This window comes from Ascaphus truei, chromosome 3, assembly GCF_040206685.1.
Source record: "Ascaphus truei isolate aAscTru1 chromosome 3, aAscTru1.hap1, whole genome shotgun sequence".
Lineage (NCBI taxonomy): Eukaryota > Metazoa > Chordata > Amphibia > Anura > Ascaphidae > Ascaphus > Ascaphus truei.
This window is the reverse complement of record NC_134485.1, coordinates 127584351-127656439: the sequence shown is the minus strand read 5'-3', so window position 1 is coordinate 127656439 and position 72089 is coordinate 127584351. Positions and strand designations below refer to the sequence as shown.

Here is a 72089-nt window from a genome sequence, read left to right as displayed (position 1 = left end):
ACTGTTTATAGTATAGCTTTTGCTTGCTTCATTCATTGTAACATCGCCAGAAGAAGAGATCAGTGTATCTCGAAAGCTCGCACAAATAAAAGCATTTCGTTAGCCACAGAACGGTATCATCTATTTATTTTTTGATTATATATATATATATATATATATATATATATATATATATATATATATATAGAGTTAAGTTATGGTGAGTAAAAAAAGTGACAAAAACCCTCCACAGGAAAGCAAATATGCAAATACAACTGTATGCTCATCTGCATGTCTTAGGCAGGTCTGCAACCCCGCCTTTCCCCATTATCACCCAGCATACAGCACTTCCACTGCAGCAAGGGATTCTGGGAAATGACATGCAAATGAGCACACAGTGTCACTTTTTGCCTCAAAAACCATTTTTAACATTTTTAACATTTGTCATTTTTTTTACTCACCATAACTTAACTCAGTATTATGGTATAGCCTATCCCATAGCCTCTTATGCATATCCAGTTAAAATCAACCCCACACTGATGAGACCCATCAAGGTCGAAACAGCTGTCTGTGGGTGGTTTTCTGGGTATGCACCTTAACCCTGGCTGTGCTCAAAGCTGTGACCATGCAGCAAGCTTAAGCCTATAGGGAACCATGTTAAAAATGGTTTTTGAGGCAAAAAGTGACACTGTGTGCTCATTTGCATGTTATTTCCCAGAATCCCTTGCTGCAGTGGAAGTGCTGTATGCTGGGTGATAATGGGGAAAGGCGGGGTTGCAGACCTGCCTAAGACATGCAGATGAGCATACAGTTGTATTTGCATATATATATATATATATATATATATATATATATATATATATATATATATACTCTGAATTATTATCTAAGTAAGTTTTGACTATACTCTACACTTATATACATACACTTCACTATATTTTTCAAATTGCTCATACATATATATTTTGAATCATTACTATTTATTTTTATTTACTTTTTCATATATACTTATTATGATCCTCCTAGCATTTACTTGATTTTTACATTGTGTTAGATGTATGTTTTCTTTTTATACACCTACATCTTTTGTTTTACACATTTATTTTTTATATATTTTTTTTTACTATATATTGCTTTGGCTGTGGATAGACATACAAATAGTGATCTTATTATTTTCGTTCCTTCCACCCAATAGTGTGTGTGTGTATATATATATATATATATATATATATATATATATATATATATATATATATATATATATATATACACCTTTGTATATGTTTTGTGTCATATTTATTTATTATTTATTATTTTTTTCCTTTTGTTCTTTGTATTGGGTAACCAATGCGCATGTGTTTAGCAGTTTGTGACCCGATCCAGACTGGTATACATCCTCTGATACCATGGGCTACCTCTCACTCACCTGTGGGGGTTGGACCATATGGAGAGTGGTGTGATGTCATATCCGGTTCGGGTCTCCACTTAAGGCAATGTTTAGGGAGTAACAGTACTCTTTGATAAAGCCCCATTGGGGTGAAACGCGTTAGAGCGCTTAGGAGGAACTCCCTTCTTTTAATCTGTTTTTTGCCCATGGTTTAAATAAAGGCTTTTTTTTAGCGCAGTCCAGCCTCATCATTTTTGCCAGCAGTGCCCGCTGATTCACTCTCTTCACTGAGAGGTTTTTGCACGTTCATCCACAGCAGCTTGGAGCATGCCGATCAGGATGGAGCAGTACATTGGAGTAAGTGACTCCTTTATTATATACATTATCTCTCAAGCCACCCCAGGTGAGCAGCCACATATGCGGGATCTACATGCCTGAGGGGTCTGTGGTTGGCTGAGAGACCACCTCGGTCAGCCCTCCATCTTCCGCCAGGCTACTCCCGCACTAGGGGTTAAGTCAGGAGACTGAGCTTGTGTTACTTTTTTACTCCTTGTCGTCCGGGAATTGTATTGCAATCATTATATGGACTGCATATCCCTGGATTGTATACTCTGCAGCACATGTGAAGTTGAGGGGGGCTCATCCCTCCCAACATTTTTTTCTCCCTACTCCAGGGCCTGCCGTGCCACAGCAAGTGGCCTGACACCCCGCTTTCCCGAGACTCGGACACCCGCTGTCTCATGCCTTCTAAGCTGGGGTCAGCTTTCACCGCATCCCTGAACTCTGTCCCTAACACTAGCCCCCCCCCCCCCTTAGTCTCTAAGTCAGGGGAAACAGGGACAGGTAAAGGGAACAGTAAGTCAGTCACTGGTTGTGACTCAGTAGTCTGGATTACCTGTCTGGTCTCCGCAGAGACCGCTGGAACTGTTGGTCCCAAAATGCAAGGGGACAGGGGTTAATTCTGTGGTGATCCCTGATTACTGGCTCCTAGGAATTACTGCAACAGGAGCCAGTTCTGATGTGAAAACACAGGTAACATGCCCCAAGTCATTGCCGAGCAAAACTGCGGCATCTAACCCAGGCAATACCCCCACATCCCTCATGTCACGACCGGCACCCCAATCAAAAAAGACCCGGGCAACCTGGAGCGGCCGCAATCCTCCATCTGGCATGCTCATTTGCATCCCAGTGCCCGGGAGCAAATCCTCTGGCCGCACCATATCAGGGTGTACCAGGGTAATGGTGGCACTGGAGTCCAGACAGCCATCCGCTTGACGGTCCCCGATGGTCACGCTCCGCAGATGCTTCTGCCGGACATCACTGGGCTGCATCCTCACTGACACAACCTGATGTCCTCCAATATCCGCTGCTGGTCCCGAGGTGGCAAGTGCAGGTTATCCCGTGGACGTCCCTCTGCGGGTTGATTCCACGGCTGTGCTTGGCTCCTCTGTGTGTGCCAGTCGCACACGGGCGACCGGCCTCGCAGCTTACGATCGTTGCCCCTGATGGGGTCCCCCGGACTGGTCCCAGTCCGGACAGTCTGGCCTGAGATGAACGACCTTATTGTAGGAAAAACACCGCCTCTCGTGTCTAAACTCGGCAGCTTTGGGTGCGTTGCCTTCTGCTGCAGGCTTGTGGGTCCATTGAGGGGTGGTTTTAACTCCCTTGGCCGGGCTGGCCGCATCTTTGGGAGCCGCTTCCTTATGCATCAAAGCCCTGCTGGTCTCATACTCGTCTGCCAGCCTTGCAGCCTCTCCATGGGTTTTAGGTTTCTGATCAAAGACCCATGCTCTCACGTGCGAGGGGAGCTGCTGCAAGAGTTGCTCCTGCACGATTAAGTCCAGTAAGGTATGGAGCTGATTAACCCCATTTCCCTCCACCCAATGCTTGGCATACAGCGTCAGACGGGCTCCATAGTTCACGCAGGACTCCTGGGGGTATCTTTCCCCTGCCCAGAACTTGCCCCGGTAAGCTTCAGGGGTGAGGGCGTACAAGCGAGCAACAAGTTTTTCACATGCCCATAGTCGTTAGCATCCACGCGTGGGATGCCCTGCACAGTTTGTTTGGCACTGCCGGACAACAAAGGACGTAATCTCATGACCATGCTTTTTCATGGGACCTTGTAGGAGTCACACTGGGTTTCAAAGTCATTAAGAAAAGCGTCTATTTCATTTGTGCCATCTACAAACTTGCTGAAGCTGTGATTGTCCACCTTGGGAATATCCTGTTCCCCGTTGACAAGGCGAGAGTGGGGGGCTTTTCTCATCGCTACGGCCAGCATCTGGATACGCTCTGCCGCCATAGCCCCCTCTCCCCATGTGGTCAGGAGAGCTGTGAGCTCAGGGGTGACAAGTCCGGCAGCCACAACGACTGCTTGGTTGGACGAAACGCGTCAGAGTTACTCTGTGGCAGAATTGTCTCTACATGCACTGAATAAACAAACTTTTTTTGAATTACGTTTGGAAACATTTTGATCGTACTCCCACGGTGAGCTGTGAACCGCCATTGCAATACCTTGTTTCTCTTTTGAATTTCGGGCTGGAGCACGCTCTACTGCGTACCTGATTGGTCTCCCAGCATACAGCGCTTGAGGATTGAACTCGACGAGTCAAGGTTGTGAGTACTCACTCTTTACGGGGCTGTTTGGCTGTGCTTGGGACGCCGGGATGTGTGAAGGTAGTGGCGGAGATTAGTCATTGTTTGCCAGCTATTCAGTTCCACGGGGGGAACACAGAAATACTGTTTACATGTCTCCTTACCACTTTTTTAGCTCAGGCTGATGGTCAGTCTCCTATGCACAGTTCCACTCCCCGCCTCATGTTATAATTATTCAGGGAACTGAACGGTAGCGCTTACTTCATTGTTACAGTGACTGTGGAATTATAGAACTTACCTGCACGTATTTGGAGCATTGGTCCTTGGAGTTTATTCTCTGTTTGCCATTGTTAAACACAGGGGTATGGATAAGGGAAACTGGGAAATATCTCGAGCTCTTGTGAAGGGTTAGGGACTGTAGAGAAGGCCAGAATCTGCATTTGTGTCACATCCTCCATTTTGTCTGCAATTGCTGGCTAAAATATATTTTCTCATGTAGTCAGCTTTTTACTGTTTAATCTGTAGTAGGAGGCAAGTACCCTGGGAAGCCGACTCACCCCACATAGCTGCCATGGTAACCAAGGTTGTATATAACGTAGGTAGTGAGAATGTTATGTATTTCAGACAGTGCCTGTCCTGGGATATATACGCCCCTACATCACCCCACTAACATGTCTTGCCCCTAAATCATGCTCGCCTCTAACCTAAGTTACGCCTCTAACCAATGTTTTCTTTGTTCTGTATAAATCTTTTTATCTTATGCTAAATAAACTGAGACAAAGGATTTGAAACACTGCATGTGTATCGTTTCATTAGTTTCCCGAACCTGTGAGTTCTACCAGATCGGGATTACCAGTGCCAGGGTGTGGTTCCAAAGCTTCCCGGGAAGTCAGCAGTGTGCGTTGCTGTGCGTGGAACCAGTAACATAGGCCTCCAGCCCTTTTGCAATGGCAGGGCAAATCTTTCATGAAGCGTGTGTAAGTTACCACTTGTCTGGAGAGCTCGCAATCTACGAGTTTCCCCACTGTTACAGAATCCCACAGGAGATTATACCATAGGCTCAGTCAGCGTCCCGCCGCTGCCACCAGTAAATATAAGCCTGTCACGGTAGACCAGGTCTTATCTACACATTAATACCGGGATTCTTGACTGAGAACACAAGATGAGTAAAATAAATTGTAATTTATTTCCTTTTAATAATAATAATAATAGCATGTTTTTGTATAGCGCTGCTAGTTATACGTAACGCTTTACAGAGACATTTTGCAGGCACAGGTCCCTGCCCCGTGGAGCTCACAATCTATGTTTTTGGTGCCTGAGGCACAGGGAGATAAAGTGACTTGCCCAAGGTCACAAGGAGCCGACACCGGGTCTTTTACTCACTGAGCCATTCCCTCTCCCATTTTAAAACAAACACACAATCTTCACAATATACACTCAATAAAATACTTACTGGGATGGGGAAACGAAATCAATTGTCCATTGAACGAAAGATGAAGAAACAAAGTCTCTGGGTTACAATCCTTTTAGTTAGGGCGCAACTTGCCTGCCCAATATTTCCTTCAAATGTACAAAGTTCGTTCTGGTTCGTTGGGGTTCGTTCTGAGATCCCCAGCGCTAACGAATTCATGAAGTGAGGGGAAATCCTTGGTTACGATGTTTTAACCCCTTGCGTTCTAGAACCGCTGCCGCTGTACTTGGACGGGATCTTGAACCACGCTTGAAGAAATCATGAATCACACTGGGACTGGGGCTGCAGGCATGTTTATAATGTTACGGGTCCTATACTTAATATCTGCACCCAATCCCTAGTTCATAGCATGGGAGAAGTGGCTTCCTGGTTTGCACCGAGCGTGTGCTAACTTGACACCTAAGCTGCTTAGCATACTGGGTCCCACTTCTTCCCTGGTGACAGCCTGGGATTTGGCTACCAAGTGTGACTGCAAAATACTGTGTACCAGGATCTGGTACTCAGGGATATTCCTGGCCCCTCTAAGACCTTGGCTCTCTGAGGCTTTTCAACTCTGTCACTTCTCATAGACACTGCGGCATTCACTTCGCAGGGAGCCCTTTGAAGTGCGGAGATGAAAGACCCTCAGCTCATTTACTCAACATATATGCATGTTAATACATTCATTGCTAGGCTGACAGGAAAAAGCTTCCTGCCGGTACCTTTTAAAACATAACTAAAATACAGTTTATATATATATATATTATATATATACTTTCTGTATGTGTGGGGGACACCAAACAATATGTATGGGCTTAGTACACCCTTAGGCTGCGTCCAGGGTTACAGCAGCCGTACGGAGGCACGCTGAGGCTGAGGGAAAGCGGGTGCTGCAAGCTCATATTGAACCTGCAAGCTCATATTGAACCCCCAAAATAACCACAACATATATAAGCATATAAGTGTCACATAGGAGTGCTACTGAGCATGAGCATGGCGATATATATTTAAAACCAGAGACAGAACATGAAACACAGACAGAGCTCAGTGCACATCCAGTGAAACCTATACACGGTACAGTGCCTAAATATATATGTAAAGATATCTATTAAATAAAATGGTACACACACACACACACACACACACACACACACACACACACACCTCTTAGATCAGCACATCCTCCCCGGTACTAAGCTCCACCCCCGGCATGCTCTGACCTCCAACCCGTCCCCCGGCATCCTGCTATTGAAAAAAAAAATACTCACAGCTGCCGCATCCTCCTCATGCTGCTGCTGCCCCCGCGCACCGCAAAACCCGGGGGTGGGGAGGGAGGGATGAATCGCCGCCATTTTTTAAAACTTTTTTTATTTTATTTAATTAATTAACTGGCGCCCGCCCGGAGTCATCACAGGCCGCACAGAGAGGCCAGCCGGGCCGCATGTTGTGCAGGCCTGCTGTACATTACCAGGAAAAGCACTCTGTATTAGATTTGTCACAATCATACTGCAAGCAGGCAAGTTCCCCTGAGAGTGGGAGATGCTATGGAATGAGCTTTTAACCATTTAAATGTGGGAAGGGTGAGCTTCAACAAGATAGGAAGAGCCACCTTCCAATCAGCTGAGACCAGCTGAACAAGATTTATAAAACATACAGGACACCTGCAAGCTCATATTGAACCCCTAAAATAACCACAACATATATATAAGCATATAGGTGTCACAGAGGAGTGCTACTGAGCATGGCGATATATATGCGTGTGCATAGTAAAATGGGGCACAGAAATGCAGTGTTCCTGTAGCTGCAGGGATCCCTAGGTAACATAGGGATACCCCAGTTAGTGCCAAGGTGTCCCAGAACCTGTATTGGGTTTGTGGGTTATGGAAGTCCCCTGTAAAGTATAGAAAAACCTGACCGGTTTCGGGGCGTTTGGGGTTCCATGTGGCGTAGAAACTCCAGATTTTGGGAGTGTAAGTTTTAGGTGGGATATTGTGGTGAAAAAGTATTCCTTTTGTTTGCAGGAGTTCGGGGGGCCCAGCTACTGGTGGTTCCCTGATTCTCCACAGAGTGCAGGCACTATTTGTGGGTTCACAGGGCGAATTACACCGGGGCTTCCCCAGCGTCCCCCAGACTCCTGGATTTCAAGCCTAAATATCCCCCAGTTATTTCCCTTAGAAATATAAGGTTCCCCAAACTATATTTTCTAATAAAGTGTACTTTATATCGTGTTCTGCGTTTACTATAAGGCTTTATGCAGTCAGCTTGGGCATATCTTTACGGTGCCTGCTATTCTGCATAAGAGTCCATAGTTCAATGTCCTGAGGGGGGAAGAACCATTTGGTGAGCAGAAAAAAGCTATGTGTCAGTTCCAGAGAACTTAGCGGAGACGGCAATGGGCTAGCTGGAGGGGAAGATGCTGTTTGTAGGCACATTTCCCATTGGCTGATTCATATTTCCCGCCCACACGTGTTTTTTTTTTTTTTTTTTCCCAAGCTGGCTCAACACGCCACCTGCCTCTGACATCAGCTAGGTGAGCCCTGCTCTGATTGGCTACTGAAAAATTTCTCAGGCTTCTGATAGGACTGTAGGTTTCTGTGAATGAAACTCAAGAGGCATTATAAACCACTACGCCTATCAGTTCTCTCAAAGTTCTCCAAGATTCTAGGCACCAAAGTCCAGTGAGTCAAATTCCAGATCTGGAGAGAAGGGAGGGGTGGCGTCTGGAACGGCAGGCTGATTTCAGTTCCAGGACATTCAGGCTAAATCTCAGAGGAAAATACTACGGTAGGCTTCCCTTCACCTAGGAGAGTTTAGTGGTGTACACAGTTCCCAAGTAAGTGTGTTTTTTGCATGTACTTTGTGTAACATTGTGCGTCTGCCTTTTCCTGTGAATAAATTTACAATTTATTTAATTAGCTGGTTTTGCTCAATGTATGATCCGGATAAAAAGGTCTAAATTGCCTGATCTCCCGTGACAGTGTAACATAAAAGTGAAATTGTTTTAATGACTAAATTTAAGGAATTTGTTTTAGTGAATAAAGGGGAGCCCTTCTGTGAAGCACACAAGCTTATTTCCACACTGTCCATTTAATAAGAATTCATTTAGGCCCAGATGCACTAAACGTTTAAGTCACTTTAACATGGTGTTAACCTAACTTACACCGTTCGCCTTAACATGACCATTTTCAGAAGCCAATAAGAAACTTTAAGCTATGTTTTCTCCCATAACGGGCATAATGTTTCTTATAATGGACATTAGCGATGAGCCAAATGAGGGGTTATTATAACATTGGAGAAGGAGTTACCTATGAAGAGACATAGGTTAAAAGAGGGCTCCTAGTGTAGCACTCCCCACAGTGTAATGATTATAATAATATGTAACTTTTATTAGTAAATATTTAAAATAATGGTGGACTATACAACATTTAAAGTCTCAGACAATCTCTATCGGATACATATATAAGTAATATGCTCGTCCGTAATATGTGTTCCTGTCGGAGACTGTGTACGTTCTCCTTTGGACCTGCTACTACCAGATAAAGGTGGGATCCTTTAACTTACATAAAGCGAACAAAACCCCCTGTATGGGTGAGCAGAAATAACTAAATATTAGTGTTATCTATTTCTGCATTTCCTAATATTATAATGTTTATGTTCGCCACTAGAGAGCATGTGAGTATAAAACAAGAGACTAAAAGGCCTATTGTTAAGTTGATGTGGCTTTGATATTAACCACATTAACAAAAGGGTAAATTACTAGTGACCCCTGGTGGAGCAAACTACGTATAGATATGCTCTTATAACCTACAATGTCAGAAACTGACGATGTTATTTCAACAAAATGTACTTTTTGATGGTATTCATGGTTAGAATGTTGACCTTGATAAATACCAACATATAAATAGAATTTCTAAAAGGTGATAATTATTGATGTCCCTAATACGGTTTTGTGACCATATGGTCAGTAGTCACACATCCACTCGTATATTGTGGCTGTTCAGATGAGTATTTAAATTATACCCTGTGAGTTCAAATTAGTTTACTGCCCTGATATTTAAGTTTAGATTCAAGTCAGGGTACACACAGACTTGTCAGAGCGGGGCACCTATGTTGTGATAAATAACAACCTTTGTTCATATGTCTAGTACTCCTTTGATGTTGCTCAAATAGCTATACATGCTATTACTATGGTATACCTTGTAATTGGTATGTGTGTTTATTCAGACCCACATTTAGCCATGGAGGATCTATTTACCATTTGTTAATGGTTTAAATGCCAACGTGTGTGGTATCATGATGCTGTGTCTCCGCAGTAGTGTGAGGAGGGAAGTATATATGCGGAGAACAGCCAAGTCCACGTCTTGTTTGGTATTCTTTCTCCGTATTACAAGGGTTCATGCTTAACTAGGAACCTTCAGTAGCCAGAACGCCCTTTTTAAAGTGGTTTTTCCTCACTCGCTGTGTTGCGGGGGAATACACGGAGCGCCAAATAGTTAGCAAAGATCGAGTGTGCATGTAAGTAGGAAGTGACTTCCGGGGTCACATTGTATAACGTAGCGTGGCTGCGTAGCACACCGACGGCTGTGTCGCGTCTTGATGACGCTTTTTCAAGGTGGCAACGTCCCTAGAGATGGGAGGGGATTAAATACCCTAGCGTTGCTAATGGCAACAATCCAATTACCATATTCATTCGTGCTGCTGTAATTGGATGAGGATCCGCAGTATGTTAAGTATAGCCATTGCCACAATGAGACTGGTAATCTAGCTGCAATATGAATACAGCAAACTGAAGTTTGTTTTTATAGAAAGCTAATAAGTCATTTAGTTTGTTAATACATTGACATAATTGTGCACTTTGCTGCTGAGTTTATATTGCGAGTGGTGCCTAAATGTGAATTAACATGGTGTAGATGAACGTATGATGTGATCACTGTAATGTAAGTACAACAAACCAAAGTTTATAGTTGTTGATACACTGGCATGTAGTTATACAGAATTGCTGTGAATAAATAGTGAATTGGTACCCTAAAGCTCAGCGCTGTGACCATTAATTTTGTGATTACAATGTAAGTGATAATAATTCTACTTGTGATTAGATATAAGCTGCCATGGGGTCCCTGCCTAACAAACGAATTTGTGAGTTATTTAACAGACAATAATACAAAAATGCAGTGACCCGGCGCTAGAAGTGACAACAATACCCCAGTCCAATGATATGTCCATATAGATTGGGAAAGTTCTCTTAATGTTCCAATTGGAAACGAAGTGGTGGTTCAGTTGCTAGCTGGTGCTTCAAAATTCCTCCTGCAGTATAATAGACAAAGGGAAAGAAACCATTGCGCAGCCACAAGTACCAACAGACGACTCCAAAAAGGGCTTATAAGTAATAAACTTACAAAAGTATTGTGTCTATGTTCATTTGAGAGAATCTGTGCTTTTACCAACTTCTTCTCCTGGACCTCACGAATCCCCCGTGTTGTCAATCATACGTCAGCTCACTCTCCTGTTAACTCACAGCCTGATCACTCAAAGGTGATCTCCGTGGGTTCCCGGAATGGAAATGACATAGGAGATGATGGTGCAGATTGCTAAAAACTTTAATGACATTAAAAACAGTAAAAAAACAGCCAAAGGCTTACTCACATAAACCGCGCTGTTACAGAACAACTGACAACGTGCCGTCCGCAGCTTGTTAAGGTGAGGGGTAGTGAACACTGGGCTGATCGCGCTCTCACTGCTCTCAGTTCCAGAGACTACCGCCTGTCTCCGCGCAACACACTGACATGACACGATGTCGCCTCCTCCAATCTCCTTGCTACCGGACACTTCAGTCTCAACTCCTCCCTCTCCAAACGCGTTTCGTGACTCAAAGTGGTCACTTCATCAGTGGTGAGGGGGAGTTCCTAACTACTGGTGTATTTATACCATTGAGGGCGACACCCACCCCCCTGGGACCAATTGGCAATTAATACTGTACAATAAAAATAAAATGAAATACACCCATAATTTGCAACACGATTATTGCCACTAGGGAGACAAGCCCTGGGATGAAGTGGCAGTGTATCAGGCATGAATAGGTGATAATACTACATTCCAACTAATAAAAAATTTATAATATAAACAATTGGATTATTGATACACAAATTCTTAACTAGATGTATGTTAATACATGTTGATGAATGTAAATGAACACATACAAGTAAATCTGGCGAGGACAGAGATCGCTCAATCTGCCAAAAATGAGGCCAGATCAAAATCTATATTTAGGCCATGGGGTGACAGGGTCCTCAAAGTATAGATCCAAAAGGTCTCCCTTTTGGATAAATATTTGAATCTGTCACCCCCTCTCCAATTGGCTTTTGGGCACTCTATGCCCCTACAGATAAGTCCCTCTGGATTCTGGTTGTGTTTAATTTTGAAGTGGTTGGAGACACTGTGTCTCCAAACCTCTTTTTATATTGTATACATGTTCTGCCAGCCTACGTTGCAGCACTCTCCCAGTCCTCCCCACGTATTGTAGTCCGCAGGGGCATTCCAATAAACAGTGTTCGACAATTATATACATTTACACGCCCGGGGCGTGTGGATTTAACCCCCGGGCGAGTAAATATTGACCCAAGCAGCACACGTGTATTTTTTAAATTTCCCGCGCTCGCGCTGCTGTTTTTCCCGCACTGGAGGAAAAAAAAAAAAAAAAGCCGGAGGCGGGTTCATGTTGGTGGAGATTACCCCGCCTCCGGCTCTCTCAGCAACTTTCCCTCCTCAGCGCTTCCACTCCTCCCCCTTCCGGCAGCCAGCCCCTTCCACGCCTCAGGCCCCTGCAGGGCCATCTGTCACCCCCCTTCCCTCCCATCGGGCCATCCGCCCCCCCTCGCATCGGGCCATCCACCACCCCCTCCCATTGGGCCATCCACCACCCCCTCCCATCGGGCCATCCACCACCCCCTCCCATCGGGCCATCCACCACCCCCTCCCATCGGGCCATCCACCACCCCCTCCCATCGGGCCATCCACCACCCCCTCCCATCGGGCCATCCACCACCCCCTCCCATCGGGCCATCCACCACCCCCTCCCATCGGGCCATCCACCACCCCCTCCCATCGGGCCATCCACCACCCCCTCCCATCGGGCCATCCACCACCCCCTCCCATCGGGCCATCCACCACCCCCTCCCATTGGGCCATCCACCACCCCCTCCCATCGGGCCATCCACCACCCCCTCCCATCGGGCCATCCACCACCCCCTCCCATCGGGCCATCCACCACCCCCTCCCATCGGGCCATCCACCACCCCCTCCCATCGGGCCATCCACCACCCCCTCCCATCGGGCCATCCACCACCCCCTCCCATCGGGCCATCCACCACCCCCTCCCATCGGGCCATCCACCACCCCCTCCCATCGGGCCATCCACCACCCCCTCCCATCGGGCCATCCACCCCCCCCTCCCATCGGGCCATCCACCCCCCCTCCCATCGGGCCATCCACCCCCCCTCCCATCGGGCCAGCCACCCCCCCTCGCATCGGGCCATCCACCACCCCCTCGCATCGGGCCATCCACCACCCCCTCGCATCGGGCCATCCACCACCCCCTCGCATCGGGCCATCCACCACCCCCTCCCATCGGGCCATCCACCACCCCCTCCCATCGGGCCATCCACCACCCCCTCCCATCGGGCCATCCACCACCCCCTCCCATCGGGCCATCCACCACCACCCCCCCTCACACCAATCTCTCCCAGCCTCCGTGACCCCACCCCTCACCCCACGCGTGCCTCTCCCTGCTCTAAGCAGGGGAAATCCCCTAACCCGGTGCTACTCCCTTCTCGGTCTAAGCAGGGGAAATCCCCTACCAGCCCTTCTCCATTCTATCAGGGAATACGTCGGCGTCCGCCTCTGGAGGGGACGCGGCCCCTTGCAGAGGCCCTCCTGCCATGCTGAGGCCCCAGCTGCCATGTGCGACCCCTCCTGCCTTCCAGAGACCCTCCTGCCGTGCGGAGGCCCCACTGCTGCCATGTGCGACCCCCTGCCTTACGGGTGAGTGTTTGTGTGTGTGAGTGACAGACTGTGTGTATGTGTGAGTTTGTCTGAGTGAGACTGGGTGTCTGTGTGTCTGTGAGTGTGTCACCCTCTCCCTGTGTCACCCTCTCCCTCTCTCTGTGTCACCCTCTCCGTGTCACACTCCCTCTCCCTGTGTCACCCTCCCTCTCCCTGTGTCACCCTCACTCTCCCTCTCCCTGTGTCACCCTCTCCCTCTCCGTGTCACCCTCTCCCTCTCCGTGTCACCCTCTCCCTCTCCGTGTCACCCTCACCCTCTCTCCCTGTGTCACCCTCTCCCTCTCTCCCTGTGTCAACCTCTCACTCTCTCCCTGTGTCACCCTCTCCCTCTCCGTGTCACCCTCTCCCTGTGTCACCCTCTCCCTGTCCCTGTGTCACCCTCTCCCTGTCCCTGTGTCACCCTCTCCCTGTCCCTGTGTCACCCTCTCCCTGTCCCTGTCACCCTCCCTCTCCCTGTGTCACCCTCTCCGTGTCACCCTCTCCGTGTCACCCTCCCTCTCCCTGTGTCACCCTCTCCCTCTCTCTGTGTCACCCTCTCCCTCTCCGTGTCACCCTCTCCCTCTCTCTCCCTGTGTCACCCTCTCCCTCTCTCTCCCTGTGTCACCCTCTCCTTCTCTCTCCCTGTGTCACCCTCTCCCTCTCTCTCCCTGTGTCTCCCTCTCCCTGTGTCACCCTCCCCCTCTCCGTCACCCTCCCTCTCCGTTTCACCCTCCCTCTCCCTGTGTCACCCTCCCTCTCCCTGTCACCCACCCTCTCCCTGTCACCCACCCTCTCCGTGTCATCCTCCCTCTCCCTGTGTCACCCTCCCTCTCCCTGTGTCACCCTCCCTCTCCCTATGTCACCCTCTCCCTCTCACCCTCTCCATGTGTCACCCTCTCCCTCTGTCACCCTCTCTCCCTCTCCGTCCCTGTCACCCTCTCCGTCACCCTCCCCCTCTCCCTGTGTCACCCTCCCTCTCTGTGTCACCCACCCTCTCCCTCCCTGTGTCACCCTCCCTCTCCGTGTCACCCTCCCTCTCCGTGTCACCCTCCCTCTCCCTGTGTCACCCTCCCTCTCCCTCTCCCTGTGTCACCCTCTCCCTGTGTCACCCTCTCCCTCTCCGTGTCACCCTCTCCCTCTCCGTGTCACTTTCTCCCTCTCTCTGTGTCACCCTCTCTCTCCCTGTGTCACCCTCTCCCTCTCCGTGTCACCCTCCCTCTCCGTGTCACCATCCCTCTCCCTGTGTCACCCTCTCCCTGTGTCACCCTCCCCCTCTCCCTGTCACCCTCCCTCTCCCTAATTCCCTCTCCCTCTCCCTGTGTCACCCTCTCCCTGTGTCGCCCTCTCTCTGTCACCTTCTCCCTCTCTGTCGCACTCTTCTTCGCTCTCTGTCGCACTCTCTTTGTCTCTCATTCTCTCAGTGTGTGTCTCTCCTTCTCTCGCTTTCTCTGTGTGTCTCTCTTTCTCTGTGTGTCTCTCTTTCTCTGTGTGTGCTGGATGGCGGTATACAAAGACACCACATCACATGTGACCCATACCGATTGTTCGTCCTATTTCAACCCTGAATTAAATTCAATACATGGGAGGTGTCTCTTATTATAGAAAAGGGATTTGAGGATGAAGTGATCACCAAGCAAGAACTAGATTTTTTGATGGTCAAAAATCCAAGAATACCAGTGTTCTACTTCATTCCAAAAATTCACAAGAATCCAACCAGACCCCCCGGCCACCCAATTATATCAGGCATTGGCTCTCTCACGTCCAATTTGAGTAAATTTCTAGACCATGTATTACAGAAGTATGTGTTAGAAATCCCTTCCTATTTGAGAGACACCTCCCATGTATTGAATTCAGGGTTTGAAATGGGACGAACATGGGTCACAGTATGGGTCACATGTGATGTGGTGTCTTTGTATACTGCCATCCAGCACCATGTTTGTTTAAGAGCAATCCAGCAAACACTAGAGGGTGATGTCAATGTTGAGGAGAATTTAAAATCTTTCATACTGGGGGGAATAAATCACATTCTCACACAACTATTTCAATTATGATGGAGAGTACTTCCTCCAGACATGCGGTACTGCGATGGGCACCAGGTTTGCACCCAGCTACGCTAATTTATTCATGGCCATGTGGGAGCGTGGCTATATATGGAACAACCCATATGGTGCAAACCTGGTGCTCTGGAAAAGATTCATCGACGATGTGCTGTGTGTCTGGAGAGGTACAGTGGAAGACCTAGATTTGTTCAAATTATATTTAAATGATAATCCCTTCAACAACAAATTTACATTTAGTAGTGACCGCAAGAGCATAAATTTCTTGGACCTGACCCTATATGTGGAAAATAACTTGGTACACACCAAAACATACCATAAAGAGGTGGATGCAAACAAGTACCTTTTGGCTTCAAGCCATCACCACCCAAAGTGGATACAAAATATCCCCCAAGGGCAGGCCCTAAGAATCAAAAGAAATTGCTCACAGGATCATGTTTGTATAGACCAGTTAAATTCTCTCAGAGACAAATTCATCGAGAGAGATTACAATAGGGATAAAGTCAATAAAGCCCTGCGCACCGTCAAAGATGTTGATAGGTTATCTCTCATTAACCCTCAAAAAACTAAAATAAATAATCAAAGAGAATTTATCCCGTTTATTACTAAATATAACAGTATGGCCCCCGAAATAAAGAAAATCATTAGTAAACATTGGGGGATTCTCCTTAGAGATCCAATTTTAAATACTTTTTCACCTAAATATCCTCAAATTGTTTACAAACGTGCCCAAAATGTAAAAAATAAGATAGCACCTAGTTGCCCCCTCAGTGGGCCTAAACATAAAACCACAATGTGGCTAGCCAATTTAAAGGGCTATTTCACGTGTGGCAAATGCATAGGGTGTTCCTATAGTATTAAGAGCAGTAAATTCCAATCAGTTGTGACAGGTAACAGCTATAACATAGACACATTCATTAATTGCAAAAGTAGATATTGTGTATATTTATTGGAATGCCCCTGCGGACTACAATACGTGGGGAGGACTGGGAGAGTGCTGCAACCAACGTAGGCTGGCAGAACATGTATACAATATTAAAAGAGGTTTGGAGACACACAGTGTCTCCAACCACTTCAAAATCAAACACAACCAGAACCCAGAGGGACTTATCTGTAGGGGCATAGAGTGCCCAAAAGCCAATTGGAGAGGGGGTGACAGACTCAATTATTTATCCAAAAGGGAGACCTTTTGGATCTATACTTTGAGGACCCTGTCACCCCATGGCCTAAATATAGATTTTGATCTGGCCTCTTTTTTGGCAGATTGAGCAATCTCTGTCCTCGCCAGATTTACTTGTCTGTGTTCATTTACATTCATCAACATGTATTAACATACATCTAGTTAAGAATTTGTGTATCAATAATCCAATTGTTTATATTATAAATTTTTTATTAGTTGGAATGTAGTATTATCACCTATTCATGCCTGATACACAGCCACTTAATCCCAGGGCTTGTCTCCCTAGTGGCAATAATCGTGTTGCAAATTATGGGTGTATTTCATTTCATTTTTATTGTATTAATTGCCAATTGGTCCCAAGGGGGTGGGTGTCGCCCTCAATGGTATAAATACACCAGTAGTTAGGAACTCCCCCTCACCACTGATGAAGTGACCACTTTGAGTCACGAAATGCGTTTGGAGAGGGAGGAGTTGAGACTGAAGGGTCCGGTAGCAAGGAGATTGGAGGGGGCGACATCGTGTGATGTCAGTGTGTTGAGCGGAGACAGGCGGTAGTCTCTGGAACTGAGAGCAGTGAGAGCGCGATCAGCCCAGTGTTCACTACCCCTCACCTTAACAAGCTGCGGACGGCACGTTGTCAGTTCTGTAACAGCGCGGTTTATGTGAGTAAGCCTTTGGCTGTTTTTTTACTGTTTTTAATGTCATTAAAGTTTTTAGCAATCTGCACCATCATCTCCTATGTCATTTCCATTCCGGGAACCCACGGAGATCACCTTTGAGTGATCAGGCTGTGAGTTAACAGGAGAGTGAGCTGACGTATGATTGACAACACGGGGGATTCGTGAGGTCCAGGAGAAGAAGTTGGTAAAAGCACAGATTCTCTCAAATGAACATAGACACAATACTTTTGTAAGTTTATTACTTTTAAGCCCTTTTTGGAGGAGTCTGTTGGTACTTGTGGCTGCGCAATGGTTTCTTTCCCTTTGTCTATTATACTGCAGGAGGAATTTTGAAGCACCAGCTAGCAACTGAACCACCACTTCGTTTTCAATTGGAACATTAAGAGAACTTTCCCAATCTATATGGACATATCATTGGACTGGGGTATTGTTGTCACTTCTAGCGCCGGGTCACTGCATTTTTATATTATTATATATACAGAATTGCTGCTGAATTAGTATTGTAAGTAGTGTCTAAATGTTAGTTCACTTGATATGAATGAACCCTATGGCTACTGATAATTTGCATGATATGATCACTAGTCAGCATGCATGTATATATGTATGTATGTATGTGTACAAAAGAATATAATTATCCTCTATTGTGACAACTGTAGAACTACATTGTGAAAAAATGCACAAATTCGCACCAGGGATTAGTAATAGGTAATTTATTAAAAATGTACACAAATACTGAGGGGATCCAACCCCACCTCAGATGAAAGGCTAAGCACCTTTCATCTGAGGTGGGGTTGGATCCCCTCATTATTTGTGTACATTTTTAATAAATTACCTATTACTAATCCCTGGTGCGCATTTGTGCATTTTTTTCACTTTGTTTTGCAGGGTGCCCTCCCCCCTTTTCAGGGGGGATCACCTTAAGTAGGAGCTTTTGGGGAGACGCTTTATGTGCATGCTGCAAAGGGACTATCCACATTTCAATACAGCACGAGCGCTGAATATCCTGCTTTTTCTACTCTGTAGAACTACATTGTTCTACTTTAATGGTAATTAAGATCAACAATGATGTTTGTTATACATGTTGGAGATATACTGTATATTTATGCGTGTGTTTGTATGTTTAGGGTCTACATGATGAGGCATACACCAAAGGAATGCCCTCTCAGGTCAGACCACATCGACATCCACATATAAGGTAAGTAGATCATACATGTTTAATGGGTATGTTCAAAATTGTCCCAATTACAGTTGCTGGTTAGATGAAAGGTGAAAAGACAAAGCTTTCATTTAAGCCATGAGGAGATCTGGTCCCCAGTGAGTATATCCATTTGGATTCTCTCCTCGGGAGGTTATTATTCCAGTCTCCTTCTGATGCTTTCAGGAATGTGATCTATTCCTTTGAACTTTAGGTTAGAGAGGTCGCCATCGTGATGGATATTGACATGTTTTGCAAAGGGGGTATCACGTTTGTTTTTGATATCCCCTATATGCTCTAAGACTCTCCTCCTGAGTTGGCGGAAGGTTTTCCTATGTCTTTTTTGTTACATGTGCAGACAATTTGGTAGATTACTCCTGTTGTTTTACAGTTAGTAAAATTTCGCATTGTCCAGGACTGTGTGTCGTTCCAGTTGCCAAACTTGTTCGTAACTTGCATGTACTGGCATGCCATGCATCCTTGGCATCTGAAATTCCCATTTTGTCTTCTCTCTAGCTATGTTGACCGCTCCTCTCGTTTATAGTGGCTATGTACTAAGAGGTCTTTTAAGTTGGCTGCTCTTCGACGGTTTTACTTGTAGGACCTCACATAAGTCATTGTCCTCCCGTAGAACATGCCAATGTCGCCTTAGTACTGTGTGGATTGGCCACCATTGGTTATTATAAGTACCTATGGGTTGTATATGAGTTTCTCCCTTTGTTGAGTACTTTTACCTGCTAAGAGGGATGAGCGTGTAGTGTATTTGCCTCGGTGGTATGCCCTCTTTATACAGTTGGAACTGTAGCCTCTCTCTTTGAACCGGTCTTTCATCAATTTGGCCTGTTTCTTGAATTCAGCTTCTGTGGTACAGTTTCTTTTGACTCGAAGAAATTGGCCGATGGTAATACTGGTTATTAGCGGTTGGGGGTGATGACTACTGGCATGGAGCAGGCTATTAGATGCCGTGGCTTTCCTATGCACAGTGGTTTCTATTTGTCCTCCCATGCCCTTAGTTATTTCCAGGTCCAGAAAGACTATTTTGTCCCCTCCTATATCATATCTTAGCTCGAGATTATTCTGATTTTGGTTGAGCTTTGCCACAAAATCCTTGAATGTGTCTCTACTGCCCCTCCACAGGACAACAATATCATCAATGAACCAAGCCCATAGTAGTATGTGGGCCGTGTATGTATTGTTTTCCTCTCCAAAGACTACTTTTTCCTCCCACCATCCCAGTTACAGGTTGGCATACGATGGGGCACATGTTGTCCCCATCGCAGTGCCCTGTATCTGGTGGTAGAGCTTGTTGTTGAATGAAAAGTAGTTCCTTGTCAGGATAAATTCCAACAGCTTGATGGTAAAGTTGTTGTGTTCTGTATATAGGAGTCACCTTGAGGAAAGGAAGTAGGCTACAGCCTGTACTCCTGCCTTGTGTGGAATACTAGTATTTAGTGACTCGACATCAAGGGTGATGAGAAGTGTTTCGTCATCAATCACTACATCATTAATATGTGACAAAATGTCCTTAGTGTCCTTCAGATAGGATGGAAGGGACACAACTAGGGGAAGTAGTATTTTGTCAACGTACACACTGGCTTGTTCGCTAAGATTTCCTAGGCCTGATACAGTTGGCCTTCCTGGTGGCGGTGTCGTACCTTTATGTATTTTGGGTACACTATAGAAGGTGGATATCGTTGGTGTTTTGTTCCAGATGCCTTGATGTTCCCTTTTGGAGATTAGTTTGCTGTTCAGACCTTCATTAAGGATATCTAGTAGCTCCTTGTTGTATCTGATTGTTGGGTCCTCTCTTAGGACCTCGTAACATAAGGGGTCTGAGAGTAGTCTATTATTTTCAGTCAGTCATGCCAATGTGGATATGCAATGTTATAATAACTAAACACTCTGTTAAGGTTAATGTGAGGACTTAAAACAACATAACGTTGTTATACTTAAACTTTGCATTAGTCCCATCTAGACACTGAAATAGACATACAGATGCTGCAAATGCCCTGTAACGCCAAGTAACATAGCGTTATTTCCCTCTCCCCTCAGCAAAAGTCATATTTCGGAGCCTGGATAAGAGTGCCCTAATGACTGGCATAACATCACATAATGAAAATAATGCACTGTTATGCTATAGTAACGGGACATTAAGTTTGTGCAAATGAGATGTAGGTATCACTTACATTTCCACTCACATGTAAAAAAGCAATGCATTCAACAAGACCCCAAGGAAATAAACCATGCCTTCTGTGACCTACCCCATCTACTTTTTCTCCATCCATGCAGAGGCACACGTACATTCACTTCTGTGTAGTTTGACGTTTAGTTGAAGGCATTGCTTTCAATATCTCCTCTTGCACCTCTTAAGTGACAAAAGTTTTGGGGCATAAACATGGCAAGACAAAAAAACAAACAAAAAAAACATTGGTTGTTTTTGTTTTCATTTTATTGCACCCATATCCAAAACACAATTTTACAAGGTGACACAGGGCTTTGGACACCGATTCATATCCCTGTACACCGATTTGCTGAAATATTTCTGAAAACAAACAAGAGGAAAGTCTGTCGAATATTAGCCCCTTCTTGAAGCAACACTGAATAAAGTGGAAAAAAAAACCTCTGCTTTGCTTTATAATGAAATGTACATCACTCCTTTTTTCTATATTAGATATAGGAGCAGAAGGAATTAAAGCACCTGCTGGCGCACTCCACCCTTTTTTCGGCTAAACATTTTTCCAATGGCGTCTGTTCCCGCTTGTGCATAGTGTCCCGCTACAACACCTGTTACATCTGTACTTTGCTCTGTACATGTCTCTTCCCTTCAAAAAAAAGGAAACAAAGCGCACAAATCAGTGCAGTAAATAATTTAATATTTAGTGGAAAAAAAGGTGGAGGAAAGTAACGCACGTACAGGAAAGATAATACTTAAAAGCATGTCATGCATAAACCAGCATGGTACCAGACAGGCAATGTACAGTACTCCATGTACAGTACAGGAACTCCCTGATGAAGTAGATTTGCTCCTACGAAACATGTTTGATGGTTTTTTGTTTATGCCAGTTTCATCTTCTAGAAATGTATCTCTTATTGTGGCTTCTGAGCAGTTTGTTGCTTTATCCGTGAAGAAATTAGTGGCTTTGTTTGGACGTTATTATCCTTGCACTTTAATTAGTGCTGGAGTGTGACGCCTTGTAGCTTTGCCCTCTGCTTATACGGTAAGCTCTGCTACTAGCCAGTAGAGCAGGACTTTCCGGTGCCGTATTAAATGGTAACTGTGCCATCAGGACAATTTTGTCATCTGACATCACAACTGTAGTAAACAGCAACTAGCTATTCACCTGTGCAGGTGTGGATCTGAGCCGCCATTCACCCCACAGCGCGAGCTGTGTACCGGTGCTCACCGGCTGCGCTACAGGTCTCTATATTGCTGTGCGAGCCCTCACCAGTTACTCCCGTGACCTTCTGGATGTTTTGATCCTTTTCTCCTGCTGTTCCGGAACCTGGACTGTGTCTGCACGTCATCTGGAGGAAAAGACTAGTCTACATCTAAGCCAGCAGCTTACTCCGGTGTCCATCTGTGCGACTACATTGCCTGTCTATGGTACCATGCATGACATGCTTTTAAGTATTATCTGTCCTGTACGTGTGTTACTTACCTCCACCTTTTTTCACTAAATATTACATTATTTACTACACTGAGTTGTGGGCCCTTTTTTTCATTTTTTTAGTTCCTGTTATGCTGAGCCATCCCATCTGATCAGCAACCAACTTAGTTTATATTTCCATCACTAAGGTCATGTATTCTTTTTTGTAGTTGTGATTTTATTTTATCACACTTCTCACATTTATTATTGATTTGTTATTCACAATTTTTAGTGCACAATTTTATATCTATCTGTACTCTTCCCTTCAAGCCTACTCAGCTATTTTTCCCAAAGATTCACTCAAGTTAACTTGTTGGGTCAATGCAATCAAGCACATGGCTGTCCCTAGTGTTGTGGAGAAGAGAATTAGGTGGCAAATCGTAGGGCCTTCTATTGTGCTCCAGACAAAGTCGAATCAAAGTCCATAACATTACTCAAGTCTGCCATTTGAACAGTCCTGTTTTACTTGGCTTTCTGATGGTTCATGCACTGCATTGCAGGATCTTATAGCACATATTGGACTAAAGTAGGAGCTCTACCTGCTTGGTCGCTTGAGATCAAGACATCTTAAATGCAGCTTTTGTTTTCCACAGTCCTATTATAAGGTTTGTTTAATTTATTATTTGCAGCGTTTCATCCTCACCCTGTCCCCTCACAGGTATGGGCAGGGAGGAATAAGTAATACATATTGCAAAGAGTAGAGAACTGTACTTTCTTAAAGACATTTCATCAGCAACAGGGTTACGTTTTTACACATCAATTATGGCTCAGACATCTGAAATGTCAATGTGTTTTAACAAACATCTTAGCAAGACAACACATTTACTCGATTAAAACAAGACTATACATATACTTTTTACACACTAATACTAGAATTAGTACTTACAAGAAATCCCAACACTATTGGGTCTGTGTGTCACGGCAACACTGGTGCAAAACCGGAGCATTTTCATCCAGCGTCCATGTATCAAAGTACTTTGCTCAAATTTTGCCCTGCATGCACCAGCTTGTGACCTAGGAAGTGTCAGTAGCAGGATTTACATAGTGTACATATTGCAATGGGATGTATCAAATTCGGCACGCCATTTTTTCCCCTCTTATTTGCACCACAAATATGCCAGATCTCAAGTGGTGTATGTCCAAAAATTCTGAAAAGGTGTAAGAACGTTTCCTACATCTGACGCAACCTCGTTTCAAAAAAGTAGTACATCAAAACGCACTTCTCTGTTGCTGTCATTGTGTCGAAGTCCCACATTTTACAAGAATGTGTGTGAAATGCTTTTGTGCCTTTTGTTAGAAGCCATGGTTTACTCGTTTTATTGAAAGAAAGGTACACCAAATTTAAACTGCCCATGCTAATGCAAAACAATTCTGATATTACATCAAACAATCAAAAGAAAATCTGTATATAAACAGATGATACTATTTCTTTTGAAAACAACTGAAACAGTCCTGAAATAGGAACTCCAATTCATCCTTCATATAAAGTACAACGTTTGCGGCGTGGCAGCAAAGCTTCCTCCACCTTACTCATGCAACGTGACACACTAGTACCTACAGAGACCACATTCACATGTCTTTAAGTTGGCCTCCCTGATAGCAAAAGGGGCAATTCAACAAGCGCAATTAAAACTAAAACCTAACTCATCTGATTAGCAATTAAAGTGTCAAATTTAGTGGAGTGCTGGTGACCTTATTCTGCACCATGGTCTTATGACATGTTGGCTAGTACCACAATATTGCAGCCCGGTCACCTACACGTCTAGTGGATTTAAAATAATTCACTACATAAAAGAGACGCCACCTTTCACTCAAATTTACTGAGGAATACAATCTCCACCAAGTCTCATGGTTAGCAGAACTTAAAGGTGGCAATCTAGAAGTTCTCATTGTTTCACAGAAGCGACTTCAACAGATTCCTGTTATGGCTGAGGTTTCATGATGAACCCTTCTCGTATTAGAAAATCATAGATTTTACGGGTCTTGTTAACATCTATCTTGATAAGTGCTCGAGCTTGTGCCAACCGTAAGCCTCCTTGCTTCTTACACTCGTTCATTAGTGCTGCTTTATATTCTAGGTAGGCTCCAGGGACCAGTCTCACCATCTGACAGAGCTGCAAGACAAACAGTACAAATTCAATTGGCATAGATTGCTGTATTTTACCAACAATTTTTGAAAACTATTTAAATAAATACACATTCTAACCATGCCATTTTAAAATCATTTGAAACCATGACTTAACGCTCAAATTAAAAATAGTTGATAAAAACTCAAGCTGGACAACTGTTTTCATGTTTACTTAACAAAAGTAGTGCAGAAAATAGTTTACAATAATGCTTTACGTACTAAAAGTAAAGTTTGGCTGAATCGGTCTAGCATGGACTTCAAATAAAACTAACAAAAACGGGAAACCGCAAAAAATAGATAAATAAATTTTAAAAAGGGACAACTAACTTGTTAATAGTTGAATTTGCCATTACCAGGACTTTCGACATTCAATATGTTACTTAGCAGCAATCATAGGTGCTTAATTTCTACATCTGGATGATCTCTGATCCATCTAATCAGTTTTTTTATTCTGCTCAAAGCTCAGACATTAACTTCCTTGAATTAAACTGGATAAGTGTCCTATATTGAATACAGCTTTGACAACGTTCAGTGCATCTCCTTGACATTATCAATACATGGATTTCAGCAAAAAATACATCACTGGTAGGCATTTTACACTAGACATCCAATGAACCGTACTATTTTTACAATACATTCAATAACATTCCCACATTGATTTATTGTATTACAAATCATGCATAACATTAATTTACTGCTCTTAAAAAGCTAAACTCATTTTAATTAATATAAAATGCTGCAGCTAATAAATGTAATACAAAAGATCTTACCATCTTTACTGGTCCTTGTATTAATTAGGCATTCAATCTCTTGGCAACCCACTTCTGAGCAACTTTGTACATGTTCAGTAGGTTACTGAATATTATCGGTGGATGTTGCTGTAAGAGTACATACCATATACATAACACCTTGGTCAATACTCTTATAGCAACATCCACTGATGGTATTTACCCACCTTGGTTCCTCGTCATACCATGTTACATTAATACACGTACAAAAACGGAATTTCCTTACAGATATTCTCCTAGTCCATTCACGGCAGGTAGGACATAAGGATTATCTCATCTCCAGTGGCTATAAAAGACTCTTCCCCACCCCCATTCTTGACCGTCATTCTGAGCAATAACACAAATACCAGATACAAAAAAGGTACCCCACAAAGGGTGGGAAAAGTTTGTATGCGCTGCCCTGAAATGGACTACAAAAAAAAAAATTAGAATATTGATAACAAAAGGTTTTGTTCTGCATCCAACTGCAGCAGCTTGTGGGAAATCCCACAGGAATACTCAGAAAATGGGTATGGACAAAATAACGTCATGAAGCACCTTCCTCCCAGCTGCATCGACCAAAGAAAAAAAAAATATCTTTCTACATCAATCTTGTAGTGCTTCACGACTGTATGAAAAATCAGAACCAGTAGATACCCTACAAATTTTCAGTGGAAATGCTTTTGCCTTCTCCAACCAAGATGTAGAAACTTCTCTCAGAGTGAACTTTCAGAGAGTGGGGATCTGGTTTCTGTCCTACTGTAGGCTTCAAGCATGATGGTTTTCAACCACATGGCAATAGACCTTCCTGGGACCAGAACACAGGATAAACAATTTGACTTTCTCCAGGCTGCTGACTTGCCCAAATTGATGCGTAAGCCACGTACTAGACAAAACAAATTAAATTCTTTCCTTCTCACGAAAACAAAAAAATCCTCTGAACAAGCCCACTCTGTTTCCCTTTACAATGCCAGCTGGCACAGTCCAGACTAGGTTGCAACTGTACACGTCTCCAATGGAACAATCCTCTCCCCACAGATAGAAATTTGTAAAAGGAAAAGGAAAAAAAAAAAAAAAAAAAAAAAAAAAAAAACGCATTGAGGTAAGTATATTATAAAATGCTATAAAATAAATCTTAGGTTTACATTATACGTTTTACGCTTGAGCTCATCACATTTATCTTTTAATCAATTTGTGAATGTATATATTCATTGATATGGCACCATCCATTTCCATAACGCTTTACAGCAGTAAGACACGTGACATAATAGGAATAAGCGCTTCATACATAAAATCAGACATTAGGAAAATGAGGCTTACAATTGAAGTGGTAAGTAGGGAGAATAGACAAAGAGCAGGAGGGTGTTATGGGTATGGTAAGGGCGTCTGTAAGGGGTCATGGTAAAATATAGCCACACCCCCCAAAAAAAAAAAAAAGTTGGAGCTTGCACTCACCAAATATACCTTTTCAATCTATTCATTGTTAGTCAGTTGATGCTCTGTTCCTAGGCCTCTTCCATTAGGCATACATACACATACAAGAAACACAGTAGATCGGCACTCATAAATAAAAAAAAAAGGTTGAAAATATAACCTAAGAGTCCTTGTAGTTTGCTTTGAGTGGTTGATGCAGTTAATGCTGTTACCTTCTTACAGCATTCAAGAAAATCTAATTAGTGTTAACATTCAATTACTGTTTCTTTAGACACATACTGTACTGTTAACAAAAACGACCTTTCCTCAGTCTGATTTCAACAATAAAGATCACATGGGAGAACCATCCTCTTAATTAATGGTCTAAGCTTGAAAATAGTTGCGATAGATCTCATTACTCGAGTGTGAGGATACAGAATCACCTTTAAAAGCGCCAATTGCAGGAATCTGTACCCTCATTGAATAGGGACTTAGATTTCCTACAAGCAGGATTCAACAAGAAATTAAGATACTCTGGATAGAAATTCTCTCCAGAGCTTCTTTATGATTCTTGCACTCCCAGGACAGTACACAAGGCTCAAGAAATGTATGAATGTCAGACTGAGGAATCTCTCTTTCCCTTCTCCCCTCTCCCCCCCGTTAACCTTCTCATCTTAAATTCCATCAGTCTCTCCAAATCCAAATAGACTAATCAGTTCTAGCGAGACCTTCTCTGAATGGAAGTTGGCAAGGAGGCTGTGCAGCTAGATTGGTCACCTCTGTAAATAATAATTCACTGTGTTGTCAGAACGGAATTACAGTATTGCATTTACATTTGTTCCATCCAGTCTGATCTTCTGTAGAACCCTGGAAATCATGGGAAAGAGAAAATACACAGGCAAGTCTGAAGTTTCAGGTCATCGTTAAGTCTAGATGGACTGAATTGTACATTATGTCTAGATGGACTGAATTGTACATTATGTCTAGATGGACTGCATTGTACATTATGTCTAGATGGACTGAATTGTACTCCATTTCTGGAGTAACATATAGGAACATTTGCATTGCTGCGTGTGGCCCCCATCTTTGAACTAGTTGTTGAAAACCACCGGTGGTGGTTCAACAACCATTCTTCTTGAAGAATCATCTTGTGACTCAAAAAGTCTACTTTAATATTTAATGCACTTTCAATGTGAATGGCTGAGATTTGTGTCGGAGCCCACTCTGCCCAATTTAACACATTGTTTACTTCTCTTACGTGAACTCCTTGTACTCTGTGCTTAGAGATAAACCACAAGAGTAGTCGGACTGAACTCAGAGTTGCCGACCACTTATTAAATCGTGAAAATCTGTGAGTCAAGAAAATCGCCATGATTTTGAGAATAATTGACTGTTGTCAATCAAAGGACACTGGAAACCTCAGGAAAGTCAACTGACTAAAATGTTCCCCTCATCCTAGTTGGCTGGCATCCGTAGTAATGACTTGACATTTTCTTATGACTAGACTTATGACTAGACTTTCTGGCTTTTCCAATGAAATGATCAAGATCTTTGTTGGACTAGAGAGCAAAAGTTCTCGGTCCAGTGGGCTGCTCCATCTGTTCAAAAAAGACAGATTTAGTTCCAAGGACTCTCCATGCTTCCTGGCCGGCACATGGCACTGCCTTGATTGCGGAGAACATAAGTACTAACATTTCATACAACTTCTTACTGAAGGATGCAATGTTGACCTTTCTTGCATTCTTTTATCAGTGAGAAACTCTACATAATACCGCGCTCCTCCCTATAGAAGCTTGCTGCTGGTAAAAAGATAGTGCAAACAAAGAGACTACTTGCAGCTACAAAAAAAAATAGCACATGGGGGAGAAAGGAAACCTCACACTGTCCCGTATATAGTATCAATGTTGTAATACATCTGGATAAACAGTTGCAGTTTTTAATAAGAACAAATGTAGCACTGGATCCACGTGGAATGAGGAGATATAGGCAGACAGGGTAGGGAAGAGCGGACAATATAGTGAGAACTGGTACGGATATGCACTACAGAGAAAAAGCAGTTTAATGTTCTCTGTCCGTCTCCCGTTGTTGTCTAAGGCAAATAAAGAAAGTGCCGTCCTCTTCTGTTGTGGAGCTATGGAGCTCCAGAGTGCCGACGCTGGAAAAGTGTACCTACTGTACAAGCTCCGCTACATCCAGGAATACTCCGTCTAATGCTCTGGTCACTTGGTTCCACGTGGAGACGTCTGTGAAATCACATTCAAAAGTAGTAACTGGTTGAATGCCTGCATCATTGCTTGACTTTTTAGAGAACAAGCAGTTTGACGGAACAAATCTTTCCGATGGGAAAGCAAAAAAAAAAATCACATTTTCACTTGATAAGAGTCTGGAGAACCCATTTCATCTGTGTTCACTAGCCCAGAGATGGACAAACTTCAATGTTTTTCCATAAGGAATGATTTCCGTTCTTCCAGGCAGAACTTCTTGATGAAGACTGGAGCTGCAGTATTCCTCGGTTTGATGGTTTACCCCAAAATTAACTATTATCCATGCCTCCTGAAACTCTGAATGAATCTTCCTGTGTCTCTCAATTGTGTTCAGTTCTGGACTGAAGAGGGATGAGCCGAGAAATGGAATAGTACACAGACGCGCTTTAGAGCCGAGTCAGCCATAATTCCAGCCAGAAGGCCCTTCTTGCTAAAATCGATATAGCCAAGGCTTTTACTGTCAGCCTAATTAGGTCGAAGGGCGCATCAGAGAAAGTCAGTCTTAGAGAAGGTCTCCGAAAATAACAAAAACTAAAGAACTAGCCTTCCCTTCTACCTTCAGGTAGGACAAAAACACTGATAACGGAGGAAGTGGATGATCCATTTATAACCACTCCTCCCGAGATCAAAACCCTTCTGAAAACCTAGAGGAAGAAGCAAAGATCCCACAGATGTGGGCTGCCGTGAGACGTAGAAGAATATTGTTGTACAGGAGGGCCCCGGGTATACGGCGGGTTCCGTTCAAGGGGCCCGCCGTTTAGTGAAAATCAGCGGAAAACGGATCCGGCGATTTTCAGGTGTTTGCATGCGCAAAATCGGCATGTTTGCCGTTCTGCGCATGCGCGACCTATGGTCTGCGCGCGCAAACTACAGTATGTGCGCACAATCGCCAGTTCTGCGCATGCGCGCCGGGCGCAACCGCCCGTTCTGCGCATGCGCGATTTAAGATCTAAGATGGCGGACCCCTTCTCGGGTCCGCTGTATCGGCGGATCGCCGAAAAGCGGGGCCCTGCTGTACCTTATATTTTGTCAAAAGTTCCAAAACACGCTCCACCGTACAGAAAACAGTAATCCTAAAAAACACTTGTGAGCACATACTCATGTCCCACACAGGTTATAAAACATGGCTTACCACTTAATCACAGCAGCGAGGGATTCTGGGTAATGACATGCAAAAGGCCAGCAACCACCTGCCTGTGAGTGAGTTTGCTGGCCATGCACTTCCGTCACCAGAGCTTTACTTGAAGGAGTTGTATTAACAGGCATAAGCGTAAAATAAATCCACGTTAAAGTTGACAGAGCAAAAAGTGATGCACTACTCATTTGCATTTCATTATCCACAATTCCTGGCTGCTGTGGAAGCACTGCATGCTGTGCGATTATGTGGTAAGGCAGGTTTTATACCCATTTGAGATTTTTTTTTATCATTATCTATAATACGGACACCCATAAGAGAAATCCTTTGATTACTGCCAAGAAAATAGAAAATGTGTACTGTAACCCATTATATAAAAGCAAAAGTGTAAACTACAACTGCAGGTCTGTCCCATTTAGCTTTCTTTCAGTAATGCCTACTGAGTGTGTGAATGAAGCAACCAAAATAAATAATCAGAATGCAGTGCTGGACTTCAGTATCATACCTCCTTTTCTTTTTCATTCAGTTTTTCTGTGCCAGGTAGTCCAGTTAGGTCTAGGGGTGGAGCACTTCGCCTGCCTGTTGTGCAGAAAGATAGTTGGGTAAACAAAGCAGCTTTCCAATTTTGGTGGCTTTTCATACTGTTAACGTAACTGGTCATAAACTATTTACATATTAGCAAGTAATTTTACAGTATACAATAGCTGGTCTACATTGGACAAACTATACATAACTTTAACCCACTGCAAAGCTGAAGTGTTTAAAAGTTGATCAAATGGGGCAGGGTGGGGGGAACTGCACGTCCACATTGTTGAAATATATGATGGCAAGCTCGGCGAGATGTACAAAAGAGTATAAAAGGACAACCAATATGTTATAGATGGAAGCTATAAGGAAAAAAATAAGTAGAGCAATAAATATTGTATCATAAAAGAAACTCTGCAATAATCCGTTCAAGATTCCAGTGACATCAGCAAGGTAACAATAATGATGTCACTGGAATCTCTAAGTGGAGGAGCACCACATTACATTAGTGACATTTTATACCATGTCGATAGTTAAAGGGATAAACACTTGTAGCCAGCGTCATCGTTATTTTTGGTGAGATATGTTGAAATATTTTCCAGTAGGATTCATTAGCATTGCCATCGAATCCTTTGGAGAATATGTTGTAATATCTCTACAAGCAAGGAGGTACATTTAAAAAAAAAAATTTAAATGCAAGATTAAACCCCAAACAGGAAAGAAAAAATCCTTAAAAGTTTGAGAAATTATGGCAGAATTATAGTACCCGGTGTAACCGGACCATTTTCTACTTTCAGAATCTTTTTGTGTGTCATATTTAAGAACTAGCTGAAAATACCCAGGAATTACAAGAAACCAACCTCATCCCCTCCCCATCTCTCTCCCTCCTATCCCTTTCCTTTAATAACTTATGATGCCCCCAATTCTTTCCGCCTCCAACATTTTTACTTTCTCCTCACATGCCAACTGACTTCCTCTCTTTCTTTGTTTGCTTGCTTTCTGTGTAAAATTTATAGCTATCTGACTCATGTCACCAGTATGATGTCACGTGCCAGATACATAGTCTGCCAGGTACAAGACCCAGTGGCTGACTTGCTTAGAGAAATTGTAATAACTCATAGTATTAAAAATAGAATGTATCGAGCTGTATCCAAACAAACACAAACCTGCTACTCGATCTCAGGAACCATCATGCAAAATTTGGTTACGATATCTTGAGAGGTGTCCAAATGCATAGCGGACAGGCAGCTTTCTAAAATATATATTAGATGTGGACCCACATGGACCCCAACGTTCCTAGCAACACCCCCTTTGGAGTGTTCGAAAGGATCTAAACCATGACAGTTCGCCTTATTTCGATACATAAAGTAATCCTTCCAAATTAGTTTTTTCTAGGTATATACTGTAGTTTGGGCATGAATGAGACACAGAAACATTCTGACATATATATAAGATAATCACAATGAATATAAATGTGAAAGATCGTTACCTGAGCTGGAAACAACAGGTAATGCCTGATGCACACCAGAGTCGCTAAGAATGAAGAGAGAGCGCGTGAGAGAGAGATAGATATTAAGTATTTTTGCTGTATGGATATATAAAAATATACTAAATATCAAAAGATCAGCTGCACATCTTCATCTTTCATAAAAAAAAAGCTGCATTCCACATAATCTCCACACAACAGATCAATAAACATTGAATGTCCACAGGGAAAAGGAGTGATCAAGAAGTAACATCACAGTTTTGAAAGTGACAGCGTTACACAGTCAGCTCCTTGTGGTATTGGTAAAGTCAGGCTATTTCCTGGAGCAACAGGAACCAAAATATTAAGCTATCTGGGACAACACTTTAAGGTGCCTGTAAAAGTATATGTACACTGCTAGGCACAGTTTCAGATATAAATTATATATAACATGCAATTATGTAGATTAGTTACAAGACAATCTGTAAAGCTGCGTTTATAGTTAGGGCTACGGTGACTGCGACATTACGCAGCACCGTAGCAAGTGCACGCAGTCCGTCGCGGGTGCCAATAGTGGGTGCGACCATGGCGGCTGACGTCACCCGGTCGCAATCGCTGGAAGTCAAAGGATTTTTACTTCCTCAGCTATCGGTGCGTGATGTCAGCAGCACATGAGCGGTTCAGCCAATCAGTGCGAACCGCTCACGGCCACGCCCCCCGGTCACCCTCTCGTCTCCTGCGCTATAAGCAGGAATCACTATTACAACGGTGACGGCTGACGTCACGCGTTCGCGTCGCCCTTACTATAAACGTAGCCTAACTCTAAACATTGCAGAACTTTATAAAGTCACTGAAAAATATATACTATTACCACACAATGTTAGCAAACATACATAGCAGCTTGTCTTTTAAGCCACTGTTGGCATGCACTGCCATCTTGAATATATTGAAGGACTTCGGAAAGCACGGTTCTTTTCAGGCGTTCTTCTTCTCGAGACTTCTTTAGACGGTCATAGATTTTTGCACCTGGTATCAAAGTGCAAACACTTATTATAAGAAGGATGAAATGCTGCTTTACACGGTAAATGGCATGACTGTTTTATATATAATGTATTAAATATTGATTTGTTTTTCAGCATGGGAACAATTGGTCCCTCCAAAGCCGTACTGCATTATTTTGAGCTTCTGTGACCACCCCTTGGTTTCCAAGGCACTTACCAGTGAAGTTATCTATGTCTGCTCTCCTACTGGGGAAATTAATGTGGCCACCAAACCCCGCCGGCCATTAGGGAGCCGCAAAGTGATCAGTTACGGCTTCCAATTGGACAGCCATTTAAATCCCTTTAAAAAACAGGAGCTGGTAACTTTACCGGTAAGTATGTAAGGATCTGGGGGTCATAGGAGCTAACAAATAAAAATCAGGATCCGTTCAGCCCCAGAGGACCCTCTGGTTCCCATGCCATTTAAAGAAGAGAAAGTGGTTAGGCACGACTACTTCTTTAAGACGTTGAAAAATGCATGACTTGCATACTAAAAATAAAGTTGTACGCACCTTGAAGCACTCATTTCTTGATCTTAATATCTTTTCATTCACAGAACTAGATGAAATTATAACAGGCTACATTTTTTTTTTTTTACAAACTCTGGATAAAGTAATGTATTGCAGTACACAATACCTACAATTACAGACGATATGGAAATATCAGTGAAGGTAGCATTGTCATTAGAACGACGGAAAACCTACATCTGTTTTACACAACGTCTACTTACTGCAAAAAGTTTTGACTCCTGCACTCCTGTATTCCTGCAACCGTTTGATCTCCCTGTGCAGCTCAAATTCCACTGGTAAATAGGACATAAAATAAACATATTTAGACATCTGGAATATTGAATTCTAAGAATAAGGACAGCAGACAACGAAGGGAGAGCTTTAAAAAAAAAAAAAAAAGACAAAGTTTACTTTATTTTCAGAATGCATTAAAAAAAACATTACATTTTACACTCTCTATTTTAGATGTCCCTGAACTGGCGAGAAGTCAGTAGTGCCACCTTCCTTTGATAAACCCTTTAGAGGATAAAGGATATGCACAGTCACACGCTTTTTTTTAATTTTGATTCTAAAAATGTTCTGTGTTTTGAACGTGGTTTTGGTTCTGATTTTTACACACCTGGTTTTGCATATCGGGAATAAATCAAGGAAGTCTCTTGGTGTCAAATCAAGTCAGTCGTATCCTGGACCTCTTCCATTTCAATGTAACATAGGTAACTGCCAGAGGTACCAAGATGATACCAATGAAATAGCAACACAATGTCATAAAATGCAGTGCTAGTGAGACTAAGGCTGCGCTTATAGTGCCAGCGACGGCAAAACAAATGCATTGCCGCCGTCGCGTGCGCTTATAGTAAGCGCGACGGAGCGACGGATTGGTCGCGATCGCTGGAAGTCATCTCTATATGATTTTCCAGCGACTGTCGCCGTCACTATAAGTGTAGCCTAATTTAGTCACACAGAATTAAAACAGTCTATAACCACTCAGAAAACTGTGGCAAGTACTTCTTTACAGATATCAGTTTTAGGCTAATCGTGTCTGATTTTTTTTTTTACAATGGGCAGATGCAAGCAGAACTTTTCACTTCCCAAATAAAACTGTGGCCAAAAAATGTACTTACTGCATGATTATAAAATAAAATCAATCTATGGTAGAACATGTTTTAATGTTTGTTTTTAATATTTTCTAAGATTAAGCTGATGTCTGAATGTAGATATTTTTTGAGAGCATAGGTAACAATGATGATTTAATAAACGGCTTACGTGCATGACTTTCAATGAACTTGTCGTGCTCCAGTGGTCCCAAAAGCCTGGCAAATCGTCTCATTGTGTCATACAATTCTTGGACATCTTTGGGGTATCTTCTTTCCAAAACTAAGTGATAATATAAAAGTCAAAACATATGATCAAAGAAAAGGTATGGGGGCAAAACTGTTTTTACAATACTGAAACAGTGGAACTGGGCAAAGAAACATTAGGAGAATAAACACCTTTAGAAATGACACAAACTGGAATGTATATTGCATTTCCTACGATCATGTCCAGAATGCGCCTTTTGAGTTTAGATGTGGAAAATAACTATGGTGATGAAAAGTCCATTGGGGTCCATGTAATGCTCTCAAACCTAACCAAATTATCCTATAAAATTTTGTCAGCCATATATTGGTGGAGACCACAACTGGAACAATTAACTAACTATCCTCAAGATCTGTCAAGTAATTAATATATCTGGGTACATACTTGTCATAAAAAGATTGAACCATTCATCTTTGTCACCTCCCTAATTCTAATCCAATTCTATTCTGCTTCTCCTAAATTCTATGTGACTCACGGGAGACCAGGACAATTACTCCAGGAATCAATACACTAGGACAAAGAACAAAGAAATTATTGTGCGCTCGGCCACTAATCTCCTGTGCGCAGGTCAACAACCATGTGACAGGGTTATAACTGGGTTCCCCACAGTAGCTAAGTAGCCACAGTGGTCTATGTGCAAGTTCCAGCAACTCTGTATACATACGGAGCCTGGTTTTTGTCTGATACAACTGAGAATCTTCAGCTGACAGCCCAGAGGATTCCTCAACTGACGTGACGTGAACGGATACCATCTGAAGTGTAAATCGGAGAACAAGGAGGACACCAACCACCAAAGCCCCAGCAACGAGTTCGAGCCCCTGAGCTGCTGTCGGGACCCAGCTCTCCCCAACTGCAAGCCTTCTTCCACACGGATTGTCCCACGTGCCCTCTGACGTTGCCGCGTGCTGGAAGCTGGGCCAAGCTTACTTCCGGCATGCGGACATAAGATGGCCCGACGTGCAGGAGCGTCGGAAGCTCGGCGTGGGACAGAGTGAGGAGGGAGGCCTGCAGCTGGGGAGAACCAGGGCCCGGCGGCAACTGCTTTATCCAGGCGCCGGGCCCTCCACATCCACCGGCCAGAGGCCTGACACCAGCCTCAAGGTAAGAGTTTATATGTACTGGGGGATGGGGTTATATCTATTGGGGTTTATTTTATATGTATTGCTTTTTTGTATATGTATTTTTTTTTTATATGTATTTGTTTTTTTAAATATGTATTTGTTTTTTTAAATGCATTGTTTATATGCATTGAGGTTTTTTTATATGCATTTTTATTTATTTATATGTATTGGGGTTTTTTTAATGCTTTTTTTTTTATATATGTATTTTTAAAAAAATATGTATTGGGGTTTTTGTTGAGGTGAGACGGAGGGGAGAGAAATACATGGGACGAGGGAGGGAAATGGGGGGCTCACAACACCACCAATGGGCGGGGGGGGAGGCGGGGGTCAGCCCGGTCATAACTCTATTCCTGGATCCCGGGAAATCTGTCTGCGGCTCAGAGTCTCCGGAACACCCTCTGAGGACTTTGGATATTTAAATGGTCCACTTCGTTCTCTGAGAACTCCACAGCAAGTCTCTGGAACTGAAGCTGGGTTCCAATTGATATAGCCCTCGACCTTCATCCACCAACATGGATGACCGAGGCCCGACCAATCCTAGAGCAGATTGTCTTTGGAGTCTAATCATCGAGCAAGGGTTCGCCTGCATTGGATCAATCCGGACCGAAGGGAGAAGGTTACCGGACTTCCAGGACAGCTCACAGGGGCATTTCAACAGACCAATGGGAATCGGGCCTACAGAGCACAGTCCCGGCAACGGTAACCCCCGAAGGGATAGGCGACGGTCCGTGCCAAATGGTCCCCCTGTGGGGATCCACTTTCCTCACACCCGAGTCCACAGCCCTGCCTCGCTCGACAATGTCCTAAGCCAATCACCTTATCTCGCCCAGTCCTTTGTGTTGAGGCTGGATACTTGCATACCCTTCTTTCACACAAAGGACTGCACATTTAAGTCATTCAGCACATTCCCAAAATGCTGGAACCAGACTAAAGAATAGAATATCAGCCCAATTTATTTACAGAACACAGATACAGGATTGGTACAATAAACCGTACATACATAAATCATATGGACAGGTAGGGGTAATGGCGGGTTTAATGGGGAGGGGGGGGGGCGGGGAGATTGCATAATATGAAGAACGGCAAAATACCTTCGGCCTGGGTCCTGCTGCATCCGATGGCACGCGCAGCTGCGTGCGTGTCACTCACCAGACCAGAGTTCCTCCCGAGCCAGCCCCAGCCCCCCCTCGCTGAAGGCTCGCTGCGCACTGCAACGCAGCAGCCAGCAGGGGATTCACGAGGATCGTGATCCCAAGCGCCGACGCGTCACGTGGTGCGGCAGGGAGCCAATGAGGGGGCGGAGGAGGGGGCAAGGGGGAAGGAGGGAAGCTGTCTACAGCTACGGGAGGGAGGTCTGAGTGTGTATGTTATTCTCCCCCCCCCCTCCCTCCATCCGGTGCCCGTCTTGCAGGCTGCGCGTGCTGGGGAGGTTGCGGCCAGCTCCTGAGCTTGTCTTCTTTGGGAGGAGATGCAGCAGCAGATGCACAGGTGGGGCGGGGGCTGGGACGGACGGACTGTGGCGGGGTCTCCCGGTGTAAAGATTCCGCTGCCCAGTCATGATTGGGGCTCCAGAATGAATTCTTGCCTGCACGCTCCTCAAAGATCGCATATAGCGGTGAAGTGCCGTGCCGGTGTCCGTCGTGGCCCCGCTCCCTCGTCATTTCCGCGCCCACGCCCCATCGCACCTCAGAACGCCGCCTGCAAACAGCAGATCGCGGTATAGCGCTCTGCACGTGCCGCCTGTTTGCAGTGCGGGCGCGCTGTCTGAGGCAGCGAGTCTTAGCAGCAAGTCAATGAGTAATTATTTACAGTGGAACCATGCAATATGCCATAAGCTTCTTTGCTGCTGAAGGGCAAAAAACTGCAGAACATTGCAGCAATGCACCACCTCCAGTGAATTATGAGGTTATTAGATTTGAAGCAACTCTATAACAACATCCAAGAAAAAGCTCCTAGAATTTTTACCAGCATGGTTCAGATCATAAAATGCAAAATAATATAAATGGATTGTCATGCAGGTACAAATGCAAAGAACTACTTACTTTGAAATTTTCTGAGATTTATAAGTCCATGCTCTCTTATAATTCTGTAATGAAAAAAAAACATATGTTCTCAGACAAACGCTCTTCGGACATTTTTCCATTTGGCGCCCCTAACATTACATAAAATGTGCTTCGGTTTCCTGTTTGCTACACTGACTACAAGGTTTACTTTTTTCCATTGTTAAAACCAGAGTGAACTCCCCTAATTATCACAAATAGATCTTTTCAGTGGGGAAAAATCACCAAACAATAACGGTAAGGCAGCTCACTACCAAAGAAAATTGGATTAAAGTTACTGTTGCATATAAAATGAAAAATGGTCTATGGTTTCTGTTCTGTGATAAGGTGATCTGTTGCTTGACTACATGTTACAAATCTTGCATTAATCCCTCAATGGAATAAATGTATAAATATTGAGCTTCTCAGCTAAATTGAAGAGCAAGCTCTAGTTTTCATACATAACAATTTTTTTTGTTAAGAATTACCCCAAGAAACCTCTTATTTTTAGTTCATTTATGCCGATAAAACCATTCGATGCTATAAAAAGACTGGTGAATGACCGTATCAACTATTCTCTTGCAATGCTTTTCTCCAAGGGTAGTGTATTGAAAATGTAATACATTCAATGACCAAATAAAGTGCTTATTGGGTATACAAAAAAATGAAGTCATCAGTAAAAAGGTTTTAACTTGTAATCAAGTGCCATTTATTCTCACCTTCTCAAAATAACTTTTCAACATCAAAAGGAGACTATTAGAAAAAGCAGCGCTAAAAAAGTCCTTTATATAGAGTCCTGCAATACCTTTTTAGTGAACGTGTTAATATTTGTGTAATGCGTGAGGCATAAACTTATAGGGATCCATGTTAAAGTGGATAAGAAGCAACAGGTGACACAGTGTAGTCATTTGCATGTCATTCCCAGAATCCCTGGCTGCAGTGACTGTATGCTAAGAGATAATGGTGGAAAACGGGGTTGCAGACCTGTCTGAGACATGAATGTGCTCACAAGTGATACTTTTATTTGCTTTTCAGTGAACAAAACATATCAACAACATATTTGAAGTGTGACTTCATGTGTGGCTCTTATCTGCAAGATACTGTAATGCCGATTGTGACAGTAGGGGAATGCGGCTCATTAATAAAGGTTAAGCCAAGCCATTGCCCCTGTTTTAAGGGATACTCGCTGGTTAACCCAATATCTCTGGGCCCAACATAATTTGGTTTGTGTATGTTATTGTGTATCTTAAGATGAACATGTTTGGCTGCTGTCTTTGGGTGCACAAAAAACACAAACTGCTTCCCGTTTCACTATGTGTGATAAAAAGATATATATAAAAAGGACTAACCTTTTTCTTCGCTGCCTCTCTTTTAATCTGGAATGATAGATGTCAACAACCGCAATTTTCAAAGCTAAAAATGTTAACCAAATAAGAAGGATTAATTTAAAATTGAATAAAATGACAAAGCAGACACGGATACCATACTGAGTAACAAACATGATTAATTGCGTATCGACTACAACCTTCACAGCTCTGCGTTTCAACAACTGTTTATGTAGAAATGTTGTGCCCTTCCATTTAGTCAGGAAGTTGTACCTAATCCATAAGATAACTCTATTGTTGTGCTAGTGAAAAGGTAGACAAACTGAATTGAAGATATATCTTGCATGATAAAATACAGAATGCTATAAAAAAAAAAAAAAAAAAATAAAGTGCACTGTCCATGAATAAAAATAAATAAATCCTAGCACCACAGTTTAGAAAATAGTGAGGGAAACCAGTTTTATATATTCTTAATATAAACATAACAGAGAATGAACCTCAGCCCAAAAAGTTAATGTTTCACCCTGCACTTGAAGGCAATTGGTAACATCCCACATTATACTTCTCTTCCAAACAAATCTTAGGTGCAGAACAGGGGGGGGGGGGAGGGGGGGGGGGGGAAATTTGAATATTTAAGGGTTTACCATGTAAAATATCAGAATCATCTTCAACAAAATCAATATCCCTCAAGTCCCATTCTGCATAATTGTCAAACTCCTGTTACGTGGGAGAAACAAAAGATTACTATACAGGAAAAAAAAAAAATCTTTATACAAATAACAAATTAGATGAACTGATGTGATTCTAACTTCTTTTCGAGGTAAAGTTACACCCAAATCCCATTTCGAAATCAATTATGTTGATAACAAAATTTACCTCAATGAAGTCTGCCCTTGCTGGCATATATCCTGCCATATCTCTGGAAAGCAAAGATTCAAAAGTTGGTCTTGGCGGATCATCAGCAGCTAAAAGAGATTTTGATTTAAAACTTACATACAACACACAGCAATGCATTCTAATTAAAATGAAATTATTCAATAGTTCCTAACACCACTCTCTGATAGAAGGTGGTCATATTTTGTATACACCTTAAAAAGTATCTGTGGGCGATTCTGCATCATTGTAACCATAAGGCTGCGACCAGGAGCACCCGCGCTGGCGCTCAAGTGCCGTGACGTCATGCGCTCTGCTAATTGCGCACGTGGGGGGGAGGTGTGTCGGGGCGAGAGGCCATGATGTCACGGAACCGATTCGCCCTCATTGGGGGCCAAGCAAGCAGCAAGCACATATCCGCACGTTGGACGTGTACATCCAGAGTCACCAATCTAATCGCGGCGAGCGCTCGAAGTTGCTCCACCATGGCCGCAGCCTAAAGCTGCATCCAGGCTGAGAGCTTGCTCGCGCGCTGATCAAAACAACGAAAGCAAATTGTAGGGTCCATGCTGCACGTGAGCTTGGGGAGGCGCGATGCTAGCTGAGACATTTTTGTATTTGTCGCGCTTGCCCTGGTCACGAGTGCGGTTCAGCCAATGAGGGCGAACCGCTCACGTGACGTCACGGGCACGCCCCTCCCCCCCCCACAAACACACACGTGTGCAACTAGCTGGCCAGGAATCGCCTGGGCAACATGAGTGCCTGACGTCACAGCGCTCGAGCGCCAGTGAGTGCGCTCTCACCCCGAACAAGGCCCAAGAACTGGATGGATTTTGTGAGCTGTCCAAGTAGCATTTGGGGTGAGGAAAGGTAAGGCTCTATACATCCGTTACATCTAGCAGCAAGTGGTTTACTTGTAATCAGAACCAGCCAATCCATTATTTTTCAGTGTCAGCTGAGACCTACTTCACTGTTTGGGTATGAGCATTAATTTATCTTCCTTACGCTGGAATGGAACGGCTGTGTCCGCATTCTTTTCCTCCTCTGCTTGCTTCAGATTGAGTAAAGTGCTTGCAAAGAGTGGGTTGTTTATAAAATGCTTCATGTAGTGTTTCTCACAGTCCTCCTTTGTCTTGGTGCGCATCTGATTGGCTACATCTTGCCTAGAAAATAATAAAATAGTGGGAACTAAAAGGGTCTGGAAAAATCTTTAATCTCAGTGCTACAGCAAACAAGTGATCAACAAATCAGACAATTTTCATAAACCTTTCAATTCAACTGCTATTCTCAGACAGTTAGTGTAAATCTGTTCTGCTTTCTAGACTTGTTTTGGGTGTGTTCTACTGTCCTTTGTTTTAATGTACTTTAATTTATGTTTCTAGTGTCCTAAAATCTTAAACTAAAACAGATTCAGATTTGAAAGTATATATTGTTACATAATCATTGAAAGCGAATGGTAGCTTAGTTAAAAGTCCCTTATTTCCAATACATTTAATTTCCCTTTAATATTTTAAAAATCTTCCTCAATTCCTCAGAACATCTTTTTTTTGTCAACCGAAATCAGATGTCACAATAAAAAAAAAATTCTGACATCGAAGCTCGAAATTGTGCAACACTCAAAAGTATCATTTAGTAAGTACTTTCATCAAATTTACCATAATTGGGTATTTAAAAATAAAACATCAAGAGTTCTTATTCAAATGGATGAAAATAGAAATATTTTGTTTTCAAGAAGGACATTGTTAAGTAATCAGACATCACATGGTCTAAAGTAGGTTTTAGGCTTAAGAAAACAAAAAACACATGAATAAAAATGCAATTTGCTCATTACAATATTTACCAGTTTCCAAATCCACAATCCATTACTGCCTCAAGCAGTGCCATTTCCTCCTGAGCTGTCCAGCTGGGATCCAGCACAGGAAAATCGGAGGTCTGTAAAACACACCAATGTCACTGTTAAATACAGATAGGGATGTATATCACAATATTTTCCAAGCTACAACCCTGAATCCTATGACATTGTGATATATGGTATAAATCGGAGGGAACACGCTACATCTGAATACTGCACAACTGTTACATGTTATGACCATTTTTAAAAGGTGACAAAATATTAAATAACAATACAACATACAAAGATAATTCAAGGTTGGCACATACCAATACCATAGGTAAAGAGATTCCTGCTTTAAGAAGTCAAAGGTTTTAAAAGGGATTTCAATACCAGTAGGTATAGGCTGCAGATCTGAAAGATCGCAATCAAGTTTCACATCGTTTGCAGTTGTGTATTTAAAAAAATGATACTGTACAGTATATGCATTTTTCATAGACTAATTCGTAGGACAAATTACAAGCACAACTTAGCGTTTTATCAATTGGGCAATGAAACTTGAGTATTCTGAGTAATACGTTCCATTTGCTTACACTTAGAGATGCTGTCCAATATTTGTTTTTACTTTGTTTAATGCTCACTCATTTATAAATTATCAATTATTTTATGTTATTTTCATGCGTTAATGTAGCCTGTATGCACCCATCACAATAAATGCCATAAACACAAAGTGTAATTTGGATATAATATCAATTAATGTGTTTCCCAACATAACAGCAGTTTTATCCACTGAAAGGATGTAGTGGTTACTAATAATTTAAAGTCTACTGAATAGGGGGTAAATCCTCAGGTTTCTAATTTTTTTAACGTTCCATTATCTCAATTTAATGTATCCATATTCGTAACGCATATCCCCACAAGCGCTTAACGCTAGAATGTCCTGTGTGACATAGTCCAAAGATGTTAGGCCCCGTTTTAGGTCAGAAAGTGCAAAAATAGTTAAAGATGATCCATTCCACAGCTTCACATTAACTCAGGCTGGTGGATGGAAAATCCAGACCACAGATTACAATGTGTCTAGTTCTCCCTCACCTGCTCTACTACTCACTAGCACAGGTATTTAGAGCAGAGAGGTTTGCATTTGACTCTCTCTCCTTAGAGCCTGGGGGCTGGGGGTGTCGCTGCTCCCCTGCATCCAGTTCGGGGTGGACGGCCCCTTCAAGAATCACAGTACCAGAGGATTTGCCTGGACACTTGGGACCGAGTTCCCACCACGAACAGATAAGACAAACACATGTTTACTGCCGTATCTAATAGACTGTATGCTTTATCTGGTGACCCTAAATAAGAGGGCATTGTTTTAAACTGGGGAACCAGGTTAGTTGGCCCAGCAGCAGTTAGAGGCTGATTATGATGTATAGTTAGATCCCTGAAAGGGATAGGATTTTGTTTATATAATTTGGTTTCTTGTTACTTGAAATAACAGTGTGGGAAATACTATAACACTGATATGAGTAAACCGCTGAATGTAAATATCTGAGTGCCTCTTGCCTACACTTGTTAAAGCTGCAGTCCCTTACTTGGATGAAAATAAAGCAGGCAGAAGCCCGAGTTAAGCAGCATAATACTTTGCATGATCCTGTTTTTGTATAAATAACCCTAGAAGACTGTGTCGGGAAGAACCCAGACAGACGCAGGCGCTACAAAAGAGGGGCGTTTGTCACACCTGGGATTTTACGTATAAAGAACAGATCCTTAAAAAGCAGTTTACCCAAGAATGGAGATCCTCAGACCTCTGTTAATGTTACCGCTTGATAACGCTATGATATTTAGCACCTTCCAAAAGCTGCCCTTACTCACACCCAGCCCCTTATTATCATTGAGTTATTTCTTGGAAAATCTTAAAAGCAATGCAACTTTCATTACAAAAAGTTACGTGCCCTACAAAGATATATTAGGTACAGTGGCGTAGCTAGACATGCACGGGCCCCCAGGCATGTCTCTCTCTTCTCACTCCTCATTTCTGTCTCTCTCTTCTCCCCCCTCATTTCTGTCTCTCTTCTCCCCCCCTCAATTCTGTCTCTTCTCCCCCCCTCATTTCTGTCTCTTTTCTCCCCCCTCATTTCTGACTCTCTCTTCTCCCCCCTCATTTCTGTCTCTCTCTTCTCCCCCCTCATTTCTGTCTCTCTCTTCTCCCCCCCTCATTTCTGTCTCTCTCTTCTCCCCCCCTCATTTCTGTCTCTCTCTTCTCCCCCCCTCATTTCTGTCTCTTTTCTACCCCCCCCTCATTTCTGTCTCTTTTCTCCCCCCTGCATGTCTCTTTTCTCCCCCCCTGCACGTCTCTTTTCTCCCCCCCTGCACGTCTCTTTTCTCCCCCCCCTGCACGTCTCTTTTCTCCCCCCCCTGCACGTCTCTTTTCTCCCCCCCCTGCACGTCTCTTTTCTCCCCCCCCTGCACGTCTCTTTTCTCCCCCCCCTGCACGTCTCTTTTCTCCCCCCCTGCACGTCTCTTTTCTCCCCCCCCTGCACGTCTCTTTCCCCCCCTGCACGTCTCTTTTCTCCCCCCCCCCTGCACGTCTCTTTTCTCCCCCCCCCCTGCACGTCTCTTTTCTCCCCCCCCTGCCCGTCTCTTTTCTCCCCCCCCCTGCACGTCTCTTTTCTCCCCCCCTGCACGTCTCTTTTCTCCCCCCCTGCACGTCTCTTTTCTCCCCCCCCTGCACGTCTCTTTTCTCCACCCCCTGCACGTCTCTTTTCTCCCCCCCCTGCACGTCTCTTTTCTCCCCCCCCTGCACGTCTCTTTTCTCCCCCCCCTGCACGTCTCTTTTCTCCCCCCCCTGCACGTCTCTTTTCTCCCCCCCCTGCACGTCCATCTTATGTATTTCTCTCTTCTACTTCATTTTCTCTGTGTCTCTTCCTTCCCCTATTCACCCTTCTCGTCTGTTTTTAACCCCAGGATTTAACCCTTCCCCTCCCTCTCAACTTTCCCAGCCTGTCTCTCTGGCTGCAGCTCCAGCCCCAGGCTGCTCTACTTGAGACCAGGCCCCCTGATCTAGGCACCGCCCACCTACAGAGGCTCTGCAGAAGAAGGGATTTCCCCTCTGTCCTTCTTACTGCATCTCAGGGCCCCGTCCCCTGACCCAGGACCCGCCCACCTGCAGAGGAAGGGATTTCCCTCTATGCATCCTTCCTGCATCTCAGGGCCCTCAAGGTGCTGCTGGCAGGGGGGAGTGGAGGAAAGAGACCTGACCCCCTGAGAGAGTGCGATCCCCTGGGCTTTAGCTGTGCCCCTGATTAGGGATCATATAAATGTCTGAAACACATCATATACTATATTATGATTGTTAGTGATTAAAGTGATATGTTTGTGTGACCGAATATGGTATATAAAGTAATAAGGGTATTAAGTATGGGTGTACAATAATTTATATCCATTCATACCCTCAACAATATTAATAAAATAGTTCATTTTTTTTTATTAATGTACAAAAAATAAAATGAAGGCTGTCCTTTTGCCCATAAGTTTGTAGAAAGGGTGAGTTATAACAGAAGAGAGGCCAAAAAGTGAACAAGCACAGAACGAACTTTCCCAATGTAGGAGCAGTAAGGTGGCTTATACATTACCTCACTTTTATTGCATCACCACATCTTAAATGGCATTAAAAAAAAAAAATCCGACTGTATCCACAAGTCTATTGCACATTTAACAGAGTATATATTCATCAATGTAGGTTACTTGTTAAATCCTTATATGGAGGTGAACGACAACAGAATCGTTGATCCAAAACTTATTTCAAGATCACCATTCTGTCCAAACTTCAAAATATGTAATGGATGTATTGTTTCTTAGGGTAATTGGTACATATTCAACTAAACATGACAACTCATAACATTGGTTTAAAAATATTTAAAAAAAAAAAAAAAAAAAAAAAATCAAGGAAATTTCTTACAGAACACAATTTTGTACAATACATACTTGCGAACCAAAACAAGATAATAATTGGCCATTACCATTATTTCATAGCTATGATTACTTTGGTGTTTCTTGTATTCAAATCCTCTTGTGAAACACTGAAAAAAAGAAAATAGCAAGTGAACAAACAACTCTACATTATATAGCTTTTATTGAGAACATTCCCCCCCTCCCCCCCAACAAGTTTAGATAGAAAATTAAATACGAAGACATATGAACAGCCTTTAAAGTCTATGGCTGGTGTTCAGACTACACCAGTATCAGCCACACCATTTAAAAAGCCCAAGTGCACTACGGGATATCAATACTACCATATAATTCTCTTTTGTAACAAAATCCTGCAATCCTTTATAATGATTGCATGTAAGCGAGGGGAATCGTTCTTAACTGGTATCAGAAGAAGTTTCTACATACTTACACTCACTTGAATATGAAAGATTTTAGGCTGGGTTACACAGTAATGTTGCATACACTTTCACCCATCTGTAACAATACTCAGGACCTACATACAGATGTAGCACAGGTTATTGCTCTTGCCGGCATGTTATGGTAGGAGATTATGTAATATTCTGTGTGATCACTGCCATTGAATCCCATGGAAACTCAACGATATAACACAATGTGCAGTGTTTTCAGAGGGAGCAACAAAGTATTCTACATCTGTAATGCCAAACCGTTTACAGAACTAGAATAAAAGCAATCTGCTAGGGATTTTTTATTTTGTGTTACAATTTTCAAAGCACAAGCACGCCAATCTTTCCTCCAGTAGCTCTTGGCTTAACAGATATTTAAATTTTATACATGTATAGATCCTGTTTTCTTTCAAAGGTTGTTGGCAAGCCAATCAATAGTCATTATGATGCAGACTGAAATACTCTTGTTTAAGTCGTATACTAACCCTGCTCAACGTAAAAAAAGAGGGTTAATTGTAACTAGAGAAAATCCCAAACTGTGTGGAGGGGTGGTGCTCACAGGGAAATGGGCGTAATATACAAACTTAGAGAGAAAGGATCCCTTTGTGTGGCACTAAAGAGACACACTAAATTAAAAATATGCTTTATTAGTAGTGACTAAAATAATACTGTTTAGTCATAACGACTATAAACGGAACAAAACTAATAAAATCAATTAAAAATTACGGAGGGCTTGTGTGGGCGTATATGTGCTACTGATCAAGCCAATTTAGTAGTATGCATACATTTATAGTATAAATTGCAACTTAAAGCTCATGATCTGTACAGGTAGTACATATAATTATCGAAGTGAATATATAGTCATGTAGCCACTTCGTGTCCTATCACTGATGAATCAATGAGTTATACTTCAACTGTGAGATAATCAGTATACCCTGTTTTCTTTTGTAAACAGTAGTATCAGAATAATAACCAATATTTGTAAGTAGGAACCCAGAATAAGAACCTCTTACCACTAAACTGTTGCAGAGTAAACTGTTTAGTTGAGTTTGTACTTAAAGTAGCACTTCAATAAGTTTGCGAAGTGGCTACAATCGTACTTAACATCAATGTAGATGTTGACACTAGCAGCAGTGTTTGTAACACTGTTAGATAACTTGTCACAGTCCCTGAGAATATATCAACTGCCGTTAGTATAACAACAAAATTGGTTAGAGTGCTGTTGCTGCCCACGACTGCAGTCTGTGAAGCACTCCAACCCAAAACGTGCCCACGTCTCTCTGATGAGCCAGCGTCACTAAGGAAGTGACGTCAGACGTACCCGATGTACGTTTCACCTGCGTGGCTTCATCGGGGGCGGGTTCTAAGTGATACAGGTAGGTTTTTTATACTCACTAGTTAGTATGGTAATTGGTTGCTCCGAGCAGCTCATTGGTCCTGATGTGTCCAACAGACATTTCAGGTAAGTGTAACACACGCCCATCATGACACTGCTGATACGCTGTTAGGGGTGTGTAAGGCTTGTGTACCTATCCTCTGACTCTATTGGCTACAAGGAGGGAATATGCATAGTGGATTGGTTATCTTAGTGACACTTGTGATAGCCACTCCTCAGTTGCCATAGACATCACAATACATGAAGATGTATTCACTGTTCTCCGCTCCAATGTTTACAGTCATTTTAGGATTAAGCGAGTTTGGTTTATTTGTGAAATAGGGTATTCTAAAGTGTGTTCTGCACCACCTAGTGTCCCGAGATACTCAAGATAACAAAGAGGGGGAAATCTATAGATTTAATATCAAAAAACACATACAAACGAACAAAACAGCAGTTCCAAGTGACTACTCGGATTGGGAATCATCAGATACTGACAGTTCAATCCAACAGAAAAAAGCCTAAGAAGACTAAGCGAGCACAAGAAGATATAACTAAACGCACCAACAACACACTGTCAAAGACAGTCCCTGACTCAACAGATAAAAAAGGTAGATGTGGGGCAGATTATGCACCAGGCTCCCCAGACCTGTATTCAAAAGAATTAGGAAGGGGAAGAAGAGGTCAGAGAGGTTGAAGACCTAGGAACAGGGGGAACTTCAGAGGGGACTAGTTCTAATTGACAACAAGACAGATAATGATAATTTCATCATCAATCTAACTGACATGGTACTAAAGGATACACACATCAAGGTCCTACAAAGAGGACTCTTTCACCGATTGCCACAATGGACTGTTTTGAAAGTGTGAAGGACACTAATCTCTTCGCAAGAAAATTACTATTACATAAACACTATAAACGTGTACAATAGTCCGAATTAAGAAATGTTTGCTTGAATGATGCAAGTGAAACTGATGTTGAGTGCTATGAAACTCAAATAAACTTTTGGCAGGAGAATGATAGACCACCTGGGCTAGGACCCTATACACAATTGAAACCACAGAGTAAATTCACACCGGGTATTTACATATACAGCAATATAGAAACATTTGTTAAACTGGTAAAAAAAAGGAATTGGAGAAAATCCCAAGAAACAGATTTAATGACAACATGAATCGCAAGGAGAGGTTGGTCCTGAAAGATCTATCACAGAAGACAGACATTACAATCAAACCCTCAGACAAAGGGGACAATATTGTCTTATTAAAAACTGACAACTATATCAAAGAAAATCTACGATTATTGGGTGATGTTAGCTGCTACAGGGTGTTGGACAAAGACCCAACCATCATCTTCCAGAGGGAGTTGAAAATACTCCTGGATAAGGGTCTAGAAGACCAATTGATAACTAAACAAGAGGATCAGTTTGTTTAATCAAACACCACAAGTAGCAACTTTCTACACAATCCCCAGGGTCCATAAAAATAGATTACATCCCCCAGGATGGCCTATCGTATCAGGGATAGGGAATCTCACAGAGGGCCCAAGGGTATACTTAGTCAGGGTCCTACGACCATTTGTCTCAACACTTCCCTCCTATGTTAGTGATAATCAAGACGTCCTACATGGGATAACGGTGAATAAAATCACCCTACTTTGTCCTTATGCACCAGTATTCGACACCCGGTGGGCATACAGGCGGCATCCTACTTCCTACATACAAGAAGCACGTTACATTCAAATCACAACCACTTTGTATGTGATCTTTTACTCTCTGTACTGACACAATTATTCCATGTTCAACCAAAAAAAAAATCTACCTCCATGTATAGATGACTGCAATGGGTACTACATGTGCCCCTACATATGCAAACCTGTACCTGGGGTGGTGGGAGAAACAGACGGTCCAGAGTGATCATGTACAAGAACTTACGGATAGTATAATTCTATGGATTCGCTACATAGACGACGTGCTCGTTCTATGGAAGGGAAGCAGAGATCTGTTCCTTAGGTTTGTAGAGGTATTGAACACCAATACCCACAACCCAAGACTAACATATGAGATAAGTGATAAAAGTATCATATTTCTGGAGTTCTGTGTAAATATAAACTTGGAAGGTGTAATCAGTACTTTAACACACTAAGAAACAGCTACCTCAGAGCAGATAGCCACAATCCTGCCCCCCTAATTAGGGGTATACCAACTGGGCAATTCCTGAGACTATGGAGGAACTGCTCTGAGATAAGCGATTTTAAACTGCATGCAGAACAGATGAAAAAACACTTTTTAAAACGTGGGTATAGCCATAAGAATAGTAAGAAAGCTTATCATAAAGCTCTTGTAACACCAAGATCATCATTACTGCAAGATAAAAAGAAGGTTGAAGATAAAAAAAAAGTAGTATTAGATGTATAGGCACTTACAGTGCTCAGTAGCATGACATCAAAAGAATATAGGAAACACTGGCACATACTACTGGAAGACAGTGATTTGAGTGAAGTACTTAATGATGTACCAGATATGGTAAGCAGACGTTCAAGGAATTTGAAAGATGCCCTTGTACACAGCTACTTTCAAAGTTCTAAGCCTGAACCATCGATAACATGGCTTCCACCTAATAATACAGACAAGTTAAATTGCGCCCTTCACATTCTTTTTCTTTCTATTTGAGGTTCTCTCTAAACTAGAGGAGTGGTATCCTCTCCTTGTGGGGCAGCATTTCTTTCACCTAAAAGAAGATCACCTCATACTACAGAAAGACAGAGTATCAATCTTTCCCACCTGTCAGAGTGCACTCTAACCTAATTGGTGACCCAAAGGACTGACAGGGGGTGATTCATTTCATTATCTATCTGTGCTTAGCTTCTGGTCTGCATCTCCATAAGGGATAAGAGCTATCAGTGGTTATCATCTTTATACATTTTACTATTTATACACTCTTGTTGTTTAGGTTTTATGAATTATGGTTTTTAGTATTCAAGTCCTTGTTTTTATATATTGTTATTGATTTGGTGAGTCCGTAGTCTGGAGAACAACATTGGTCTATAATCCACACCCCTAAGTCACTATTTACAACTTTGTATACCTATATGCAGTAGCCTGTGGCCACACCTAGCGCACCCCAATTGCACCAAGGTGCGTGTGTATTTGCACATTTTTTTTTCATTTAAAACTACAGGCACGTCTAAGTGTGGATCCTGCAAAGCCTATAAAAACGTAAAACCAAGCAAAATGTTTGAAAATAAAGGCAAACAATACACTATACGTGGCTTTTTCAATTGCAAACCCTCCAGGATCATCTACCTCATCATCTGCTGCTGCGGCATTAAGTATGTCGGCAAGACAGCCAGGGAATTCCGTAGACGTGTCCTGGAACACATCAGGTCCATTAAAAATAGCCTGGATACCCCAGTGTCAAGGCATGTGAGGGAAAAACATCAAGGAAACGTTAATGTACTGTCCTTTCAAGGAATTGATAGTGTCCCTCCTGCTAATAGGGGTGGCAACTAGGATAAGAATCTTCTACAGAAGGAATCCCGGTGGATTTACACCTTATCCACATTAGCACTTGTAGGGTTGAATGAAGGCTTTTTATTTACTCAGTTTATCTAACCCCGACAATCAATGATACATAAACCTACAGTGATCTTCAGTACACCTCACCATGCATCAATATGGTTACCATAGAACCACAATATATCTGGCTAGGTGGGGATCTCTCCCTTTCCAGTATTGACCAACATCATCTTTTTAACTAAATATATTACATCACTGAATAAGGTCAACTATACAGCTATGCATTATTAAGGATCGTTGCAATAATAAATTAATTTAGCAACTAGGCTGGATGGAGAATCACGATCTAGATCTTAGAACATAATGCTAGACTTATCAGCAGAGCCACAGGATTATCACAAAGATCAGAGCTCAAGTGACATGTTTTCATTCTGATACTATACTACCTATTTATGTATATTAGATAAGGCTAAATATCAGGGACTAGTGCCTCGTGTCCTCAGTATTAATATGCTACAACACTTACCTTCAGGGTTGCATATTACAGCAATAATGAGGTGCGAAGATTAGTTTAGACAACACAAGAATAACTTTATTGTACATCGGGGGACACTAGGTGGTGCAGAACACACGTTAGAATACCCAATTTCAAATACAAATAAACCAAGCTCGCTTAATCCTAGGATGACTGTAAACATTGGAGCGGAGAACAGTGAATACATCTTTGTGTATTGTGATGTCTATGGCAACTGAGGAATGGCTATCACAAGTGTCTCTAAGAAAACCAATCCACTATGCGTATTCCCTCCTTGTAGCCAATATTCGGAGGATAGGTACACAAGCCTTACACATCCCTAACAGCGTATCAGCAGCGTCATGGTGGGCGTGTGTAACACTTTACCTGAACGTCTGTTGGACACATCAGGACCAATGAGCTGCTCGGAGCAACCAATTACCATACCGACAATTGAGTATAAAACAACCTAACTGTATCCACTTAGAACCCGGCCCCGATGAAGCCACGCAGGCGAAACGTACATCAGGTACGTCTGACGTCACTTCCCTAGGTGACGCCGGCGCGTTTTGGGTTGGAGTGCTTCGCAGACTGCAGTCGTGGGCAGCAACAGCACTCTAACCAATTTTGTTGTTATACTAACGGCAGTTGATATATTCTCAGGGACTGTGACAAGTTATCTAACAGTGTTACAAACACTGCTGCTAGTGTCAACATCTACATTGATGTTAAGTACGATTGTAGCCACTTCGCAAACTTATTGAAGTGCTACTTTAAGTACAAACTCAACTAAACAGTTTACTCTGCAACAGTTTAGTGGTAAGAGGTTCTTATTCTGGGTTCCTACTTACAAATCTTGGTTACTATTATGATACTATACAAAAGAAAACAGGGTATACTGATTATCTCACAGTTGAAGTATAACTCATTGATTCATAGGCCATCAGTGATAGGACACGAAGTGGCTAAACGACTATATATTCACTTCGATAATTAATTATATGTACTACCTGTACAGATCATGAGCTTTAAAGTTGCAATTTATACATACTACTAAATTAGCTTGATCAGTAGCACATATACGCCCTCCGTCATTTTTAATTGATTTTATTCGTTTTGTTCCGTTTATCGTCGTTATGTCCAAACAGTATTATTTTAGTCAATACTAATAAAGCATATTTTTAATTTAGGGTGCCTCTTTAGTGCCACACAAAGGGATCCTTTCTCTCTAAGTTTGTATCATTATGATGCGCCTGGAGTGACAACTAAGTTAACATCATAAAGATGTCAACATACCATACAGGACAATGAAAAATGTGATGAACCACGTGACTTTGTTCAAGCAGGATTTAAAAATAATAAAAACAAATTTAAAACAAGGGAAATTGCTGCTGCAAACTCCCCTAACAATCCAAGGTTAGACGTATTGATTTTATGTGGTAGCCACTGACTCCACTGGAATCTATCCCAGAGAAATAATAAACAGGAAAGTCCTCACTTGCAGAAATGTCACTACTTTTTGTCCCATTTGAGGCACTATATTTAGAATGCACAAAGACATGCGGTCATCTCAATACTGCAGTATATTCATTTTTCGTTTGGAGTCCCATATATAAAAATGACTTTAAAAGATAATGGAATTGTAGAATATTTAGAAGCATAGATGGAGAAAGATGCATTGATCTTAATGCTCATTTAAAACTGTGTTACTGTGCCCAAGTAAGGAAACCAGTTAAAAAGGGGGTATATGTAGATACACATACAACAGTAGTGCATACACTTCCTTAAAATACATTTGTTTTACAGCATGTGTTTTAAAATATTTTAAATAAAATTAGTGTCAGTAACTCATATCATATTACGACTTTCTAAAAGTTTTCACATTACAGTATGTAATTACGCATTAAGTAATCTTCAAGCATAGATAGATACAGTGTGTGTCAAAACGTAATTTACCTGTAAGCAAAGGAGAAACGCTGGAGGTCCACATTCAGCACATTTAATGTATGGTTCCATCAAGTACGAAGAGCATCCTCGGCAAGGTGGTTTGTCAAAAGGATCATCTGGAATCACATTTATTTCCATATCAGCAAGAGACCATTACAAATCATTCTACACCCATTTAAACACAGATAACATGTACAAATATATATATCTATAGTACAAAATGTACAAAAAATAAAATGTAAAATTATAAAAAAAAGTGAGATTTTGTGTGACTAGGTAGGAAGCAGGGAGTCTCCAGAGTTGCACCATGTTAATTTCAGCTCCAGGGACCCTTACTTCCAGTGATACTTAACCTATAAAGGGGCTGCCAACAGCAGCTCCGACTGGACACAGAAAATGCCCGTTTGAAAGTCCCACCAGTAAGCTGCAACGTCATCCCTTGTAGCTTCTTATTGGCCCGTGTGACACGGGAGCAGGACTTTTAGACAGATTTGAGATACCGGCAGCAGCTTTAGTGATAAGTATCTCAGGAAGCAAGGGGTCCAGGAGTTGCAATTATTGCGGTTCAGAATCTGAAGACCCCTGCTTCCCACCTAGCGGGATTTCTAAAAAAATATAAAGGAAACCCTCCTTAAATGAAGCACTCCAGGTTGCTGTTTATGTTTTGTTTATTAATTTGTTTTAGGATTGAAGCAGCCGGTCTCCGGAGCTGAACTACGTTAATTTCAGCTCCAGGGACCCATTGCTTCCCGACATGCTTACCTTTCTTTTTATAGAGAAGTCCTGCGAGAGGTGAGCGGAGCACAGCAGAGCAAATGCAGGGGCTATACACCAAGGTGAATAAAAATCCTTTATTGCATGATCGACATCATGGTAGTGGGTAAGTAAAAATCTCTTACGCGTTTCAGGCGTCTGCCCTTTATCAAAGTCCGCTCACCTCTCGCAGGACTTCTCTATCTGTCTACTACCAGCGTGATGCACGCCAAAGGAACAGCCGACACCTCCTAACCGTGAGTACCCCAGTCCGCTCACCTGCGCTCTGGGGCTTATGTTCCTTGTACCCACACACTTCCTAGGGGGACATCAAACTGTTCTTAGATAATCAGATATTTTTCACTGATTGTACCGGTAGATACAGGTCCCGCCCGCTACAGAGAGGAAAGGGTCTACTTTATGGAACACACGGCACACATGTTTTAGAAGACGGCTTTTCCAATTTGCTATTTCTTATGATATATGATATATACCTACGTCTACAAGGAATACCATATAGCTGAGCACGGTACTGGGGATCCTTTCCCTATTTTTCACTGACTTTCTTTTTATGCTTTGTGTTTTGCCTTAAAGGGACAGTGTACCAAATGTTTTGAGAAATAAACCACTCAACATTTTTATTCACCCTAAAATGCATTTGTGGTCTCTTAACTGGCCTTGCCTACAGACCACTCCGTCACAGACATATACATTAAACATGGCCACATCCTAAATCCTATGAAGGCAGTTGCATGCGTCAAGGGTTTGTAGACACATCATTGGAGTGTCAGACAGCATGGAGATGCGAGACTGTAAAAAGGATCCCAGTGGATGCAATGCAAACATTATATGGAAAGATGAGAAAGAGACACCAATGATTCGTATCTGTCCTGCACCTGAGGACAAGTCCAGCGTGGAAGCCAAGTGAACTAATGACCGTTTAATAAAGTTAAAATGCAGCGATGCCTTTCTTAACACAGAAGAATAAGTACTTTTCTTTTCATATTGAAAACTGAATCCGTGAAAAAAAAAAAAAAAAAGTTAACGTAGTAACCAGAAGTTTACCCTGCATTATGTCTAACATTTTTTCTCACTGGATTTCTGACAGCAGCAGTCGAGTATAAATCTAATTACCTTAACATCGCAAATACAATCTTACACGCACGCGCAAATGTTACAATATGTTAAAAAAAAAATTTTTTTAAATATCCCCTGGTTTTTACCCAGGAAACAGTTTACTTTGGTCTATGTTGGACACCACCTTCCATGCAGCAGTCTAGGTCCAAAGTGAACCAACCACAGTGCCATGTTTAATAGTTTAAATATAAGCAATTGATCCCTTAAAACTAAAAAATATCAGTCAAGTCTAATTACTCCTAACGACGCAATCCCTGATGGCCTACCAAAAACTATATTTTGTAAAGTATGACAAAGTAATTGAATTCCTTAAGCAAATGTAACTATGCTTAAAGCAGATATTTGGCTTATTTTGCTTCTTTGCAAATTAGTTACATAGTAGATGAGGTTGAAAAAAGGCATACGTCCATCAAGTTCAACCTATGCGAAATGTAGACAACAGATACTTTTATCCTACAGTATATCTATACTTATTGGTTCAGAGGAAGGCAAATAAAAAAACCCAGTGACATATCATCTAATCATATCTCATAAGGGGACAAATAAATTCCTTCCAGAATCCAAGAATTGGCAATCAGATTACACCCTGGGTCAACATTCTTCCCATGTTTACTTATTTGGTATATCCCTGTATACCTTTCCTTTCTAAAAAGATGTCCAACCCTTTTTTCAACAAATCTATTGTATCCGCCATCACAATCTCCATGGGTAATGAATTCCACATTTTAACTGCCCTTACTGTAAAGAACCCTTTCCTTTGTTGCTTGTGAAATCTCCTTTCCTCCAACCTTAAGGGATGACCCGGAGTCCTCTGTACTGCCCTTGGGATCAATAGTTCTCTTGAAAGCTCCTTGTACTGTCCCCGACTCTTTTCTAATGTAAATAAATCTAATTTAGCTAGCCTCTCCACATAAATTAGATTGCCCAACCCCTTTATTAAATTTGGTGGCTCTTCTCTGCACTCTCTCTAGTTCCATAATGTCTTTTCTAAGTAGTGGTGTGTTAAATAAAGCAGTAAATCTTTTTATTTGGGGTGTCTAAATGGGGGGGGGGGGGGGGGAAGATGGAGGGTTGTTTGTCAAATGTATCCCACCCTGTCCTCATAAGTAAACCAAAAGAGGTAAGGGAGAGAGGGGGCGGCTCTGGCAGCGATTGTTGAACATCCAGCGACATCCACACTCCACATGAAAGGGAGCAGTTAGAAGAAATTAAACGTATCTTATGTCTCAGTTTACCATGTTAAAGCAGAAGTCTAAGCTGACGTATTTTTCATTTTTTTTTCTCCTTAATATGTGCATCAATACAATTCACACGATAAGTAATTGGCCAAGTTACCGATCGGTGAAGATTCGGCTTAAGGGATCACTAAATGTCTGTCAGTGCAGCAATGAGGACAAAGATGCAAAGTTCTCTGGGGAAGATCATGTTACCAAGCAGTCACTAGATATAATTGGTGCACTGCTACATTTATTTATTATTTATAAAAATGTTTTACCAGGAAGTAATACATTGAGAATGACCTCTCATTTTCAAGTATGTCCTGGGCACAGAGTTATGATGACAGATACAGATAGATAGAGAGCAGCTCCTTGTGACCTTGGGCAAGTCACTTTATCCCCCTGTGCCCAAGGCACCAAAAATATAGATTGTAAGCTCCACAGCCATATTTTTTATTTTTTTTTAAACTATGTACAATGCTGTGTACACCATCAATGCTATACAAGAAAAAAATCTATTATAGCCAACTGTCATAACATGCATAGGTGTAAATTTTTGGTACAAAAACACAACAGCCACTCAGATTTACCCCCATGAACGTGTCACGGTCATTAGTAAACTTTGGTCGTAAGAGGGATACATTTGTATTGTACTGTTAGTAAGCAAATTTTAGGGGCTTACATACTCTTGAGGATAATATGGTTTGTAAACTTCTGTATATAGACATTGTACCCAAAAATAAACATTCATTCTTCATAATAAACAAGTAACAATTAAGATAAAATTATCTTTGTAATGGACAAAGAAAAATGGTGACACTGCTCATTTGCAAGTCCTTTCCCAGAATTCAAAGCTGCCGTGGAAGCACTGTATGCTTAGGCTGCGTGCTACTAGGATGCCAATGCATATGCGCATAGTGAGCGCGCTACAGGGAGAGCGGCGCTTCGCAATACAAACAAGTTTGTATTTTCAGCGCGACGCCGGGTCACTGAGGAGCGCGGAAGCTTGCGCGTTCTACTATGGACGCAGCCTTAGATCTGTATTATAGCAAACACTTGTGCGCATGACTTTGCGCATGCATTCAGGCCAAACGATGACACGCGTGTCTAGGAGGCATGGCCATAACGTCACATGAGTAGGCCTAACTGTGATTGCCTCAGTGTCACACAACACAGCAGCCGCTGGAAATGGCAACATTTCTTTGTCTTTCCACAGCTGCCACGCGCGTCTGCATTAGATACACTGTCATAAGGCGACAGGCGCACGCACTTCCCATAATACAGGCCTTAGAGATCATGGTGAGAAGCAGGGCTGCAGACCTGTCTGAGACATGTGAAAGCGCTCCCAAGCGAAATTTTTATTTGCTGTATGGTGGAGGGTTTGTGTCACTTTTTTACTCACTTTTACTTATATAATGTGTGGTTGATATCTTTTTAAATGTATTTTATTTTACCCCTTTTAGCTACAAATTGTTGATAATATAAGGGTAATAAAGAAAGAACTATAATTATACAAGTTGTAAACGTTTGCAATTTGGATTTGCCTCCAAACTAGACCTATAAATCTGTCCAGCAATACTTATAGGCAGTGTTCGACAATTAATGATAACCACACGCCCGTGGCGTGTGGATTTAGGCCGCTGGCGAGTGGATTTTTTAAATAAATAAGTAATCCCCCTTCCTGATTGGCCTGACGCGGGGAAGAGGGCCGGCTGGCAGCTCTGGCTCAGCCCCAACCCCCCCTGACCCCGATCCCCGCTTGCTGCCCGGGACGGGAGGTAGGCTGGGGGGGTCCCGCGGCTGCTGCCCAGGCGCTTTCTCTCCGTCCCACGCTCTGTTAATGGGAGCGGGGAAGCAGGCTGGCAGCACTGGCTGCAGTCTGCGCATGCGCCCGCGGGAGGTAGGCTGGGGGGATCCCGCGGCTGCTGCTGCCCAGACGCTTCCCCTCCGTCCCACGCTCTGGTAATGGGAGCAGGGAAGCAGGCTGGCAGCAGACTGCGCATGCGCATACAGACGAACACACATTTCTCATGGGGGATGTTGGTGTTGCCGTGCGGCTGTCCTCCGCTGGCCCTGATCCTCCCGCCTGGCTGCCCGACCCTCGTCTGCTTGTCCGGTTGCCCGACCCCCCCGCGCCTGGCTGCCCGACCCTCAGCTGGCATGTGGAGGACAAGGCCTGGATGAACAGGTGGGCCACCTCCCTTTCAATTAATACCCACCTAGTGTGTGTGTGTGTGTGTCTCTCTGTGTGTGTGTGTCTCTCTCTGTGTGTGTGTGTCTCTCTCTGTGTGTGTGTGTCTCTCTCTGTGTGTGTGTGTCTCTCTCTGTGTGTGTGTCTCTCTGTGTGTGTGTGTGTCTCTCTGTGTGTGTGTGTGTCTCTCTGTGTGTGTGTGTGTCTCTCTGTGTGTGTGTGTGTCTCTCTGTGTGTGTGTGTGTCTCTCTGTGTGTGTGTGTGTCTCTGTGTGTGTGTGTGTCTCTGTGTGTGTGTGTGTGTGTCTCTAATACCAGAAGTGTCACCCCATCACCCCCCGCCACCCCCCCACCAATCATCCCACCCCCCCACCAATCACCCCACCATAATGTATTTTATTTATATATTTTATTTTAAAGCGGGGTTGGGGGCGGGACTAGGGGCGGTACTGGGGGCGGGACTAGGTGGCGAGTAGATTTTTTGGTTGGGCGAGTAGATTTTTGGGTGATTTGTCGAACACTGCTTATAGGTGAAAAAACATCAGTAAAGAAGATGGATCAGAACTCAACAATACATCAAGAACAAAAAAATATCCTGTAAACCAGGGGAGCGCAATTTTTTTCCCCTGCGCCCCCTGCCAACAGTTCCCCTCTCTCACCTCGGCTCCGGCGTCATGACGCCGCATTGCCATGGCGACACGTCTAAGAACCCACAGGAGCCAAAGTAAGTGACGTTTACAGAGGCCTTCGCCGCTTCCCAGGCCTTCGGAAAGCGCGTGGGGCCTCTGTAAACCCCGCGCCCCCCGCTGTCAGTCTTGCACCCCCCAGTTTGCGCACCGCTGCTGTAAACAATGTAAATTTTAAAGCAGCTGAAAAGCTGCTGCTATTTAATGAGTGTCCCTTGCAAGGTATGCAGGGAAAAAAACACGCACAACAACAACAACAACTCGGAAGAGCCCCATAAGATGATACAGTTTGGACGCATACTTAAAAAGTGCAATGTTTCCGGTCCATTGGCCCTTTCCTCATGCTTCTTTTTTTCTGCATTACTGTATATCTAAAATCTAAAAAACAACTAAAGAAATGGCCCAACGCTCAACCCAATACCTATAGAGTTGTAGACTAGGGTGCAAAGGGTTAAAGATATGTACTGTATAGCACAACACGTTAACTCTAAAATTAACGAAAAGAACCCAGTTAACTGCACTCAAAATAATATTAATAGCTAAATTAGCCTGGGATACCAATTGTCCCACTATATGAGGTAGAGTCACCCCTACCTAGTGACACACTAGAGTGGGTAAGAGCTCACAAAAAACAATAATTCAAAAAATAAAAATTAAAAATATTTATTAATTATGACAACCGCGACGACTTAAAATCACAAAACGAACAAATACTAAAATCCCCTATGGGGTGTTGAATCGAGACCTGTCTGGTGTAAGTCAATTGATGAGATAAGACTCAAATAATAGGATTATTATCCTCAACATACACCAGTTAATAAATGCAGTGGTTGGTACGCAGTGGAAAAAATCCCCTGTTGGTGTAATCACCTAATAGGCACATAGTATACCAGGTATCAGATGACATATAAACCCCAATGTAACAGCATAAATGCTCAGTATATCACAAATATATACGTGGATATGTGCAGTGTGGCCACAAATCACAAATAGTGGAGACCTAACTACACAATTGCTAAATAGTACATCTGTAATCCTGTATAACTACATCAATTGGTGACCTAAGAAACAGCTCTTACTTCAAGCAGAAACAAATGTTATAATCAGCATGCTTAGAATAATGTTGCCTCATGTATTAGCTGCATCAAAACTGTCCTGTTAACCAAGGCTGTTGAAAAATAAACCTCAGCAGCATGAAAGCGCTAGATCTATGACATAATAGGGTAAATCCAACAGATAAGTATATCCCAGTACAGTATGTGATACAACGTTACCAGCCCCAGATAGACACTGCATGTGTCTCACGATCCAACACCCTCAGAGACGCCAGCGTGATGACGTCATCAACCCTACGCACGTTTCGTGTGCAGAACACACTTCATCAGGGGGAGGAGTCTAAAATCTAACATTTTTTGTCTGCATATTCTATATTTTTTTTCTATAGGGGAAACACACCCAGCTTACTTTAAAATGGAAATCGTGGGAGCTTTATGGTGCTGTGCATGACAGAAAATATATTATTCCTATCAGCCAATTGTATTTGGGCAGAAAACTTAGTGGCCTACTAAAACAATGGAATTTTCTTTGTTAAAATCAACACCAAGAGTTTTTATGAACATCTCTGCATAAATGCATTAAGCCCAACTTCTGTCAGTGAGCAATACCTGAGCTAGCTATAATGAAATGGGAGTCACGCCACATATACTAATCTAATACAATGTATCAAGTTCTGCATCCTCTGACAAAATATTTCCCCTTTTTTCGTGTAAACAAAAAATCTGTGATGGAGTTAACAAGGTTGGCTGAAAAATCTGAATTTCTTATTTTTGACATGGACAAGCTGCCTCGACATTTGATATAATTTTCTTTTATTTTTAAATCATAATCAACATCAAAATGCTTTGAGGTTGGGCTAGGAGTTGCCCAACCGCAACTCAAGCTCACCATAACGTAGCGTTAACTGGGTATACCATCATTCTCAATAGGAACTATAAGAACCAAAGCTACATTCAGCTATGTTAGGCCGAGTCCCCGCTGGCGCTGGGCTCGTTATGCGCTTGGCGCGCTTACCTCTGTGAATGGGAATCCTCCCGTTCACGCTCGCGCTGTGCGTGGGCACTCGTGCCCGCACGCTCTCCCAAGCTTTGTGCTTGAGGAGACACTGCAGAGATACTTTCAGGCTCAGAGCAGGGTCACATGACCCTGCTCTGACCAATGGGTAGAGAGAGAGCGGGTTCTAATGCCCTGTCACTACACCAAACACAGGATTTCTAGCCGGGAGGGGGGGGAAGAGTAGGGGTGGAGGAGGGTGGGAGGGGGGAGGGTGGGAGGGTGGTAGGGGTGGAGGAGGGTGGGAGGGGGAGAGAGGGGAGGGGGGAGGGGGAGAGAGGGGAGGGGGAGGGGGAGAGAGGGGAGGAGGAGGGGGGGCAAAATGGACTGCTGCGGTGTGGGGGGGGCAAAACGGACTGCTGAGGTGTGTGATGGGGGGCAAAACGGACTGCTGTGGTGTGTGTGGGGGGCAAAACGGACTGCTGTGGTGTGTGGGGGGGCAAAACGGACTGCTGTGGTGTGTGGGGGGGGCAAAACGGACTGCTGTGGTGTGTGAGGGGGGCAAAACGGACTGCTGTGGTGTGTGAGGGGGGCAAAACAGACTGCTGTGGTGTGTGGGGGGGGGCAAAACAGACTGCTGTGGTGTGTGGGGGGGGGCAAAACAGACTGCTGTGGTGTGTGGGGGGGGGCAAAACAGACTGCTGTGGTGTGTGGGGGGGGGCAAAACAGACTGCTGTGGTGTGTGGGGGGGGGCAAAACAGACTGCTGTGGTGTGGGGGGCAAAACAGACTGCTGTGGTGTGGGGGGTCAAACAAAGTGGTGTGGTGTGGTGGGGCAAACAAAGTGGTGTGGGGGGGGGGCAAACAAAGTGGTGTGGTGTGGGGGGCAAACAAAGTGGTGTGGTGTGGGGGGCAAACAAAGTGGTGTGGTGTGGGGGGGCAAACAAAGTGGTGTGGTGTGGGGGGGCAAACAAAGTGGTGTGGTGTGGGGGGGCAAACAAAGTGGTGTGGTGTGCGGGGCAAACAAAGTGGTGTGGTGTGCGGGGGCAAACAAAGTGGTGTGGTGTGCGGGGGCAAACAAAGTGAGGGGGAGGGAGAAAAGGGGGGAGAAAGGAGAGAGAAGGGGGGGAGAAAGGAGAGAGAAGGGGGGGAGAAAGGAGAGAGAAGGGGGGGAGAAAGGAGAGAGAAGGGGGGGAGAAAGGAGAGAGAAGGGGGGGAGAAAGGAGAGAGAAGGGGGGGAGAAAGGAGAGAGAAGGGGGGGAGAAAGGAGAGAGAAGGGGGGGAGAAAGGAGAGAGAAGGGGGGGAGAAAGGAGAGAGAAGGGGGGGAGAAAGGAGAGAGAAGGGGGGAGAAAGGAGAGAGAAGGGGGGGAGAAAGGAGAGAGAAGGGGGGGAGAAAGGAGAGAAGGGGGGGGAGAAAGGGGGGGGGGAAAAGGAGAGAAAGGGGGGGGAGAAAGGAGAGAAAGGGGGGGGAAGGAGAGAAAGGGGGGGGGAAGGAGAGAAAGGGGGGGGGGAGAAAGGAGAGAAAGGGGGGGGAGAAAGGAGAGAAAGGGGGGGGAGAAAGGAGAGAAAGGGGGGGGAGAAAGGAGAGAAAGGGGGGGGGGAGAAAGGAGAGAAAGGGGGGGGGAGAAAGGAGAGAAGGGGGGGGAGAAAGGAGAGAAGGGGGGGAGAAAGGAGAGAAGGGGGGGGAGAAAGGAGAGAAGGGGGGGAGAAAGGAGAGAAGGGGGGGAGAAAGGAGAGAAGGGGGGGGGAGAGAAGGAGAGAAGGGGGGAGAAAGGAGAGAAGGGGGGGAGAAAGGAGAGAAGGGGGGGAGAAAGGAGAGAAGGGGGGAGAAAGGAGAGAAGGGGGGAGAAAGGAGAGAAGGGGGGGAGAAAGGAGAGAAGGGGGGGAGAAAGGAGAGAAGGGGGGGAGAAAGGAGAGAAGGGGGGAGAAGGAGAGAAGGGGGGAGAAAGGAGAGAAGGGGGGAGAAGGAGAGAAGGGGGGGAGAAGGAGAGAAGGGGGGAGAAAGGAGAGAAGGGGGGGAGAAAGGAGAGAAGGGGGGGAGAAAGGAGAGAAGGGGGGGAGAAAGGAGAGAAGGGGGGGAGAAAGGAGAGAAGGGGGGAGAAAGGAGAGAAGGGGGGAGAAAGGAGAGAAGGGGGGGAGAAAGGAGAGAAGGGGGGGAGAAAGGAGAGAAGGGGGGGAGAAAGGAGAGATGGGGGGGGAGAAAGGAGAGAAGGGGGGGAGAAAGGAGAGAAGGGGGGGAGAAAGGAGAGAAGGGGGGGAGAAAGGAGAGAAGGGGGGAGAAAGGAGAGAAGGGGGAGAAAGGAGAGAAGGGGGGAGAAAGGAGAGAAGGGGGGGAGAAAGGAGAGAAGGGGGGAGAAAGGAGAGAAGGGGGAGAGAAAGGAGAGAAGGGGGGGGGAGAAAGGAGAGAAGGGGGGGGAGAAAGGAGAGAAGGGGGGGAAGAAAGGAGAGAAGGGGGGGGAGAAAGGAGAGAAGGGGAAGAAAGGAGAGAAGGGGGGAAGAAAGGAGAGAAGGGGGGGGAAGAAAGGAGAGAAGGGGGGGAAGAAAGGAGAGAGAAGGGGGGAGAAAGGAGAGAGAAGGGGGGGAGAAAGGAGAGAGAAGGGGGGGGAGAAAGGAGAGAAAGGGGGGGAAGGAGAGAAGGGGGGGAAGGAGAGAAGGGGGGGGAGAAAGGAGAGAAAGGGGGGGGGAGGAGACAAAGGGGGGGGGAAGGAGAGAAAGGGGGGGGAGAAAGGAGAGAAAGGGGGGAGGAAGGAGAGAAAGGGGGGGGGAGAAAGGAGAGAAAGGGGGGGAGAAAGGAGAGAAAGGGGGGGGGAGAAAGGAGAGAAAGGGGGGGGAGAAAGGAGAGAAGGGGGGGAGAAAGGAGAGAAAGGGGGGGGAGAAAGGAGAGAAAGGGGGGGGGAGAAAGGAGAGAAGGGGGGGAGAAAGGAGAGAAGGGGGGGAGAAAGGAGAGAAGGGGGGAGAAAGGAGAGAAGGGGGGAGAAAGGAGAGAAGGGGGGAGAAAGGAGAGAAGGGGGGGAGAAAGGAGAGAAGGGGGGGAGAAAGGAGAGAAGGGGGGGAGAAAGGAGAGAAGGGGGGAGAAAGGAGAGAAGGGGGGGCGAAAGGAGAGAAGGGGGGGAGAAAGGAGAGAAGGGGGGGAGAAAGGAGAGAAGGGGGGGAGAAAGGAGAGAAGGGGGGGAGAAAGGAGAGAAGGGGGGGAGAAAGGAGAGAAGGGGGGGAGAAAGGAGAGAAGGGGGGGAGAAAGGAGAGAAGGGGGGGAGAAAGGAGAGAAGGGGGGAGAAAGGAGAGAAGGGGGGAGAAAGGAGAGAAGGGGGGGAGAAAGGAGAGAAAGGGGGGGAGAAAGGAGAGAAGGGGAGAGAAAGGAGAGAAGGGGGGGAGAAAGGAGAGAAGGGGGGGAGAAAGGAGAGAAGGGGGAGAGAAAGGAGAGAAGGGGGGGGAGAAAGGAGAGAAGGGGGGGGGAGAAAGGAGAGAAGGGGGGAGAAAGGAGAGAAGGGGGGGGGAGAAAGGAGAGAAGGGGGGGGAGAAAGGAGAGAAGGGGGGAAGAAAGGAGAGAAGGGGGGGAAGAAAGGAGAGAAGGGGGGGAAGAAAGGAGAGAAGGGGTGGGGAAGAAAGGAGAGAAGGGGGGAAGAAAGGAGAGAAGGGGGGGAAGAAAGGAGAGATGGGGGGGAAGAAAGGAGAGAAGGGGGTGGAAGAAAGGAGAGAAGGGGGGGGAAGAAAGGAGAGAAGGGGGGGGAAGAAAGGAGAGAAGGGGGGGGGAAGAAAGGAGAGATGGGGGGAAGAAAGGAGAGAAGGGGTTGGAAGAAAGGAGAGAAGGGAGTGGAGAAAGGAGAGAAGGGGGGGAGAAAGGAGAGAAGGGGGGGAGAAAGGAGAGAAGGGGGGGGAGAAAGGAGAGAAGGGGGGGAGAAAGGAGAGAAGGGGGGGGGGGAGAAAGGAGAGAATTTAGTTTTGGCGCTCGCCGGAGCGCAGGGCCGGTCACATGAACGGTTCGCCCAATGAGGGCGAACCAGCTCCGTGACGTCACTGGCCCGCCCCCCCCGACACGCCCCCGGACGGCGCGCGGTCTAAGGCCAGAGAAAGCACCCGCTTTCCCTCAGCACGCAATCAGGAACCATGGACGCAGTCTTACACCTGTAGGGGACTTATTCATTAAAGCAGCATTCCACACTGATCGCCAATTTTTGGGGACTTTCGTTTTTCTTTTTACTCTTCGTGCCCTTTGCAAAACTGTTTTTATTCTATAAATCTGATGCCTCATTCGGGAGATAAGCATTTGAAATATTAAGCAGTGATTATAATGGTGGCGCACGTGCAACGCCGCACGCTGCCAAAACATAGCATTGTTGTCAATTGAGCGCGCACATACCACGTGCGACAAACGTTTCCAAGCACGCCAATTTTAAACATATCTCAGAAATTGATTTTTTTTCCGGGCGACGGACGCATCACGTGAGAGGTTCAGCTAATGAGGGCGAACCGTTCACTTGACGTCATGGCCACTCCTCCCAATGACTGTAGTGCATGTTTCAGGCGCGCAACGTCACGCGGTCATGCAAGCATGCACTATAAACGAGGCCTTAACTGTGCAGGTTAAAATAACGCTTCACACCCTCCCCCCCCAGAGCCCACTGCAGTCTAAAGGTTGCTATGGTAACATCACAAGCCAGAGATTAAGAAAACAATATTTTTTTTTAACCCTAGAAGAACATTGCTCATGGGACAAGATACTAACATTGAACACTCATGAAAGCTTCAGGGGGGGGAGGGGGTGTGCAGCAGCTTTAAAGTGCCTTGGTGATGATCAAGCATTACAGCCAAGAAACTCTCCATTGAATGAAAGTGTATATGCCCATCCTATGCTACTGCACTTAAATAACCCAACAGCTCTGTACACAGTCTCCATCCACATCACACACACACAAGTGAATTCCAATAATAGATGTTGAATTGAAATACAAGACCAATTCATTAACAGCCTCTATGAAAAAGGCACCAAGGGGTAAGGTTACAAAATATTCTCAACGTGCACCATTAGCAAAAACTGGAGCTGGTGGCTTTACAATATGGCATGTGTTGGATTGCATGCAACACTAGCAGATGGGAATGTATGGCAGAACAATGCATTACAGTTCCCTCTGGCAGCAAATGGGTTAAAATGCGTGCCTACAAAGAGGGCCGTTTATAAGAAACTCCTCTACAAAAAAAAAACGGACCCGATTTATTAACCCCTGGAGTACTACATGTGCCTGCAACACCTGAGATCTTCCTCCCTTTAACTGCCAGGGGATGTACGGGTTCCTGACACCTCCCCCCGGCACTCCAGTGGTTAAAGATAACATAAATAACGTGCCGCTTTTCCCCACTGATCCATAAATCAGTTTTGCAGGAGGGGCCGGGGCAGACCTCTCGGGGACGTCTCGGTTATCGGTCCCTTCTTCGGGGTGGCTGTAGGCTCCTACACGTGCAAACTCCCTTTATAACGCGCCATCCAAACCACGGCCGCGGGGCAGAGCACCCGCTAAGGGCACCTGTGCAGCGCGGCCTCCTTCTTCCCCCCCCCAATATCCCGCGGCCTCCACACTCACTCCCGTAAGGTGCCAACCGCTCCATGTCTCTCCCGCTCCTCCGACAGGCGAGAGGCTCCGGGTCCCCCGCTGCCTCGCAACCAACCACGCCCCGGCTCTGACGTCACGCGGAGCAGGGGGGAGACTGCTAGGAGTCCAGGGCAAGGAAAAGGGATGTACAGGCGAGGGCAGTGGAGTGTCGAAGGTATCGTCAGTGAGCAAGAGATTGGGATTCTCCCAGAGAGGCAATGAGCCTTGTTGTGTGACGTTAATACCGTTGCACGTGAGGAGGGGGATAGCCCCGGCGATTCATTTAAATACACTTTGTTGAAGAAAATAAACAAGGAACAATATAGGAAACACATTACATATCACTGGTTATAGTATAACATGGATGTAATGGCTTTTTTTTGTGTATGTTTTAAGCAGTTTAATTGTTTTGATGTGATCTGAATTTAAACTAGGATTGAGGGGGAGGGACAAGAAACAGATAACGAACTAAATAGAAGAGATGGGGATGGAGAAATAGTCAGGGGTCATGGAGGTAGAATGGGGGGGAGGGGGGTAAGGCTGAGTCCCCGTGGTAACGGCGGAGCGCGCTATGGCGATGCATGCCACATACCACAGCACAGCCCTCTATGGGGCAGACCCCAGTGGCTGTGTGTGTGTGTGTGTTTGTGTGTGCGCGCGCAAAGCGCTGTGACGCGTATGCAACACGGTCATGTGGTCGGTGCACAACCAATGGCCGGGCAGATATGCCTTGTATATTCCCCTTGTCATAGTCCCGCCCCTACGCTCCTCTAGAGCTCCCCTTCAGACCGCCGATCGCGGCTGTAGTCTCTGCATGCACCGCCATGCCGCCTGGCGCGCGTGCAGCAGGGAGGACTGGGGCCATAGCCTAAGCAGGGAGACACCCATATTAAATACAGATAATACTATAAAACTTCTAAAGATTAAACCCAATTGGCGTAGAAAGGCCGGAGCAGATAAGATAATAGTACAGACTGAAAAAAAAACTTAAATGCTTGTCAATGCAAGAAGCCTGACAGATAAAATGGAGGAGCTTGAATTATCAGCTACAAGGGAGCAGTATGATGATCTAGGCATTACTGAGACATGGTGGGATGAAACTCATGACTGGGCAGTTCATTTAGAGGGTTATTCCCTTTTTTGGAAGGATCGAGCAAATACAAGAGGAGGTGGAATATGTTTATATGTTAAACCGGATTTTAAACCTATGGTAAAGGAAGATGTTTATGAAGGCAATTATGAAAATGTAGAGACCTGGTGGATACAAATTAGCAGTGGAGGTAAAAGTACAAAGAAAATGTTTGTAGGGATATGCTATAAACCACCAAATATCTGTGAGATTGAAGAAGCCAAAATACTTTTGACTTTTGCAAATGGAGAAGGCATAAAAACGAGGTCATGTTTGCATAATGGGTGATTTTAATTATCCGGGCATAGACTGGGGCAATAAGATTAGCATTACATCAAAAGGAAACCGTTTTTTTGGTGGTGCTTAAAGACAATTGTATTGTATTGTATGTCTTTATTTATTTAGCGCCATTAATGTACATAGCGCTTCACAGTAGTAATACATGTGGTAATCAAATAAATAATAGATAATATAAATAACAGATCATGGGAATAAGTGCTTTAGACATAAAAGTGACATTAAGGAAGAGGAGTCACTGCCCCGAGGAGCTTACAGTCTAATTGGTAGGTAGGGAGAACGTACAGAGACAGTAGGAGGGAGTTCTGGTAAGTGCGTCTGCAGGGGGCCAAGCTTCAGAATATCCACAGTGCTATTCATATGCTTCTTTAAGCAGGTGTGTCTTAAGGTGGGTCTTAAAGGTGGATAGAGAGGGTGCTAGTCGGGTACTGAGGGGAATGGCATTCCAGAGGTGTGGGGCAGTCAGTGAAAAAGGTTTAAGGCGGGAGAGGGCTTTAGATACAAAGGGGGTAGAAAGAAGACATCCTTGATAAGAACGCAAGAGTCTGGATGGTGCATAACGAGAAATTAGGTGTAGCCATGCATGTAAAATGGTCTGCAGTTGTCTCCCCTGCTGGCAGTAAACCTGGTAAGTTACAGGGATACCAGCAGTAATCATGGAGGTTTGCCCTAACACCTGGTGAGGTGCCCTATGTATGGGTGGGAGTGGCTACATGCTCTGAGTCCACAGTTAGTGACATCAGAGCTGTGACAGCTCCTGAAGTATATAAGGCACAGCACTGACTAAAGTTAGTTGTTGCTGCGTTGTTGAAGTGCGTTGGGAATGAAGGATCCACTAGTGCAGTAACTAGTGGTCCATTTCTACGTCTAAGCGGATAAGAGCCACACTGTGTCCAGGGACCTGGCATAGGGGTGATCTCCCTACGGGGAGAGGGGATCCCACTCCATTGGGAGAGCGTACCTGGCAAAGGGACAGCAGAGAAATATGTACGGCTGAGACAGCTGGCTGTGAAGGGCAGCTTGCCCATACATCAACAATAAAGATGCCCTGTTCAAAGATACCCCCACTTTGTGAGTGTGAAGTTACTCTCCAGTGGAAGGCACCACCAAGAAGGAGTTCCTCATCAGGACCATCTCCTTGCGGACGCATAGATCCTGATGAGGTGGAGGCGCTGCACGTGATATAGGTAGGACTCGCACACACTACCTCAGCTGCCTGTCTGGCTTGACAATCCCCGAATACCATCATGCGGGAGACTCAGGAGTCCTGTTGCTTACAGGTGCATCACCAGACACGACCATGTAATGGGGGCTGGTTAGACCACACGGACCAATATGAGATTGGGTGGGTCAGGCTAGAGGGAATACCCGTTACAGTTGGAGGCGCTGCTGAAATACCTGTCAACAGGACAGGCTTTTGCTCGGCACACTGGGAAACAGGGAAAGTGTCTGCTGCCACTTTGTGCTGCGTGGGAAGGAGCCAGGGGTAGTCAGGGGAGCTGCTGGAGCTGCAGGCCGCACGGACGCCCTGGGATTCTGCAAGGAGTTAGTAATGCTGGAGCCGGGCTATAGCTGTCCGAGTCCCTTGAGGTAGTGCTAGTGGTAGGACGCCTAAAGGGATAAACTGGTAACGTAGTTCAGGAATCCTGGAGAGAGTCTGCGCTAGACTAGCCAACAGTAGGTAGACGCCCAAAGTACTGCATGGAAGAGCCAGAGTACTCTAGTCCATTCCAGACCACTTACCGAAGGGAGCACAGACTGGGAGGAAGGAGATACAGCAGACACAGAAAGAGTGAGCCTAGCCTGAGGTAGTGCAAACACGAGTCAGATCTACATTAGGTACACAAGGTGGTGCACAAGGCATCTTTATTGTATCGGTGTGGCAGCTGCCCCGCAGAGAGGAGCTCCATGTACAATAAAATAATATACAATAGCCCAATGGCGATCGCAAGAATGGAGGATCCACGCGGTGCGGAAGGTCCTAGATGGCGACCGGAGGCTGAAGGAGAGAGCGCACCTGGCATGTGTGTGAGAGAAGGGCAAGCTACAGAGGAGACTTGTGTGAGCTTGCTGGATGAACAAGCTACAGAAGAGACTTTTGTAAGCCTGTTATGGAATGGTGCGAAAGCTGTGATTGCACCGTGTTAGTCCTGCCTAGGACCTTGGGGTAGTAACCCTGAGGACAGTGAAGAGGACATTGTCGTGAGTTATGAGGAACATAATGGACTGGATTGTCATTCGACGTACAAACAGTTAAACGCTACCTCATCCGATTACAAGAGTGACATTGCTAACCAAAATGGCGGTTCCCGCTTCCCTGGGAGACCGCGTGGGCCAGTTGCAGAAAATGTTGCAAATTCTCAACTTGCAGAAAGTTGGCCAGGAGTGGCGCCAATGGGAAAACTCCACCCTGATGGGGAGTATGGCACGAAAGCTGGAGCCGCGCCCACCTGGACTATGACTAACTCAGCCCCTGTGCTGGGTCATGAGACTAAATCGAGGAACCTCCCTCCAATTTCTACCAGGGGAAGTGGTTTCCGGTTGTGGCGGATGCGGATGGAGTTAGCTGGGGAAAGGGTTGGCAAACCAGCCCCTGCACTTCAGTTGCGAGGAGCCAGCAAGCTGAATAGACCACTAGTGAGAGTGCCTCCTCTAGTGACTATGGCCTGCAAATCCGAAGAAGGGTCACTGATATCTACCCATCCCTACTCGGCCCCAGGAGGCTTCCTGATATTACGAGTAGCGGGTATGGAGACGGTGGCATGCCTGTGCCTGCAGTGTCGACTGCCGGGCGGTGCTGTGAGCTCTACGGCGCGATGTGCACAATGTGGCCTGCAATACCTGTGGCCAATGCCGACATTCGTGCCGGTCCAGGCAGTGGAGAACGCGGGAGATATTGCCATGCTGGCTGCGGAACTCCCCGGCGCGCTCCTGAGGGAGTCTGCTGATCCCGGAGAAAGGGGATCGGGCACGACTATCAAACCCGAGCCAGACGAGAAAACCGACCACCGACGCGGTGATAAAAGGGGGGCTCACCGTCGATCACCGAGCGGAATTCCCCGGCCTAACGCTAAGTTGGAGTCCTCGGACGAGGACACCGCCAGTCCTATTGCGTTGACGGCCCAACCACCGGTGAGCCATAGTAGCAGTACGATTAAACCAGTGCCATTCACCTATGTCAGAAGTGAGCGGAGCAGAGTGTCGCACGTGCAGCGGCAGCCCGAGAGGCGAAGTCCCACGGCCGTGGTGACCAGTGGTTCCGATGGTGGCAGATCCACCCCAACGCCACGGAACAGTAAGCAATGCCCCTGC

General features: G+C 44.4%; 1 protein-coding gene across 1 annotated transcript; it reads right to left on the bottom strand.

Moving 5' to 3' along the window:
• Positions 1-20991: 20991 nt before the first annotated feature.
• On the bottom strand, positions 20992-67501 carry TADA2A (transcriptional adaptor 2A). Its single transcript, XM_075589507.1, has 15 exons — positions 67343-67501; positions 53744-53850; positions 46006-46065; positions 42008-42099; positions 41173-41330; positions 40171-40259; positions 39939-40011; positions 39319-39382; positions 37973-38016; positions 34717-34827; positions 33675-33746; positions 32798-32930; positions 31929-31972; positions 30420-30493; positions 20992-24321 (listed from the first exon to the last, which is right to left on the bottom strand). The coding sequence occupies exons 1-15, from the start codon at positions 67365-67367 to the stop codon at positions 24130-24132; spliced, it is 1338 nt and encodes a 445-aa protein (XP_075445622.1). The 5' UTR covers positions 67368-67501; the 3' UTR covers positions 20992-24129.
• Positions 67502-72089: the final 4588 nt, after the last annotated feature.

What these genes read in the sequence shown, in the direction of transcription:
- TADA2A (XM_075589507.1), bottom strand. Translation starts at nt 67,367, where the DNA reads ATGGAGCGGTTGGCACCTTACGGGA. An exon ending in TGATTCTGATATTTTACATG is followed by an intron (nt 39,383 to 39,938) that starts GTAAACCCTTAA and finishes TAACATTTTTAG; the next exon opens with CTTTGAAAATTGCGGTTGTT. An exon ending in GTTCATTGAAAGTCATGCAC is followed by an intron (nt 33,747 to 34,716) that starts GTAAGCCGTTTA and finishes CCTATTTACCAG; the next exon opens with TGGAATTTGAGCTGCACAGG.